General features: G+C 43.7%; 1 long non-coding RNA gene across 3 annotated transcripts; it reads right to left on the reverse strand.

Moving 5' to 3' along the window:
- Window positions 1–7,723: 7,723 nt before the first annotated feature.
- Window positions 7,724–45,878, reverse strand: LOC144373669 (uncharacterized). 3 transcript variants are annotated; one of them, XR_013433259.1, is made up of 3 exons: window positions 45,572–45,878; window positions 9,515–9,659; window positions 7,724–7,780 (listed from the first exon to the last, which is right to left on the reverse strand). It is a non-coding gene; the product is annotated as an uncharacterized LOC144373669 (long non-coding RNA). The 3 variants fall into 3 exon arrangements; XR_013433261.1 differs by lacking the exons at window positions 7,724–7,780; window positions 9,515–9,659 and adding an exon at window positions 37,051–37,836; XR_013433260.1 differs by lacking the exons at window positions 7,724–7,780; window positions 9,515–9,659; window positions 45,572–45,878 and adding exons at window positions 37,051–37,836; window positions 38,729–40,033.
- Window positions 45,879–72,089: the final 26,211 nt, after the last annotated feature.

Consider the following 72,089-nt stretch of genomic DNA (forward strand, 5'->3'; position numbering starts at 1 on the left):
GTCATGACCTTGTCGTTGGCCACTTGACAATTTCATGCCCTCACCTAACTTCTTGAGGAATCTCAGATTCCTCAGGCATAAAACGAGACTCCCTAAACTGGTGTATGATTGTATCTAACATTTTACAAATGAGTGCGTTGGATTCAATTGGAAATGAAGTCACTAGGGTACAGGTCTGAGCTTCTCTGTCAACTTGGGCAAGAGGCTTCCTCCCTCTCTGACTTCAATTTTTCCTTCCACAAAAGTAAGCAGTTGAATTTTAATCAGAATAAGACCATTTCTAGGTGAATTGACCTTTGACCTTCTTCTAAGGCATCAAAAACTTTGATCTTAAATGCAGGGATACCCCCCCATTTTTTTTCTTGTCCTTTTCTCCTGATACCACATGAAGTTGGGGCAACTAATTTTACAAGTACACCTTCAAGATACTACATAAGGGAGTAATTCCGCAAGTTTCCCTAAATGCATTATTTCAAGAATCTAAAGTCTTTCACTGTGCAGGTCCTTGAAGCCTTTTCAATATCCTTTTCACACCCTCTATTCCAGGCTCTCTGGAGAATCTACTGGGTCCTGTACTCTCTCTGGCTTCTCCCAACCCTGCCTTTCTTTGTTCTCTGAGGTCGAAACATCCTTCTAGGGGCTGGGGTTGTGGCTCAGTGGTACAATGCTCGACTAGCCCATGCAAGGCTCTAGGTTCAATCCTCAGCATAACATAAAAATAAAAAATAAAGGTATTGTGTCCAACTACAACTAAAAAATAAATGTTTAAAAAAATAAAAGAGAGAAACATCCTCTGTTACCTCTCCCTGCTCATTATTTTCTCTACCTGGGGAATTTTCCTGGACACTCTTCCATGACCCCCACCCCAGTCAGGCGCTTCCTTGATGCCCCCCCCACTGTGGCTCCATGAGGCTTCCCATCCACCACTGTGGCCAGTACCCCCAATGGTTCCCAGGACAGGACAGATCTCTCCGCTCCTACAGGGCAGGGCTGTGTGCCTTCGCTTTTATCACAATGTCTCCAGTCCTTTGTTTCTGTAGGTTTTGTATCACTGAAGTCGACCAACCACAGGTGGGAAATACTGGGAAAAAAATTTTGCATTAGACATTTTTCCTTGACATTATTCCCTCAAAACACAACTATGGGCATCACGTTACAATGCGTTAGGTATTATAAGCCGTCTAGAGGTGGTTCAGAGTACATGGGGGCATGCATGCAGGTCATCTGCATATACTATGCCTTCGTGTATGAGGGGCTTGAGCATCTTCGGATTTGGGCACCTGTGGGTGGGGGTCCCAGAACAGATCCCTTGCAGATACCAAGGGATGACCATACCTAGCCCTGCTGTGCCGGAGGAAGGAATCAGTGAACACTACTGACAGGTGTTTGACAAAGTGAAGATAAGGGTGAGGAAGCCAGGAGCCAGTCTCCCCGAGTCAGGGAGTCTGTGCACCCCCCGCACCTGGAGTCCTTTCAGCGCACAGTCAGAGGAACTACGGGTTCTCCAAGCAGTGCATTCTGGAGAGTGATAGATTACCTGTGCCTCCTCCAGAGCCCACTGACAGGAGCAGGGCGGGCACAGGGCACACCGCAGAAACGAGTGGCCTGGCATGCTCATACTTCACCACGTGGGGCCTTTCCAGAGGCAGTGTCACTACATGACTCATGAGTGACACCGCCCTGCCTGTCACTGTGGCCCCAAATGGCATGTACCCGATGACAGATGTGTGTGTCAAGCTACAAAACACAGCAGCCTGGGGGAACCCCAGGGCAGCTTTAGCAGACCTGAGATAAGATGTCAGCAGCAGCCCCCACCTCCCCTGTGAGCTGGGCATGCTGCCTCACTGTCCCTTCCTCCAGAGTCACCTTCCAGCAGGTTTCATGCGACTGCACTCCATCCACCCACAGAGGGATCTGACAGACCTGACGGAAGGACCCAGAACCCAGGGGAGGACCGTCAGGATGCTGGGCACCGCGGACTCCAACACCCAGCTGCCCTTCTGGAGCTTCTGAGGGTTGATAGAAGGGTGAGACCGTGGGCAAGGAGATCTGCTTTGTGGTCACTCTGCCTCCCGTACCTAGGACAAGAGTGATCATGGCCCTTCACAAGAGCACTTATCATTTATGTTATAGTGGCTGGCAGATGCTGGGGGACATAGCATGAACCAGGAGCTGTGCTAGGGCCCCTATTGGATTCTCTGACTTAATTTTCACAATAACATTATAGAGTAGGTGCTATTGTTGTCTCCATTTTTATATATGAGATAATTAAGCCTAAATTAGTTAAGTAACCTGTTCATGCTGCAGTTTGAATGTGATTTGTCTCCCACAGGTTCTTGGGCTGGAAATTTGGTTGCCAGTGTAGCTGTGGTTAGGAGATGAGCCTTTAAGTGGATTAATGTTTTTCCCCCGGGAGGTGAGTGCTCACTCTTCAGGGACTGAATTGTTTATCAGGGGAGCAGGTGGTTACAAATTGAATTCTTCTGTCTTGACCTGTCCTCTTGTTTTCTTTCTCACCACATGACCCTTTCTTCCAGGGTTCCCGCTACATGATGCTTATGCCATGAGCCCTTCACTAGAAGCCAATGCCAGAACCATGTTTGGGGACTTCCAGAACTGAGAGCTAAATAAACCTCTTTAATTTTTTTTTTCATTTAAGTATGTAGTCTCAGGCATTTTGTTAGAGTAACCCAAGATGGACTAAGACATTCAATTAATAAAAGTTGAGGCAGGAACTCAGACCCAGGTTGTCTTGTGTATTTTGCCATCTTATATTGCACCCATGTAAGACCAGAAGAAAAAAAAAAGGGTAGTGACAAGGTGGGCCAAGTGAGGCCAGGTGACATAACACCACATGTGGGAGCCATATTAGAGGTGACTTTTGTTCCTCCCTGGACCCAGTCACTGAGAAATTGGCTGGGAAAATTCAACCCACTCACTCAGTTTAAGGGTTTGGAGCACCAGGAGGCACCATCTAAGATCAAGGAAGGAGTATGTAACCATGGCAACCATGATCTACCCTAATTTCTATGCCCATGGAAAGAAGAGAGTTTTATCTAAAAAAAAAATCAACTTATGGGATAACTGACCATTGACATTCAACTTGGTAGCAAAAAGCCAGTGAAGAAATTTGATTACTGAATCATTACTGCTCCACGCTGGGTGAGGTGGTGCACACCTGTAATCCCAGTGGCTCAGGAGGCTGAATGAGGCAGGAGGATCCTGAGTTCAAAGTCAGCCTCAGCAACAGTGAGGGGCTAAGCAACTCAGTGAGACCCTGTTTCTAAATGAAATACAAAATAGGGCTGGGGATGTGACTCAGGGGTCGAGTGCCCCTGAATTCAATCCCTGTTACCCCTGTCTAAAAAAAAAAGTATATATATAACTGCCCCTTATAGAGTCTGGGCACTTGTGGGCAAAAAGAGTTGCAGGGCTCAGAAAAGGTCAGCCTTCTTGCGAAGATGCCATGGTGCTGGGTCAGTAGGTTTGACACCTGTCAGTACCACCCCATCCGCCAAACCTCAGGAGACTTGCCTTGTTATGACAAGCTATACTGTAGGAAGCGAGGATTCCCTTTCTTTTGTACTGTCTTACCATGTTCGTAAGCAATTTAAGCAGCGAATTATACTAATTTTGCTTAGTGCTGAAGTGTGAAATCTTAAGAGATGGTGCCAAATGAATGATGGGTGTGTATTTCTCAGTTTGCTCGTGACTTTATTTTCAGTATGTTCATTCTTGAGGACATGTCTCGGATGTGTAAATTTTGCTGGGATGCAAAATGGAAAATGAAAACAATTATGAAATTATCTAAAATTGTGGGTTTCAGATGATGTGAAGAAGAAGAAAGAACTTCTATGCTCTTCTTGTAACTGTAGATTTTTTTGGTCCAAATAAATTCTAGACCTATCATTAATTCCCTAAATGATACAGAAATCAGCCAGGATGATAGCCAATTTTGATGAATTGGTACAAACTTTTATTTATGAAATAAGACTGAACAAAGCGTCATTGAAGGCAGGATGCAATCTCATCCTACACATCAATCTGAAGTTAAAATACATGCATTGATTGAGGGGAAGAAAACATGGTTAAAGCTATGCTTGAAAAGTCTTTATTTCACAAAGAACCATATCTATTATACGATATATGCCAAATGTATCAGGTAGTTATTGTCATGATTCACTGTGTAACAAACAACCCCCCAAATCTCAGTGGAAAATGGTGACCAGATGCCTATGTATCACTGTTCCATCTGCCTCATTCTAAGGCCCAGACTGGAGAGAAATGGGATTTTCTTCCCAGGGTGATAAGAGACACACAGAGAAGGATCCCAACCATGGAAGCACATTTTAAGCCTATTCTTGCATCAACACTTGCTGCCATTCCTTTGGATAAATCAGGTTACATAACTGACCTCCAATTCAAAGGCCAAGGAAGTACATTTCTCATATCATGATGAGCTGTGCTAGCTCCACCACAGCCCCATTTTGGCTCTCCTCCACATTCCTTTGGGTGCCATATTTTGGGGCTGCCCAGGGGGAGATGGGTTTACTCTCAGAAGCTGGACTACTCTCCAAAACCTCTCCATTCCAAGATGGCAAGCACTGCTGGGCCCAGGTGATGTGGAAGTGAGGTGGGTGGAGGTGCTCTAACGCTCAAGTTTTGCTTAGAGGGAAAAGGAGACCCTGAGGATTCCCAGCAGAAACAGGTTTGACCCAAGGATGGACACGGTGGTTGAGCAGGACTGGTGAAATCAAGGTCAGGAAGTCTGTTTTCATAACATCTAGAAGATCAGGAATAGAAACCACCACCCAGAGCCCAGCCTTGGAGCACCAAAGCAGGAGATCCTCAGGTGGGCATCGCAAAGCCAAGGGCAGATGCTACCAACAAATCCAGTTGCTGCTCACAATGCACAGTATTTTTTGGTGGTGGGAGGACCCCTGAAAAGCACATTATCTCAGCTGTTTGACAGGGTCCTTTTCTTCTGACTTTCATTGGGGAAACCCTGACGCCATATCCTACGTGGGTAAAAATTGGAGACTTTTCTCCACCAATGCAGAATAGAATGGAGAAGGGGTCAGGAGGCATGCTGGGTTGACCCAGTGTAGAAAATCCATCACACCTTCTTCTCACACTTAAACTTCCAACCACCACCATTACCGTACCATCTCTGCCTGACATCAATGCTCGTGAAAATGTATTCATCCTGTCCACCCCAGAGAGAGACACGAAGTACTGTAAGACAGAGAATGACTGTTTTAAAAAAAAATCCAGATAATTATGTTAACTTGAGAATTTGCTTAGATTAACCAGATCCATTTTTATGTAGTCACAGGACACCTAATGACATCTCCATCAATGATGGACCAGATAGATAATGGTGGCTTTCATAAGCTTATAATGAAGCTGAAAAATCCCTATCCCTTAGAGCTACTGTGTCCTTCACAAGATCATAGCAAAACACATAGCAATGTGTTTGTGTTGATGCTGCTATAAACGAACCATTCAGTTATTGAAGGGAACCCAAGTTGGTTCCATAGCTTAGCTACTGTAAATTGAGCTGCTATGAACATTGATGTGGCCACATCATCATGGAATGCTGATTGTAGGTCCAATATATACCAAGGAGCAGGATAACTGGGTCAAATGGTGGTTCCATTTTCTAAGGAATCTCCATACTGCTTTCCAGACTGGTTGCACCAATTTGCAGTCCCACCAGCAATGTATAAGTGTACCTTTCCCCCCACATCCTTGCGAACATTTATTGTTCCTTGTATTCTTTTTTTTTTAAGTGAGAGTGAGAGAGGAGAGAGAGAGAGAGAATTTTTTTAATATTTATTTTTTAGTTCTCAGCGGACACAACATCTTTGTTGGTATGCGGTGCTGAGGATCGAGCTGAGCCACATCCCCAGCCCCTGTTCCTTGTATTCTTGATAATTGCCATTCTGAACTAGAGTGAGAAGGAATCTCAGTGTAGTTTTAATCACTAGAGATGTTGAAAATTTTTTCATATATTTGTTGACCACTCATATTTCTTCTTCTGTTCAGTTCTTTTGCCAATTTATTGATTGAGTCCAAGGTTTTTGAGTTCTTTATATATCCTGGAGATTAATGTTCTAGCTGAGGTGGAGGTGGCAAAGAGAACTTCCCTTTCTATAGTCTCTCTCTTTTCATATTCTATTTCCTTTGCTGTGAAGAAGCTTTGGTTTGATGCCATCCCATTTATTGATTTTTTTTTATTGTTGGTTGTTCAAAACATTACATAGTTCTTGATACATCATACTTCACACTTTGATTCAAGTGGGTTATGAACTCCCATTTTGACCCCATATACAGACTGCAGAATCACATCAGTTACACTTCTATTGATTTACATATTGACATACTCAAGTCTGTTGTATTCTGCTGCCTTTCCTATCCTCTACTATCCCCCCTCCCCTCCCCTCCCCTCTTCTCTCTCTACCCCCTCTACTGTAATTCATTCCTCCCCCTTGTATTATTTTTCCCTTTCCCCTCACTTCCTCTTGTATGTAATTGTGTATAACCCTGAGGGTCTCCTTCCATTTCCATGCAATTTCCCTTCTCTCTCCCTTTCCCTCCCACCTCTCATCCTTGTTTAATGTTGGTCTTCTTCTCGTACTCTTCTTCCCTAGTCTGTTCTTAGTTACTCTCCTTATATCAAAGAAGAGATTTGGCATTTGTTTTTTAGGGCTTGGCTAGCTTCACTTAGCATAATCTGCTCTAATGCCATTCATTTCCCTCTAAGTTCTATGATTTTGTCATTTTTAATGCAGAGTAATACTCCATTGTGTATAAATGCCACATATAAATGCCACAGTTGGCAGGAGGTGGCCCTGGAAGAGCCATCTGGTAAATGGAAGTCAGGTGGTGGCAGTCTAGTAGGGAATGGGAATGCAAGTCATCTGGCTTTTCAAAGTCACCAGAGGAGCCCCGGGTCCAGATTTCCTACTCTCCAGAGGTCAGTCATAAATGCCTGAGTTCTGATTCTTGCATTTATTTTTTTAAGAAACTTCTGATGGAATTGACAATTCCTTCACTTTTATTAATAAGAGCTTGATGCTAATTAATTGCCAAGGTCGGAAAACATAAGTTCTTGAAGGCATGGGTGGGATTCCATATTTTTAAAAAAAGATAATATATATACTAATAAGTCTATAAAATCATGGAGCCAGAGGTCCTTTAGAAAATCACTAAAACATCATCAGCAACTGGCCAGGGCGAACCACCGAAGCTCAGAGCTGTAAGACAGCCTAGTTTTTCAGAGCAGGAAACCAAGATTGGGTGAGGACATCTACCCAGGTCCCACACTGATGGAAGGCTGAGTGGACCCTTGGTAGATCACAAGGTTCCCAGAGAGTTGTGTCCCTTTGCACCACACGGCAATTAGAGGCATGGCCAGTGCTCAGAGATCTTAGAAGAAGCAACTCTCTAACCATTGCCTCTTTGCTTAGAAACCATTGCCAACTGCAAATCTACTTGAAATACTCCAGCACTGTCGTTTTAGAAAGGATAGAATTAGATACAACTACTACAAAGCTATCTGTAGGAAATGCGATGTGTAAAACAGTGAACATTAATATATACAGTAATCAGTTTTTTATCACCGTGAAGAACAATTTAGAGGAGGAAAAGATTATTTTGGCTCATGGTTTCTGAGGTTCAGTCCACGGTCAGTCAACTCCACAGTTCTTGGAACGAGGTGAGGAAGAACATCGGGGCAGCAGGGTGTGGTGGAGGAAAGCATCTCAGGACTGGGCAACTAGGAAGCAGAGAGTGAGCTTCACTCACCAAGGACAAAATATAAACCCCAAAGCATGCCCACAGTTACCTGCTTCCTCTGGCCACACCTTACCTGCCTACAGTTTCCACCCAGTTAATCCACATCAGTGGATTAATCCACCAATTAGGTTATATGTCTCAAATCTATTTATTTCACCTCTGAAAATTCTTGCATTGCCTCACACAATATACAAATTGGTCTATAATTTTTTTTCTACTCAAAGTCCTAACCATATAGGTAATAATTATGAGCATGATAATTTTGGGTGAGACAGGTCTAGTTTCAGGTTCAGTTTCTATGGCATGTCAACTTGGGATGCTGGGCATATTTCCTAACCTCTGTGAGCCTCGGTTTCCTCTTCTTGATAAGGGGATCTCACAATGAGTGATAATCTATGTAAATTACTCAACATAGCTTGCCATCCAATGCCTAATCGCTGTCAGTCATGCCCACAAAATATGTAATGTTTATGAAGTAAATGGTGGCTGTTGGAAACTGACAGATCCCACTTAAGAAGTTACTTCTGATTAGTGTGGGCTTCATTCCAGGCAGTATTTCCAACAATGTCGACACAGAAGTTCTTGAAGTGTGAGCTCCCCGCCTTCTCGATTTCTCTGTGTACTGGGAACTTGAACTCAAAGTCTAATGTAGGGATTGCTGACTCCTATGAATTTTAGGCTCATTACCAATGCTATTATCTAAATTTTTCTGGGGGGAAAAAAGGTGGTGAAATAATGAAACTTCACATTTTTGGCATGTGGAAAACTTAAGGGGCTAGAGGATGTTTTTAGTTCTGAGGATAGAAATCAGAACTCTTTCAAGAGGTTGGTCAGTCTAGCCGATGTAACCAAGAGCTGGGCCTCCTAGTACGTGGACACTGAGATTCCAAAGTCAGGTTGTCCAGGACTGGCCAGGATGGAAATCAGGGGTAACCCATGGGTGCAGCAGGTTCTGAGGCTCAGAGAGATGGCCTTAGCCAGGGGTGGGGCTCTGGAACATAATGGGAAGGAAGTGGAACACGTTTCCAGCTCCACTACCTGCTAGCTGTATGGTGTTGGGCAAGTCACTCAGCTCCTCAGAGTTTCAGTTTTCTTGGTGATAAAATGTGACTTTCTTAACCACATGCCTGGCCCAGAGCAAGCGCATAACAAATATAAATCATTATTATGATTAAGAGGTAACATGGTGAGGCCTGCAGAGAAAAGCTCCAACAAACTAAGGGTCCTCGGATCAACTGGGCTTGGCACAGACAGGTCCTGCGTCCTGAACAAGCACCCAGGGTCCCCACTTTCTTGGTCCCCAAGTCCCAGCCATTCACCACGACTCCTGCCTGATTTTTGAGGTCTCATCATTTCACGCTGGGATCTCCACAGTTTGCTGGCCTTCAACACTCATCCTGCTCTGTTCTGACGCTCCCAGGAGGTATTTCCTACCATGCAAACCTGACCAAGTTGCCAATTTGCTGAAAAACCCTTCAATAAGGTTTTCCTTTCCTTTTTTTAATTTTAATTTTAATTTTGCTGGTTCTTTTCAGTTCTGCATGACAGTTGAATCCATTTTGATATGATCATAGAAGCATGGAAGATATCTTATTCTAATTAAGACCCCAGTGTCTCTCCTTCCCATTCCTATTCCCTTCTCTCTATTGATCTTCCTGCCATTTACCCATAGTTTATTTTATTTATTTATTTAAATAATTTCTCGTGGATGTACCCAGTGGTGAGCTTCACTGTGGTGTATTCATGGATACACAGCGAGCTCTAGGCCTGGATCCCCTTGGCATGGCCCATGTGCCTTCTGGGATTGGCAAGTGCTCCTTTCTCTCAGCTCACTGGAACCCACCGTACTCAGGACAGTCCTAGAAGACAAAGAATGGCCAGCTTTACTTTTATTTCCCTGCTTGGGAACAGAGAAAGTACAATGACCTGAGCCTTTATCTCAGATCAGTCATCACCTTTCATTGCACATTGGAACAACCCAGGGGATTTATAAAAACCCACCCAAACCCCACCCCAGACCACCAGTATTGTCACTGGCCACCGTATTTTGAAGCTCTTGTGGTCATAATGAGATACACTCAGGGTTCTGGATCCCAGCCATACCCTCCTCCTTCATGTCTTTTCAAGAAGGAAAAGAAAAGAATCTCACTTGAAGCCCCAAAGACATCAGCCCCGAGTTGAGTTCTAACATCAACCACCTGCTAATGGTCGCTGGCTTCAGAGGGACGCTGATCAGTTTCAGGAAGAGGGTGGATGTCAGGGAAGTCAGACGCATGATCAATTCAGGAAGTGGGATGTCAGGGAAGTCAGACGCATGATCAATTCAGGAAGTGGGATGTCAGGGAAGTCAGATGCATGATCAATTCAGGAAGTGGGATGTCAGGGAAGTCAGATGCATGATCAATTCAGGAAGTGGGAGCTCAGCCCAGTCTCCTGCAAAGCCGGCGGTTTCACGAAAACCCTCGTGAATGTCAATGAACACAAGCCCCAGTGGCGTGGACAGCTCCCTGGAGTAGCCTGGCCCCCATTCAGCTCAGCACAGAAGGACCAGCCCAGGGAGGGAGGATGTGACTCAGGGCTGCTCTCTCCCCGACAACAGGACAGAGCTGTAACCTTTTGTAAAAGGACAGGTAAAAATAGCCCCAGTACTTTAGGAAGAACTGGGCATTTTTAGATTCTGAACCATCTGATGATATGACTGGGGGTAAGTGGTCCAGGGAAGGGCCAGGAAGCATTATTTACTGTCTTTCAGTGTTCTGGTCTTCTCCCTTAATCCTCCCAAGGACCCCGTGAGGTTGGCGTCATCATCTCCTTTTTCTACACTGGGAGCCTGCAGCCATGGGGGACATGTGTGCTTGAGTCATCTGCCAAGCAAAGGGCACAACGGGACCCTCCCTGGTGCCTGTGTGACCCACTGCTCACGCTCTGGCCAGAGCCCCTGGATTCACCCCAACAGTGACATGGAGGTGGGTGGACATGAACTTCTCCCGGAGCCAGGTATGCGGGGTTGTGTCCCAGTGTTCCCTTGAAGCTGCAGAGAGAGCCGAGAACAGGGCCAGGCATGGGATGCCTTCGCTTCCAGGCTGACAGGACAGGCTCGTATCCTGCTGACAGCAAAAGTTCACTGGAAGTTTCTTAACCGTGGCCCAGCATTTACCACCTGCATTTTGGGAAGATTCACCTGGCAAGGCTACCTCTGATGATCCATGAGAGGCAGGTGCCATCTAGAAAACAAGTTAGAAAGCTCCACAATCTCTAACCACAATACTCACCATCTGTGAATTGTAGTCTCCATCTTTTGCCACCAAAAGGAATCAGACCTCCATAGAAATTATCTATATATACACACACACATACATACACTGGAGGTTGAATTCAGGAGCACTTTACCACTGAGCTCCACCCCCAGCTCCTTGGTTAAATACCTTTGATAGTTACTTAGGTATTAATGTATTATTCTGGAGAATTAACCAATAAAGGAAAAGAATACAGACTGTTCTGTTTTACCTGTACTAACTTTTTCAGGATTAAAAATAGCTGATGAGAAAAAGTTCTTCTTTATAGAAAAATCACAATCAATAATTCATGGAGGAGGAATGTTAGAGTCACCAATTTGAATCGTTATTGAAATAACAGGCGAGGTGTGTCCCTCCAGACCTGGCCAAACCACCTCCCACCAGCTCGATGAATGCGAGTCTACTACTTCTGCCCTACTCTTCACATAGCAGAAAAAGTGGTCGTTGTATATATGCATAAAAGTTTAAGATGTGCAGCATGATATTCTGCTATACAGATCCATGGTGGAATTGTCACTACACATAGCAATTGAACATGACGGCATCTTCCACAGGGTTTTTCATATGGAAAGTGCACTTAAAATCAATCTACTCTCCTAGCGGACTTCCAGTGTACAGTGCAATACAGTAGTATTAACGTGGGTTCTCCTGCTGTGCACTCTGACCCTTTCAAAGCACATGTCAGATCACATCACTCCTAAACACTGCCCAAGCCTCCCGTTTCCCACCTGTAGAAGCCAGAGTCTTGCCAATGACCACAGGGCTGCTATGATTGGCAGCTATGACCACGCGGTCTCTCCTCACTCTCTCACCCAACACAGTGGTCGCTCTGGCCCTGTTGCCAACACAGTGGTTGCTCTCACATCTTCCCCTTTATCCACTTGTTTCCCCTGCCTGAAATTTCTTACAATGAGTTCCCTTACCACCTTCAAATCTTTGCCATGAGGTCTACTTTGATTATCCCATTAGAAATCCCAACCCCTGACCCCAGCTCTCCCAATTTTCTTATTTCTGCCCTAGTTTTCCTTTCCTGTCTCAGAGTGCACCACCTTTTATTCCATCTAAAGTTCATTCAGCTTGTTGTCTTCCTCGGTCATTGCTCTCAAAGTCCTAGAATGGAGATTCAGAGAGATCAGAAAATCTGTGTCTTTCATTGTTTTATTGTGATGTATCCCAAGCACTTAGAAGAACACGTGGCACATAGTAGGTGTTTTAATGAATATTTTAAAACTAAACTGATTGATCTCATTATTGAATAGGGTAATTTATAATGATGATATTATATATATCCTTTATAGACTTATTTTTCAAGTTACTTGTATGTTTGGTATCATGGGGAAACAATGAAAAGAGCTCTTTCCAATAAAACAACAACAACAATAAAACTATCTGTTTTCTCACTTCCAATAAATGCTCTGACCCACTCCAATCTAATTCCTTCCCCATCATGAACTGAACTATCAAGGTCACCAGTGACCTTCGGATTGCTAAATATAATAAGCATCTTAAAGTTATCATCCTAATTAGGCATATTGTTTATAAATACATGGGAGGTACCCGGGATTAAACCCAGGGGTGGTTATCCACTGAGCCACATACCCTGGTCTATTTTATTTTTAATTATGAGTCAGGATCCTCCAGTGTGAGTGTCCCACCGTCTGGCCCATGCTCTGAGACCAAGGAGGGAGTTTGACACACACAAACTACTCCCTCATCTCCATTCCTACCCCAACAGGCCCCTTTTCCCCACTCAACCCAGAATTGCCTCCCCATTCTAATTTTTGCATCTATAAGATTTAAAAACAGAAGTAAAACAAAACAAAAAAACCACTTCAACATCTGACCCTATCTTTTTGATTTAAAAGTCTTCAAGGTCTCCCCTTTGGTTTTTGGATTGAGATCGAGATCCCTGATTGGGCCTATAAGGCCTGTGGGCTTGGGTCCTAGTGACTCACATCCCCACCCTCACATAGGCCGCCTCTCGCTCACTCCCTGCCCGCCAGGACTCTCGGAGAGCTCCTGGTATTCTGTGCTCCCTGCCTCCTCAGGACTGTGCACCAGCTGTTCCTGCCTCCTTCACAGAGTAGCTTCAGGGAGGTTTTTTGGCCAGGAAGAGGTGTTCCACACCCCTACTGTGTGCCCTAACACACACTTATGTCTGGGTGTACTTAGACACATTGGGGCTGTTATTAATGTCCTGCTTGACTTTTTGGCTTCTAAGCCCCCTTCAGACATGAGCCATACATGTTTTGCTGATCACTGTGTTATAGGGCTGGGGCTTTCTGGGAAACTGAGGCAGTGAAAAGACCTTCCCCTTCAAACTCTGATCTTTGCAATCAACATCAATTTATTCTCCCTGGTCCCTTACGTCAGAAGACCAGCCATCTTCTTTGGTCTTTGTGATCTTTGCAATTGTGTTAGGAAGATTCCAGACATGTTGCTCAGAAGAATTGGCATGAGTTTATTAGAAGGGATAGGAAAGTGGAAAAAGGGTTCTTTTAGAGAGAACACTCCTGCCCTCCAGTTTTACTAGGATGGGGGGGGGATGCCAGGGAAGCTTCCAGAGAGTCCTACAGGACTGCAGGTAAATTGCTTTTAAAAAGTGAAAGCACATGGTGGTCAGCACAGGGGCCCGTTTATAGAATTATCCCCTTAACCTCATGTTCCCACCTCTCAGGTCTACCTGCCCAATTCATTGCATTGCTGGCACTAACCTAGTACATGACCATGTGGGGATGAATAGATATCTCTAAAATAAATAAAGAGAAAGGAAATAAGAAAGGCAGCTGGAGGGCCAGGTACCCTGGCACATGCTGTGATCCCAGAGGCTCAGGAGGCTGAGGCAGGAGGATCGATAATGCAAAGCCAACCTCGGCAAAAGAGAGGCTCTAAGCAACTCAGTGAGAGCCTGTCTCTAAATAAAATTCATAACAGGACTGGGGATGTGGATCAGGGGTTGAGTGCCCCTGAGTTCAATCCCCAGTACAGAAAGAAAGAAAGAAAGAAAGAAAGAAAGAAAGAAAGAAAGAAAGAAAGAAAGAAAGAAAGAAAGAACAAACGAAAGAAAGAAAGAAAGAAAGAAAGAAAGAAAGAAAGAAAGAAAGAAAGAAAGAAAGAAAGAAAGAAAGAAAAGTGGAAAAAGAAGCTGATAATCTCAACCAGTTACTGCGGTGAGTCAGGAGGGGCACAGCAGTATTTCCTTACATCAAATCTTGGGCACTTGATTATCATACTAAATCTAAGTTGTAGGAGTGCAGGACTGACCAGCAGCTGTAGAACGAGATGTGCACACACAGCACGGGAATGATTTAGGCATGGATTTGCTTGAGAAACTGTAACATCCTATTTAGAATTAACTCTATCCTATCCTCCAATGTGTAACAAATGTGCAAATCAAAATATTTAGAGATGCAGCTACCGATTGCTGAATTTAGATAATTTAATCCATCCTAAGCAGAACACTCAAGAATGCAAGAAAAGATCAGCAGTCAAGAAAGACAAAAACGGGGCTGGGGATGTGGCTCAAGCGGTAGCGCGCTCGCCTGATATGCGTGTGGCCCGGGTTCGAACCTCAGCACCACATACCAACAAAGATGTTGTGTCTGCCGAGAACTAAAAAATAAATAAATATTAAAAATTCTCTCTCTCTCTCTCTCTCTCTCTCTCTCTCTCTCTCTCTCTCTCTCTCCTCTCTCACTCTCTCTTTAAAAAAAAAAAGAAAGACAAAAACTGAGCTTTCCAGAATTCATGTTCTTCCTTTCATCCCACAAAAGTAAATGGTTACACACGTTGATCAGGAGGCGGCTGGGGAGTACACAGGTAGAGCCGTGACGTCCATGCTGCAGACTAAATGGGATTCTATTTTCGGGAGAGCTTCCATTTAAAAATTTAAAAATGTAGTCTCCCCACCCAAAAGAAGTAGAATATAATCTCTGTGTGGGCAGGAGGCGAGATGCAGGAACATCTGGTGGAGGAACATTCAGATGAGATTGCTCCCGTAAGTCAGAAGACCAACACGGGTCTCCCTGGCTGGAAACCAAGGTGTCAGCTGGTAGGTCCCTCTTGGTGGCTCTAGGGGAAGTTCCATTTACTGATAATTCAGGTTGCTGGCAGGATCCACGGGCCTGGCACTGGTCAGCTGAGGGCCCTTCCCAGCTTTGAGTGGCCATTTCATCCCGTGGCCGGTGGTCCTTTCCATCACCAAAGCCTACAATGGTGGGTGGAGTCCCTCTCAAGTTCTGAACCTCCCTTCTTCTCTCACATCTTTCTAGCAGCAGCTGAGAAAGATTTTCTACCATTTATGGACATGTGTGATTAGATCGGTCTGCCTGAATAATCTCCCTGTCTTGAGGTCCTTAAACCATCAGCAAGTGGTCCCTTTGTCACGTAAGGTATCATATTCCAGGGGTTAGAGGTAGCCACCTGTTATGGTTTAGATATTAGCTGTCCCCAAACGCTCATATGTGAGACAATGCAAGAGCATTCAGTGGTGAGATGATTGGGTTAGAAGTGCCTTAGCCCAATCAGTGAATTAATCCACTGATGGCAATAACTGAGTGGTATCTGAAGGTGTGCCCGGAGGAGGTGGGTCATTGGGGACATGCCTGTGGCAAGTGGAGTCTCTATCCCTGCTGCATGATCATCATGTGAGGTGCCTTTCTACACCATCACACTCTTCCGCCATGATGTTCTGCCTCACCTCCAGCCCTTAGGAATGAAGCCAGCTGCCTATGGACTGAGACCTCTGAAACCGTGAGCCTTCAAATAAATTTTTCCTCCTCTACAATGGTTCTGATCAGGTCTGTTAGTCACAGCAGTGAAAAAGTTGACTAAAATAGCACCTTTGGGGTGCCATTAATCTGCCTACCCTAAAAATTTCCATTTGATTTAGGTGGGGTGAGGGCTGAAAAGATTTTCTTTAGAATGTTGAATAAGCTCCTCTGTGAACCAAAAAGATGCAAACTATAAAATAAGTCTCTGGATCTGCCGACTTCTGGTATGTCAGAGCTTCAGCGACTGGCATTTCTTGGAGAACTCCTGTAGGTTTTAGTCAACTCTCAGAGAACATTATGACCATTCCCCATTGAGCTTTATGCAGCTCCTAAGTATAATTATCATATTCTTTGTGCTCACTCTCTCTTTTTGTCCTTAGAGTCAATTATAGTGTAGTTTTCACCCCCACTGTCTCTGGACATGCTTGTGTGTGTCCATAATGTCCAAACTTACTGAACAATAGTAAATTCACAAGTTTCATCACTTTCATCAACTTTGATTGACCTAGTGCTTTAGTTTACTTGAAAGCTGTGAGCAGGGCAACCATAAGTTTTTTTTTTTTTAAATTTCATTCCAATCTTAATTATTAATATACATAACTCTCAAGTCACACACATGACTTTAGGTGATGGAATGTCTAAGAAAGGTGATGGAATGTCTAAGAAAGGGTTAACAATGACCATGGGGTTTAAAAAGCCAAATTGAAAACGAAAGCAGAGAGTTGACAGAGAGGCTGAAGAGTCACCACTGGTGGTCAGATTAGATTTACTAACTAACCACAGGGCTTGTTGGGGGCCTGGAACTGTTCAGGGATGGAGCTGTTTAAGGGTCCAGATTGCTGACTTGGCCATTTTCCAACTTGGCCAGTCAAGCAGGGAGATCATGTTGAGCTGAAACTCTGGGGACAAAGTGGCGGGGGGAGTCAGTGCCTGTCATTGCCCATGGACCTCATGAGTCCTGCACCAGATGATCTGAGAAGATGACAGGTCAGCATGTGGTGCCGTATCGCCCTCCCAAGTACCTTTGTGTGTTTCAGGTTTGATGGGGGGACATCATTTGGTGGTCTGATGTGTCTGATAACCTCACGGGCCTACTTTCCCTGATATGGATTTAATATACCCATACGTTCATGTGCATCTGATTAATTTGACGAGTTTAAAGATGGTCATTTTTATTAGCACAGTTCGTTTATTCTGTGCCTAGTGATTTTGTTGTGCATCTGAAAGTTCTTTTTTGGGTGGGTGAGCGTGGGTACTAGGGATTGAACTCAGGGGCTCTCAACCATTGAGCTGCATCGCCAGCCCCATTTTGTATTTTATTTAGGAACAGGGTCTCACAAAGTTGCTTAGCACCTTACTGTTGCTGAGGCTGGCATTGAATCCGTGATCCTCCTACCTTAGCCTCCAGAGCCTCTGGGATTACAGGCATGCACCACTGCCCCCAGCCCTGAATGTTCTTTTTGATGGTTTTTTTTTCAGTAAGTTCTGTATGTCCAACATTTGATGGTTATATATTTGCCCAGAGAAGTCACTAAGTCATTCCACCTTAGCTCTTGTCCTCAAAATGGCACTGCTCATGGTAAACTCCTGCTTTATAACTGGGAGAGGCTCAGAGCAGGGCACAGCCTGCTGTCCACACCTGCCTTCCATTTCACCTGCTTTCTATTTCATTCTGTTTGTATATAGTCCTTGCAATTTATTCTATGTTGTATTATAAGTATAGCCATCAATTTAGAAAATACCGACCTAGAATAAATGTTTGCCTCTCTACTGCTGGATTCTTGCACAGTTGAAACAACTTGATCTCTCAAAAAACTGAAGCCACAGGACTTCAAAAGGACTTCATTAACAAAAAAGTAACAATAACCTGATACATTTTTTGGTTGAGTAAGATCCATGTTTTAGGATCTGGCATTAAAAAAATATGATAAATGTATTAATTTAGACAATTAACAAACCTATTTCAGATCATGTGCTCAATTTATCCATATAAATGTACTTTACATTTTAAAAATTCAATAAAGTCTTTCTTTAGAAAGGTCTTTTGAGTATAATTTCTAGTGAAATGCAGTCTACATACAATACAATTATAAATGTGTGTGTATATATATATATATATATATATATATATATATATATATATATCCCACAATATCATTTTTATATTGCCAAGTGTAAAATATAAAACGTGTATATACATATATATGCTTATATAGTTTGCATATATGAATGATACTGGATCGAGATGTCAGACTGAACACAATCTGCTACCTTCCCTCTGATTCTGAATCTATTAACATAGAAAAACTATATTTAAAAAATAAATTTAAACAACCAAGGAAAATATGAAACAAAGCCATCATCAAAAGGCCAGAAACGTAGAAGCATTCCTAGAAAGAAGATTAAAAAAATAAATGGGAAGAGATTGATAATAGGCAAGAACAGAAAACTACAGCCCCAGACATACTCAACAGGAGTGACAACCCAGAGGGGCAGCAAGCTGGGAGGGACCATGGGAGGAGAAAAAGCAGGAGACATGGGGCCATCATCCTGGTGACTAATAACAAACTGCATTAAGATAAGAGAATAATTCTGTGATTATCTCCCTGGTCTCCCTGTTCATTCAGCCCACACCCATGTTGAATTCTGGTTAAAATCTGAGAACTACACCTTGCCACAAGAAAAAGTCTTTTCCTAGCGAGACGTCCTGGTTAGGGGCCTGGGAGGATAGGAGAGCAGAGCTTGAGAGAACCAGACCCCCATGGCAATCAGGGAGGGATCTTGGGAAAGACAGCCCTATCCAGGAGGGTACTATACAAGGGGCTTCAACACTGATGACTGAAACCTGGTCTTGTCTCAGTGCTGCATTGTCTTGTAGCATCTGTGTTGCCATGCAGAGTGTGAGGCCTATTAATTTCTCTTCAGTTTAGGTAACTGGGTTGGTTTCTTTCCTTTTCTCTCCATTTCTCCCTTTCTTTTTCTTTTTATACATTGCAGTATAATTTATTTTAAGATAATCAAAAATAAATCAACATAAACACACACACACACACACACACACACACACAATTTCAAGCTGGGTGTGGTGGTCCATGCCTCTAAACCCAGCCATTCGGAAGGATCCAAGTTTTAGGCCAGCTTCAGCAACTTAGGGAGACCCTGTCTCAAAATAAAAAATAAATAAATAAAAGGGCTGGGGGTTTTGCTCAGTGGTAAAATACTTCTGGGATCCATCCCAGTATCACAAAAACAAAATAAAGCAACAAAACACATTTCAAAGCCTGTCTATATGCACATTTAATTCTGGGGCCTGGTTGGTGAAGAACTTTGTACAGTAGAACTTTGTGTGGTTTTTAGATAGTTCAAGTCACTGTGTAATTTTTGGCAATAACATTTCAGATCCTAGATGGAAAAATTGAGGCTAGAAAAATACAAATAATAGAGCCTAAATATCAAATGATTTTCTGTGTGACCTTCTAACGAAAGCAATTTTACCTTTCAAAGATTGTGTCGCTTAGTGTTAGAGGCTTGCCTAGCATGGGTGAGGCCCTAGGTTCATCCTCAGCACCATAAATAAATAGATAGATAGATAGATAGATAGATAAATAAATAAATAAATAAATAAATAAATGTATGTTTTAAAATTGTAGAATTATTTTCTCCAGAGAAGTCATTGGGGGGTTCTTTCAATCTGACATCTGGGGCTTTTCTTCCGCTGGGAAATTTTTCTTTCATTTCCTCCATTATTTCTCCTCTTCTCTGTGTTTTCTCCTTCTGGAGCTTCCACAGTATGAATATGTGACCTCCTTGATGAAGTCTCTATGTTTATTAACTTATTAACCAGATTTTTCATTTTACTAGGTATTTGCTCTTCTTTTCTGGATCCTTGCAAGGGTGAGCTCTTCATTTGGTCTTTTTTATGGACGGGATGCTTGTGTTTCAAGATTCATATGTTGAACTAGCTCCCAACGTGATGGTCTTAGGCAGTGTGCACCTTCTGGGAAGTGATCAGGCCATGAAAGTGGAGCCCTCCTGAATGGGACTAGTGCCCTTATAAAAGGGGGCCCTGGGAGACTGAGGCAGGAGGATTGCAAGTTTAAGGTCAGCCTCAGCAACTTAGTGAGGCCTTAAGCAACTTAGTTAAGAAGTTTTAAAAAGGGGGAGCTGGGGATGTGGCTAAGAGGTTAAGCACCCCTGGGTTCACTCCCTGGTACTAAAGGAAAAAACAATACCTCCTCCTTCTTCTGCCATGTGAGAACACAGTGAGAGATGGCTGTCCACACACAGGAATGGGCTCTCACAAGAGCTCAACCATGCTGCTGCATCCTGATCTTGGATTTCCAGTTTCCAAAAATAAAAGAAATAAATTTCTGATCAGTGTTATTTCTGACATCTCAATGATTTCTGGACCTTTTGGGAAAAAATAAAGTGTATGGAATGTGACTTAGGATTGTCCACCCAGAGAAGAGGAGAGCATTTACTGTCACTGTGTCACCTTCTGTTGGTCATAGAGTTAAGATTCTGGCACTTCCAGGATGTACATGGGTGAGCCCTGAGTCAGTTCCTCTAAAGCATCACTCATTTCTTAGGGAATCCCTGAAGTAGAAAGAGATGTTTTATTTTTATTTTTTGGTGGGATGGAGGCAGGGGCTGCTCATTCTAACTGCATAAATGTGGCCATTGCAACATTGCTTGAACAAAGGTGGGCTAAGCCACGGAGCAGGGGATGGGAGGTGTGTTCACACCACACAAACACATTTCCAGGGTCCCTCCAAGCCAGCATTGAGTTTAAATTTCCCAAGTTTCACAGTAAACCTACATGTGATTGACACATGATGGAAGTGAAAAAACGAGTTACAATCTCAGTCTTACCCAATACCGGCTGTTTGGTTTTAGTCTCAGCTTTTAAAAGATATAAAGTAATTAAATGCCTATGTTGGGGTCATTTCTAACATCCCTGTCCTTATGTATGATCAATAATCAAGTGAGTTTCTATGTTATCACATGTAATCAGCATAACAGCACAAATGATACGGATACGCCAGCATCTAGTCACGTAGTCAAATCTGAATAATCTCTTTAAGTACAGGTTAGCATTGTAAAGGTAACTTAGAGTGAAAAAATCTCCTTATGTATTTTACATATTGAAGTTTCACTGTCAGTTGATGTGTAAAGTAAAATAATGTATTAGTAATGATTGTTATGGAAACTTAATTTTATATACTAAAACATTTTTCAAAGGCTTTCCAATTAACCAAATCAATGTGCCTACAGACAGCAAGTATTGCTTCACTCATAACTGCTTCAAAGATCCTCCTATCAACTATTTGAGATTAAAGGGGACTAAAGGGCTCAGTGGTGGGTGGGGGAGGGGGTAGGAGAAGTGACAATCATGTGCAATGCAGAATTCCACATTGGATCCTGGCTCAGGGAAAAGGAATGAATGGGGACGATTTGCAAAAGTGGTTTCTCTCTTGTGTTTAGTCTCCTAACCAGAAGTTGTTGGCTTCTTCTTTGCTGGGACCTCCAAGGTGACTATAATTCCTCATTAGAGACTTGCTAATCATGCAAAGGTTTATCACAGAGAAAAAAAAAAACAACAAGGCTAAATTACTGCCCACAGGAGAGGAATCTGGGATGATAGTAATGGTTGACACTGATAAATTACTCTAGAAAGGAAGATCATAAAGTCTAATAGCTCCTAAAAATCAACACACTGTGCATAGAAAAGAATAGGAAAGAGAGATCTGTGCAACGACGCCCCCCTTATCCCCTCCTCTAAGCCGTTTGAATCATCAGAGTCGCCATATTACTAACTGACACCCGGAGGCAGTCCTCCTTGGATGGAAGAGAGCCAAAGCATTCTTAGAAAGCGACATGGGAGGACAGGTGGTGTCACTGCCTTGGTTTGGGTTCAGAGCATTTAGTGTCCATGGACCCTCTGCAGATGTCAAAATCAGAGGGCCCAGGTTCCTTCTATAAAATGGCATGGCATTGACATAGATGTGTATGTGTTTGCTACACATCTTCCTGTACACTTTGAATCATCTCTAGAGGACCTGCCATACTTCATGCAACGTGCATGCTATGTCATTGTAATACAGTGTTTTAAGGGAGTAATGACAGAAAGAAAAGTCTGTACATGTTCAATACAGATGCAAAGTTTTTGATTTTTAAAATATTTTCTGAGATCGATTTAAACTGCAGATGTCAAACCCACAGAGACGGACGGAGGGCTGACGGCGTACTCTTCTCCCCATTCCATGGGACAAAATGTTAGAGAGAAAAACCTGGAGTGCAGAGAAAAAAAAGATAGCCTTCACATTCAACTCCTTTTAAGACATCCTCCACGTGTAGCATGCATGTCTATTCCCTGTTCACAACAGAACACAAAGTTAATTGTTTGCCCCTTCATTCATTCGCTTTCATCGATGGATATGTTTGGTGATCAGTCAGTCAGTGACTGTCTTCTCTATATGCAGAGATCTGGGCACAGTGTTGTAGATGTGGAAGCCCAGGCCCGAGACGGCCTCTGAGTATAAGAACAATGTTTATGACGTGGATGTGAGTTGTCCCCCAAAAGTTCACACGTGAGACATTGCAAGGTTTAGAAGAGAAATGATGGGGTTATGAGAACCTTAGCCCAATCCGTGAATTAATTCCTTGATGGGAGTAAGTGGGTGGTGAATAAAGGCGGTAGTGGTGGCTGGAGGAGGTGGGTCTCTGGGTGCTTGCCTTTGGGGTATATATTTGGTGAGCTGAGCTTAGTCTCTCTGCTACCTGATCATCGTGTAAGCTACTTTCCTCTGTCACACTCTTCTGCCATGATGTTCAGCCTCCCCTCAAACTCCAGCTTACTGTCTCTGGACAGAGACCTCTGAAACCATAAGCCCCTAAATAAACTTTTCCTCCCCAGAAAATGTTCTTTTGGTCAGGTCTTTTAGTCACAGCAACGAAAAAGCTGATTAAAACAACAAACACAAGCCAATGACGGGGATCCACTCACCCATATTTATTGAGAGTCTGCTCTCCATGTTCTAGGAGCTTACAACCTAATTGGTGCACCCAGTTATTAACTAAAGACAAGCTAAAAAGGCTGTTCCACTTATGATTAGTGCTATGAAGAAACTGAGCTAGGTGTTGTGCAGACCTACTATGTGGGAGTCATGGAATGGCTGATATTTGATCAAATAAAGCTTATAACATATCATCTCGTGAACACAGATAGCAAGATTTTAAAGTCAACTTTCAGAAACTATTTCGGTCACCATAGTTGAGTTGTTAAGCTAATTACCAAACTCATTGCGTCTATGGCAAAGTTTCTCAACCTTGTCACTACTGACATTTTAGGACAGATAATTGCTTGCACTGCGGATGTTAGCAGTGTCTCTTTCCCAGGGGTAGCAATCAAAAACATCTCCAGACACCAGCAAATATCTCCTGGGGGAAAAATTACCCCTGGTTGAGAAACAATGGTCTTTGGTAAAAAATGCTCCAAATCCAAACAGGGCCCAGGAAGCACACATCCCTTCTCTCTTCATCGTCCTTACCCACTAGTCTTGGAGAACTTTTTTCTCCTCCCTGTTTTTACTTTATCCTTTTCTGATCTCAGCCCTGCAGGAAGAGAATTCAAGAGAGCTATATCCTTACCAAGGCTAGTGGACCCCTTAGATGTGAAAATCTGGAGGTACTGTTGTAGACAAAGTTTGCCATTTACTTCAATTTTTAAAAATTCCAGCCTAGGCCCAGCCATGTTCCAAACAGAGCCTGCAGCTGTATTTACTGGGGCAACCACAAATTCATGAGTCCTGCTGCAGGCCATGAGGAAGGTGGCTTGGATTTGTATCAGCTTACTTTCTCTTCTTCTGAATGGACAATTAGCTGCAAGATTTCATGTCTTAAGATAAGGACCCCTTTTCTATTATGTTGTGTACATCTCTTGAAGAGACCTAAGTTTTATTGAGCAGTTGCCCTTCAATATCTTCAGGGATTGGTTCAGCGCCCTGGGGATACCAAAACCCTCGGATGCTTGTATGGCTTCTATAAAATGATGTAGCATTTGCTTAGAACCTATGTACTTCTTCCTGTAGAATTTAAACCATCTCTTGATTATGTAATACCTAATACAGCACAAATGCTATCTCTATAGTTGTTATGCTATATTGTTCAGAGGAAAACGATAAGAAAAATAAGTCTATATATGTTCAGTAGAGATGTGATTCTTTTTTCTTCCGAATATTTTCATGTATGGTTGGTTGAATCGAAGGACATAAAGCCTACAGATACAGAGGACCAAATGCATTGAATTCCGGTACATTACCTGGGAAGCAGCTCTGTGTTTAGGGGTACATTTCTTTTTTGTAGGACTGGAAATGGAACCAGGGTCTAATGTGTGCTAGCCTAGCACTGTACCACTGAGCTACACCCCCAGCCTAGGGGTGAGCTTTGGTTAGAGGAGAATAATCAGCCCAAAGAGAAGGGGTCTCCTTAGCTAATAGGAATGCTATCAGGATCACATGGATAGGGAGAGAGATCCCAGCCAATGCCACAGCCTAGACAGGGGGCTTTGAAAAAATCTAGACCTGCTTTGGGATGTCTTTGATTATAGGTTTTCTGCAGTGATATGATATATATGCAGAAAACTATGGGTTAAACAGATCTCAATGAGGTTTTTCCTGTAGAAGATTTCAAAATGCAAGGTAATGGTGTCTGCCAAGACTGGGAGCAAAATTCAAAATAAGGCAGGGTGGGGAGGAGAAACAGGGAGGTGGTGAAATTCCATTAAATAAATAGATCAGTGAAGTAGAAGAAAGGAATTGAGGGGGAGGGAGGAGAGACGGGATAAGGGAAAGACAGTGGAATGAATCTGAATTAACTTTCCTCTGTGCACACATGACTGCACTACACTGAATCTCACCATTATGTATATCCACAAGACAACAGTTTTTTTTTTAAAAAAAAGCTAAATAAATAGTAGAAAGATCAGTAGAGTAGAAAGGGAATGGGGGAAGGTAGAGGAAAGGGAAAGGAACATACTGGGGACTGGGGACTGAATTAGAGCAAATTATATTCTATGAATTTACAGTTATTTCAGAATGAATAATAAGGTTATGTATATCTAATATGAACCAATAAACAATTTTTTTTAAAATATCCTGGGAGCAAGTAAGCAGCATGTCCCACACTTACTAGACTATGGAAAGTTCTCTTGTATTTTCACATTAACTGAGTTTCTTTCTAGGTTACTGTTCCTTTACAACTGGTGCTGTCAGGAACCTTGGTGAAGAAAGTTGTAATCTGGCTCATCTATTTGGGTGTTAACTCTCTGTATTCTGTTTCCTCACCCCAGGTCTTTAGTAACATCTCCTAAAAATGTTCTTGCCTTGTCTGTGCTGTTTAATGAGGGATTAGTGGATGCGTTAGTGGGCTGTACATCCACATTTTAGTGAGGATCAACCCTGGCTCTGTCCCAGAGTCATCTGTGGAATTTTCCAAACTACATTTTCTCAAGTCCTTCTCTTGACCTTTGGATTCTGTAGATTGAATAGAGCTCAGGCCAGGTTCACCTGTGTTTGAAAAAAAACAAAATATTCTCCCAAGAGATTGGGAAGTGTGCAGCCAGGGTTGTTGGCTCCAGGGGGCCAGGGAATCACAGGGAGATGGTACCACCCCCCTCAGGTCTCCTGGCAGTGGTAGAGATAATTCCCAGAAAGGACCCTCGCCAGGATAGTCTTTTGAAATATGGTGCATCTCCTGCCACAGATCATGGGGGGAAAGGAATGGGGGTCCCTCTCATATGGATATTCTCTATTTCCTACCCTGAAGAGTCAGGATTTGATTTTACTTAGCAAAGTAGCAGTTTGATACATATATTATGTCATATTACAGCAAAAATAAAATCACTCATTGGAATGAAATTTATTTAAAAATAACCAACTTAGTACTTTCTAAGATGGTAGGGTTTCCCACGTGTGAATATTAATGTGTAGTAAATATCACCTTATCCTTGACAGTTGTCTATATTTGTACAGATGACAGCTAGGCAGGGGCTTTGAGCCCATGGGGATTTGATTTGAATGCTATCTGGACTATTCTATTGTAATGGGACATCAGTTTCTGAGGCTGGTTGACTGTGGCTTGGGGCAGTCAGTAGACCCTTGTGGTGATCAGACAGGTACCTTTGGCCCTACCACCAGCTTCCCCCAGAATTACCACACCTGTAGAGGCTGCCTGTGTAGGACACTGAATCCTCTGGAGGGGACCCAGCATTTGCTACTTAGTGGAGGTAGTCTCCCCTCGTCCTCAGTTTTGCTTTCCATGGTTTCAGTTACATGAGGGTATGCCCCAATTCAAAAATATTAAATGGAAAATTCCAGAAATAACCAATTCTTGAGTTTTAAATTGCATGCCAACCTGAGTAGCATGATCAAATACCTTGCCATCTTGTTCCATTATTCCTGGGACATAATCATTCCTCTGCCCAGTGTATCCACACTCTATATATGTATGCTATCCTCCCATTAGTTACTTACTAGCCATCTTGTTGATTAGGTCACTTGCATGGTACTTGTGTTCAAGTAACATTGATTTTACTTATAAATGGCCCCAAAGTGTGATAATTATGATACTGGAAATTTGAATACAATAAAGAAACAGTAAAGTGCCTCCTTTAAGTGAAAAGGTCCTTGAATTTATCATTGAAATATATGTGTAGGAATATAGTATGTATAGAGTTGAATACTTTCTGTTGTTTCAGACATTCACTGCAGGGTCCAGGAACAAATTTTCCACTACTCTTTACTGTTAAATCTAAGAGGGACCAAGGTATGAACTGAGTGGTGGAGAGAAAACCTGGATTGCTTGGGTAAAATTTCAGGCAAGAGAAAGGGGAAAGGTCCAGAGAGAGATGAGGGTTTTCAGGAGCCAAAGAACCACATAAAAAGTGCCTGTTCTTACAAGGCCTGGGCCACAGCTTTGCCCAAGGCACCAAAACCTAGAGAACACAACCATGTTAACCAGTGATTTTTTTTCTTTCTTAAATTGTGTAAATGTTATACGCTGGAAATGAAACAAAACCAGGTAATGTGATAACACCTGTTCACTGGGGAGCACTCCAGGGGTGGGAAGTTGTCACTCTACAGTGAAAGGTCAGAGAAGGGGTCTCTGAAGAGGTGATGTTGAAATTGAAACTAAATGACAAGAAGGGATCTCCCAGGCAAAGATGTTTGAGGAGAAGCAGAGGAAATCAAGAACATAAAGGCATTGAGACGGAATAATTTTGGGACATCCAAGGCAGAGAAAGGTCTGGCAGGTGAGGTAAGAGAAGAAGGCAGATAAGATCAGGCAGGGAGCCTTTTAATTTTTTTTTAAGAGAGAGAGAATTTTTTAATATTTATTTTTCAGTTTTCGGTGGACACAACATCTTTATTTTATCTGTATGTGGTGCTGAGGAGGATCGAACCCAGCACCCCGCGCATGCCAGGCAAGCCCACTACTGCTTGAGCCACATCCCCAGCTCCCTGGGAGCCTTTTAATTTTCCCTCTTGGGTTGCCTACAGTTTCTAATTTGTGGACCCTTGACAACACTGCAAAGATAGTTTTGAAGGGTAAAATACCAATGAGAAAGAAGGGGGAGGCCAAGGAGGGCAGAGTGTCTGCAGCTGGCAGAGAAGGACCTGGCCCTGGAGCACACCTGGGGACACCTGTAAAGAAGAGTTACAGTTGGAACATAGTTTGTCCCCTCCGAAACTGACATTGAGACAATCCCTTTTACATGACATCAAGAGGTGGGACTTTTAAGGGGTGACTAGTGCCCTGCCCTCATGAACGGATTCATTCATTCATGGGATTAATGGACTCATATATTAATGGGCTATCTCAAGAGTGAGTCTTCTAGAAAGGCCAGTTTGGTTAGGTCTCACATTATCCCTTTCTCTTTCTATGTGATGATCTGAACCCCCTTAGTACTCTGTCATCACGACCATTACAAGATGCAGCCCCTCAGTCTTGGACAAGAGCCTTGAGCCACAATAAACCTCTTTTCTCTAGAGTTCACCCAGTCTATGATATTGTGTTATTAGCAACAGATATGAACTAAGACACAAGGGAAGGATTCATGTATTCTTCATATCTATATTTTTCTTCATATATTCATATATATTCTTCAATATATGAAATACATACACACACTATAAGCTCATTGAAGTCAGAGACTATCTTTCACGAGTCTTGGGATCTCCCACAATGCTTAGCACCTTGTCTATATAAAAGATGTTTACTGAATAAGGAATATTTTAAAATCTCTATTACATATGTGCTTTCACATTCTAATACTTTCATTCATGTATTCTTCACATCTAAATATATTCACACATATAAATGAAGAATGCAGATGCACATAAACACATGCACATTTTATTTGGTGGCTGTGGATTGAACCCAGGGCCTTGCACATGCTAAGCACATGCCTTCCCACTGAGGTATGCCCCAGCTCCTATTCTTCCTATATTTACAGAGCATCTGCCTTGGGTGAGGCACCATTTTGGGGATCATGACAGAAAAATGGATGAGCACAGAATAGGGTGGACATCATTATGGTTTGCATGTTAAATGTCCCCAAAGGCTCTTATGCTGAAGGCTTAGTAGTCAGCCTGTGTTGCTATTGGAAACTAGTGGAACTTTCAGTAGATCAGGCCTTGTGGAAGGAAGTTAGGTTCCTGAGGTTGTGCCCTTGAAGAGGATATTGGGAACCTGCCCCTCCATCTCTTTTTCACTTTCCAGCCACCGTCAGGTGAGTAGACCTCCTCTGTCATGTGCTCCTGCCATGCTATACTGTGCTTCCACAGGCCCAAAGTGATGGGGCTAAGTGACTATGGACTGAAACCTCTGAAATTGTGAATCAAAATAAATCTTCTCTCTTTTTAGATTGTTTGTCTCAGGTATTTTTTCACAGTGTTGGAAAGCCAACCTAGACAGGGAAGGGAGTTTTCTTTCAGGCTGTAAGAGAAGAGATTTCAATATGTTTATAAGCTGAAGGGGAGGAACATGCAAGGTATAAAACAAAAAATGTTAAAGACAATTGAGAAAGATCCAAAAAGCAAGATCCAAAAACCAAATGGAGGACATGAGTTCAAAGTTGTAAGGGCACACGTGTGCATGTGTATGTGCCCATACTTCTGTGTACACTTCTACATGTATTAGGAAGTACATGATTTAGAGAATATAGAGTTAGCTAAATCTGTGTAAGAAGGGATCCACAAGTACATTTTGGACTTGAATTTATGGAGACTCCTGAAAGAAGATTTGAAGACCAAGCCGTGTTTCTCTGATAACTGTAAAATTGTCCAAGGGCTACTCAGAAATAGGGAAAAAAAAATCAGCAGATGCTGTAAAGAAACCAATGGCAGAAATACAATTTGACCCCCATTCTGTTCAAAAGAGCAGAAAATAGTGCAAAAATCAAAGGCTAAGAATGGTTTCTCAAGAAAACACACTGCTTGGGCTGGGGCTATAGCTCAGTTGGTAGAGTGCTTGCCTGGCATGCACCAGGCCCTGGGTTCAATCCCCAGCACCACACACACACACACACACACACACACACACACACACACACACACTGCCCAAAGGCTTCTGTGTAAAGGTAGAAGCTGTGCACACTTCACTTAGCAGCTCTGACATCCGGGGCGCTGGGGCTGGTACACAGACACACTCACCACAGCTCCAGCCTAGGGTTGATAGATGTACTTCTCAGGGGCTCTGACGCTCTGGGTCCCCTTCCAAGTTGCCTATTTTGAAGAATTTGTGTTTGACAGGAGTTAAATGGACCACTTTGCTTGGGATTTTTCTCTCTGCTTAAGGGAGATCACAATTCACTGCATTTCAGGCGACAGTCAGACAGGGTGACCAGAGGACTGTGAGGGTCCCACAGCCATTTTTCACAGTCACTCGCCGAGGTTTACTGATGGTTCCAAGGAAAGGGAAAGACGGCAGCAGGCCCAGGTGTCTGGGTCAGTGACTGGCTGGAATTAATCACCCCGGCCTGGCACCTGTTCACGGAGAGACTTCCCCAGTGGCACAGTAATGTACCCCAAACCATCTGTGGCCTGGTTGACCCAGGATGGACAAAGAGGCTCTTTCCCCCTCCCCTCTTTACTGGGTTTGGATGACTGTAAGGAGTTTGATGTGGAAGGCAGTAGCGCCTGTGGTCTACCTGGATTTGATCTTTCCTGCACTTCTTCCTTCTTATGACAGACAGCTACAGCAAGTGATTCATTTCAGATAGTCCATTGAGGTAGGACCCACCTCCTTCTGTGCTCTTTGTCATGTACAAAGTTGGAACTGCGACTGCCGTTGGAATCAATCAGGCCTAGGATTTATCCAGATGATAAGGTGGGTAGCTAACACTAGTCACTGTGATTTATCCAGAGCATAACTACCTGCTGATGGGTTTCATGAATGTATCATCAAGCCATCGATCACTGAAGTGATGAACTTTTCATATCTGGGCAGGCCTGTAACTGTTACGGAACCAAAGAACTTACCAGAATGTCTATTAAATTACTGGAGACCACGGAATGAAAAAGGTCCTATGTGAAGACATTGTGAGACAACAACACAATTTTTTTTCCTTAGAAATTTATCCCATAATGTCCTTTTTCTCTGTACATATCACCCTCCCTATCCTCCCCCCAAGCTGAAACGAAGCCTCCACCTTACCCCAATACACACACAAACAGAGAACCGCCCCCCAGCAGTCCACTCCTAAATGTCATGTCTTCTCTGGATATAATGTATTCTCTCCCTCTGCTACAATGCAGGTTGGGACTTGTATTAGTTTTCTATTCACAGATGTAACAGATAATCACAAACATGGTGGTTTACACAATACTTTTGTTATCTCACTGTCTGTCTGTAGGTCAGAAATCTGACCATTGGTTTCACTGGGCTAAAAGATCACTGGGCCATATTCTTTTTTGAAGACTCCTTTTCCAGTATCTGGAGGCTGCCCAAATTCCTTGACTGGTATCGACTTTCCTCCAACCTCAAAGCCAACAATGCTGGGTGGTCATCACATGACTCAGACCTCCTCTGTCTCCATTTTCCACTTTTAAGAACCACTGTGCTTCTTTTCCCCCAGGAACAATCCAGAATATATCCCTATTTTATACTCAGTGGATAAGCAGCCTAATTCCTTCCGCATTATTTTAAAAAATTAATTATTTTTATGTTTACAGTTTCCAGGGATTAAATAGGACACAAATATCTTTGTAAGGTCTTTATTCTGCCTATCACAGGATTTAAATTTCTTTATGGTTGTTGTCTTTTTACTTGTGTTAGCTCTCTTTGGGCTCAAAATAGTAACAGAACAAGCAAAGGGAAGTGACGTCTCAGAACAGATTCTTGAAACACATTTGACTCCAATTTCAACTCTCTTTCTTGCCTCCTGCTGATCTTGGGCAAGTTACTATCCTTTCTCTAAAATTCAGTTTCTCATCTGCAAAGTGGGGATAATACAATCCTTTTATAGAGGTTGCCAACACAAGGGGATAGTATTTGCAGAGTTTTAGCAAATACCTAGTATGTTGTAAGTGCTCAGTGGAAGCAAATTTATTGTTATTATTTTATTGTTGTTTATAGGAAGAGTAATTGGGGTGGAAAGAGAGTGGAGAGGGCTCAAAGTTTACTGGATCTCAGTTTACTGAATCCCCCCAGAGACGGTTCAATCCTGGCTGCTCACCCTTGCTTGGATCTTGCCTGTAGAAGCTTCTTATTCTTATTGATTAAGGAAAAGAAAGATCCAGCAGTTACTGCTCTAGGCTGCTGTTTTCTTTTCCTGTAATGCCTCCTTCCATCGCTTGCCCTCCTCTGCAGATAGGCCAGGGGATAGCAGCCTCAGCACAGACCCATGGAGCTGGCATGCTGGCAGGCTTCACTGAGTTCTACCTCACCAGCTTTCACTCACAATCCCTAAGCTCCCACATCCATGTCAGCAATGTCAGATTAGTGATGGTTCCAGGAGAACTGTTCCTGCCTTTGAATAAAAGTCACTGATTGGGCTGGGGTTGTGGCTCGGCTGGGGTTGTGGCTCCGTGGTGGAGCACTTGACACATGTAAATAAATAAAATAAAGTTTCATTGACAACTAAAAAGAGAAAAGTATTTTTAAAAAAGTCACTAATTGTGGGGCCCTAGCCACTGCTCTGGGGAGGAGGACTCAAAGTCTAGCCAGACCTTTCCTGCACATTCAGGAGGATACCTTGGTGGCCATCAGAATCCAAAAGGGATCCGTAGAATCCAATGTGAGTCTCAGGAATGGCTGGCCTTCCAGAAAGTGACAAAATTACCTGCTGGGTCGATTAAAAGCAACAACAACAACAACAACAAAATTGTTATCAATGTTGATGAGGGTGTAGGGAAATGGACTCTCTAGATTCTTTGGGAAAGTAATTCAACATCTTTTTAAATTAAAGCACACATACATATAGGTTCTATCCAACAATCCAACTTTGAGAATCTCTATTCTATTGAAGAAAAAAAAACGAGTACAGAGTGGTACAGAATAGTGTTTGAACAGGAATATTTATGACAAAATATACGTAGAGCACAAAAAAGGGAGAAAAAAACAAAAAACTTGAAAAACCTATATGCCCATAAGTAGGTGGACGATTAAATTATGGCATTCTAGGAAATATTATATATCTGGTAAAAAAAAGTGGTATGTTTAGTTATTGATCTTGAATAACTTGGCCATAAAAAAATATATCCCAATAGAAAAAAAATTCCCACCTCCCATAGGTATATGTCAATATATGTTTACACACACCTGGGGGGAGTTGTGGAAGAATACACATCCACCTATTAACATCTGTTAGTGGAGGAGGATAACCCCCCCATGTATCTTTGAATTGCTTCAATGGTTATAAAACCTTATGTTTTATTTGTAACCTGGGGGAGATGAATATAATATGAACAGTGGTACTAAAGGAGTGGTTGAGAGAAGCCGCAGCAGAACTACAGGAGGAATCCAGTGCTGGGAGAACCCACGGACTTGGGTTGGGGATGTGAATGACAGGACTGCAGACCAGGAGCCCATTGGGATGGAGTGGTCTGGGGGCAGTCCTTGTCTAAGGCACTGTGGGAGAAGGTCACAGAACAGGACAGAGCCTGCGTTTTGGCTTTGGGAGGCCACACTAAAGGTGATGTCCTTCCATGGCCCAAATCTGAACTGAATGCTACATTCTCCCCACCCCCACTCTGGGGTGGTTGGTGAGTAAGAGGGGAGAAAGAGCCCTCTCTTAGGTGGGTGGTGCAGTGTGTGGGAGTCTGACCTGGCTGGGCAGAGCTGGGCCTGGATTTCCTCATCTGAGCCATGGATTTGGGTCTGAAGCTCCCCAGCCCTTGACCTTAGGAAAGGGCCCCTGTGGGGCTTCTGGGTGCTGTTCTCTTTGGGGAAGGTATGCAGGTATGTGAGACACAAGCTGCAGCATTCCCAAGTTCCTGAGCTTCCTGGCCTCAGCAGTTGCAGAGACTGGGGGCGGGGACAGAGGGGTAAATGCAGGGTTTCTTTTGAGCCCCTACAAGTTGGCCTCCCGCTCACTTCTCCCTTCCTTCCATCTACCCCCACCACTTTGTTTTCAGGGCCAAGAGGTGGAGGGATGCAGATCAGCACCTGGGATTTCCTTTGGTAGGTGCTCTGGAGGAAGGAAAAGTGGGGCAGTGGTCTTTCCCTGGGGGTCCATGGGCTAAGGAGGTAGGGAGTCACCAAAGACAAACTGGGAGCAGAGCCTACTGTGTGGCAACAGGGGCTGGTGGAGGAGGGCTGAGAGAACAGGGAAGACCCTTACAGAAAGGATTCTACTCGGATTTGAGAGAAAATTCCCAAAGGGAAATTCCTGGATCCATTTCTGCCTGGATCACAGGATGTCCTGAGACTCTGGGCAAGGGCAGCAGGCTTGTGCTGTTGCTCCTGCTAGTGCTGGTGCTGGCTCACCCAGTACAAAGGCACCACGGGTCCTGTGGCCTTGGCCTTGGGGGGGGGGGTCCTAGCTGCAGAAAGGAAATGTGTGTGTGTGTGTGTGTGTGTGTGTGTTGGGGTGCATGGGGTGGGGCGTGGGGGAGTGCCCTTGAGCTTGAGGTCACTGGCTCCTCTGAGAGTCCTGAATGAAAATAAGTCCCTTATTTCTCCTCCACGGATCTATTCTTTCCAACTTTGAGTTTCTGTATCATCTCTGTGTTTCTCTTGATCGCCTTGGGCTCCCTCCTCTGCTAACTCTACTTCTGGGGTCTGTTTCCCCAATCTTTCCCATGGTCTCCTGTTTCCCGTGCCCTTGGCCTTCGCTTTCACTTGCTGTCTCCTTCCCTTTAATCATCCTCCCGGCTCCTAAGGTCTTTGGGGTTTCTATGATGAGGCTGGGACTTGGAACTGACCTCTCTGGTATTTTCACAACTGAGATCATCACACACTACACTGGAGTTTTAACTTCAATGAAAGCGGTCCTTCCCCCAGTCCCAACAGCTCCTCCAGTGCTCGAAGCCAGAGCAAGCGGGCCAGGTGGAGAGCCATGGGAGGATGTGAGGTGCAGATGGCTGGAGAGGGTGCTCCCACGCTTGGGGCCAGGCAGAGGTTGGTGTGAGGAGGCCCTCTGGGCTGGACGCCCACTTCCCAGCCCAACTCCAAGTTGGGACATATCTGGTTAGTATCACCTCCCAGAACTGGCAATAAAGCTCACCATGTTGCTGCCTAAGAACAGTAATGTCAACTAGCATATGGAGATGTCATCATGATTAAACAGCACACTATAGTCGAAGACGGCACGATAATAATCTCAACAATCACCCAGAGAAGGAACTTTCTCTAACGAACCAGACACAGAAGCTGGTGTTTTTGAGACTCGCCCTGCATTCCTGGAGCTCTCTCCAAGCGCTCACGTGAGCGTGGGCCTTGAACAGAGCAAGGCAGCCCCCAAACAAGGCACTAAGCTTTGGAGGATCCTCGGACGACTGGGATGGGTGGGCTGGGGGCGTGGAAGAACTCGGCGTTGGAGCGCTGGAGCGCTCTTCTTCTAGGGCATCCAACCTGGAGAACACCCCTGTTGGGAGAGCAAAGGAGCCGCCCTAGCTCGCATCCCCCCGCCACCCCCCCCCCATGGTACCTTCTGTCCCTCCATCAGTCTGGCTTTCTCCAGCTCTCTAGGAAATTGATTTCTAGGTGGGAAGCTTTCTGCGAGAGGATGGGCGTCTCCTCGAGTCACCCGGCTCTCACTTCCCCACAAAACCGTTTATTTCAGCAAGCAAGGGGCTCGGTGGTGCGCACAGGTTGCCCAGGAAAATATAACGATTTGCAAATAGAAAACAAAACTATTATGGCAAAAAAATGATCAGAGAAGACTTTCCCTCTTTCTCTCCCTTTCCCCTCCCCTTCCTTGAATAGATTTATATTTTAAACAGGCTCCCAACCACTTAATTTGAAATCCAGGGGTTGAACTCAGGTTAGTTTGATTCTGTTTATATACATTGAAACGAAACAAACAAAACCCAACTGTTTTCCAAAACAAGGAGCCTTTGGGGTTGAGTGACAGCCCCATGCAGGCGGCAGCGCAGAGGATCTCCTTTGGTTTTTGCCTAAGAACAGGGGATAGATCCAGGAGGGAGCTGGCAGAGAGGTAGCTCGTAAAACTATTCCCGGGAGTGGCCCCCGCACAGCGCGTGCTTGAACGGGAGGCCGTAATAGATGCTGCCATTAAGAATCCGTGCAGCTTGCATTGCTCGGGGCGCAGGGACGCAGGTGTTGCTGGAATTCAATCGTGGGGGGGGGTGCAGATTGGGCTGCAACCCACTGGGTTTGATTTATGAACTGTTACACTAGCGATTGTTTACACATTGCCTTTCAGAGCCCAGGGTCACCCTCCCTTCGGCGTGCTGCGGGCTCCGCCTGGTGGGAACCTGCTGAGCCGCCCAGCTCTCCCTTCATCCTCCTCCCTTCCCTACACGCCCCCCGCCCCCGCCTCACGCAGCCCCCTTTCCCCTCTACTTTCATCAAGAAATCAGATTTCGATTTCAATGAACCCAGAGACCTGCGTGCAGTTGTCCCTCCCCCAACCTACCCTCTGCCCGCGCCGGACCCCAGACCTGGGTCTCCTCCGTTCTTGTTTACTCTGGAATGTTTACTTCTTCGTAAGGCCATGAGGGGCCTATAAATAGGAAAAAGTGGAAGCATCTCCACTGCCAGATCAATAGGGCTTGTCTCCTCGCCATTTCAACTGAGCTGTCTTATTAATTATGAAAGGATTCACCTGATCCCTGCCAGGGAACAGTCTCTGCCCCTTGGCTGGAACCCTTAATGGCGGTTCCTTTGCAAGCTGCCTCTGGCCACCGCAGAGGAAGAGGCGAATCGTGGTTAGGGACCAGCCTGGAAGGATCGTGGTTAGGGCTCAGACCCACCTGAGGTGGGGGCAGCTGGCTGGCCACTTGACATTGCGTCTGCCAGCGCCTCTCCCCCCGGACGCGCAAGCCCAGTTTCTGCACTCCGCACCTAGAAGGGACTTATGCTTTTGAATGAATACATTTTAAAACAATTTCCCTCCCCCCCCCCTTTCAAGAATGAGAAATTTTGGGGTCGTGGCAAGGAGTCCTAGCTAAGGAACATCTGCTTGAAGCCTTCAGGTTATCCAGTGACTTTGTGAACACGTGAGTTAATTGATCACCCGGCGTTGTATGTCCCTTGAGGTACCCAGAGAACTTGGTGGAGGAAACAAAACGACACCCTCATTTCAAACAATAACTTTTATTTTATACTTCTCTATACTTTGTAGCAAATCTTTTTTTTTGCTGAATTTAATTTATAATAAACTTTTAAAATTACATCTCTCTCTTTTTTTAAAATCAAGGCTCTATTATGTCAAAATCTTTTTTTAACTATATTTTAGATTAACATTTAACATCCCCCCCTTGTGATCTACACCCCTGGATATTCAGGTATTACTGTATGTGTAACAGCTAAAACGAGAGAGGAGGGAAAATAAAGGCAGTGGATTTGAAAGATGCATCAACAACAGCAGGTAAAGCTAACCCCTCAGTGACCTTAGCAGCATTGCTTCTCATACCTTTTACCATGATGCCAGAGTTGCCACAACCCCTTCCTCTCTCCCTCCTACCCATAAAAAACCTAAAGCCAATAATCTGTCATTTTGCTTTCTGGAGGAGAAATGTGCAGTGGAAATGATCAAAACAAGATACTGTGGAAGAAAGACGTGAGCGTGAATTATTCACCATATGCTTCCCAGGTGGACATCTCTCTTGAATTCATTCCCCTGGCCTTCTCCTCTCCTTGATTTCCTATTAGGAGGATCCCATCATTTTTCATGTGATTAACATGATTAATATAGTAGGTGGCCCAGGGCCGTTCCTGAGATTCTTTTGCCAAAAAAAAATAATTAAAAATTAAAAATAAAATGGGGGTGAGTTGCCATTTTCATATTTTTGTGTGAAGACGGACTAAAGCTGAGGTCCGATTTTGGCTGTGCTTGCTCGCTCACTGATTGGTAACATTTGGCAAATTAAAACACAAGAAATCAAACGAAATTAGAAAAAAAAAGAGAGAGAATCAGGATTTCCCACAATCCTATTATGAGTGTTTTTTTCAGCATCACAGAGAATCACAACGTCCCCAAAGAACTAATGGATCTTCCTCTCGATTTCCGGGAGTATGGAGTGAGTGTGGGTGGGCGCGGAGGGGAGCTGGCTTAGAAGGACAGCCAGGTCGCTAAAGCTGCTGAGAGAGACACCAGGAGAACTGGGAGCGTGGGGAGCAGGGGCCCCGCCGCCCCGTTGCCGCTGCCGCAGAGTTCAAATAAGCTGCCTTGGATGTTGAGATTTTGGGATTCTTTTCTCAGTTTATCCTACATATCTTTCGCCCCTTCCTGGCAATCCGTCAGGGCTGTGACCGTGCAGCTGTGGAAATCCTCCCAGTATCTGGCGAGGAACAGAACAAAACAGAAGAAGCAGGATCATTTGGGGGCGCGGGGAGGACCCTGGACCTGCGCCCCGGAGACTCCCCCTCTCACGGCCTCCTCGCCCATCTGCCAGGGCGCGCCCCTTCCTACCTGCTCGCCGCATCCCTGGCTCTAGGGCTGCGCCAGGTCATGACTCGTCGTCCCTCGGCCCATGCCAAAAGCGCTGTCAAAGCGGCTCGGGCGCCCCTTCACCTAGGTGGCTCCCCCTCTAGCTCGCCTGTGGCGGATTCGGCAGCCGGGTTGCACTCGCTGCAACTGCGCTGGCACACCTCGGCCTTCGCCAACAGATTGCTCGCCCTCCTTGGGGAAGGCTGGGAAAACAGTGCTAAGCCTTGTAAGCTGCCGCCCATTAATGCCTCTTAGCTTGCAAGATGGGTTACTTGCTCGGGTATGGCCCTCCCCTCTTGTCTTCTCACATTCTGCTCCCCCTCGCCCCTTCTGTCTCCCTCCTACTCGCTGCGGTACTCTCGCCTTTGCCCTCCATCTCTCCCACTCCCACCCCCACCTCCGCCTTTTGTTTCCCGTTTCTCCTAATTTTCCCTCTCTTCGGTTTCCCCTTCCCTCCGTTTTTCTTCTGTTCGGTCCCCCTACTTCCTCTTTCTCTGCCTCTCCACTTGCTTCCGGTCCTCCGAGGCCCTCCCGCCTGGCCCTCCACAGTCCCGCGGCTCAGATTCCATCCAGAGACTCCTGCCTGCTTCTGCCCTGCCCAGGTCGGTGAGTGGTAGTGCCTGGCACCTGGCGCCTGCTCCAGGGCTTTCTCCCGCTGTGGCAACCCCCAGCGCCCCAGGCCTGCGCGCTGCATGCTTCCCCTTCCAGTCTTTCAGGTGGGCTTAGACCCCAGAGGTCCTCACCCCCACCGCCTTCGGAATGTAACCATGCCCACTGTTGCCAGCCTTCTAGGACCCGGCTCTTCGTCCTCCCCTTCCGGTCATTTCTCCCAGCAGAGATTTTAACAACACTTCCTCCTCCCAGGCTGGGCTGGGCTACTAGCCCCGCCCCGACAACCTTCATCCAACCTGTCTTTCTTTTTCTTTCTTTCTTTCTTTCTTTTTGTATTGTCAGCCTTTCTTCTGAAAACCCAAAATAGATCCCGAAACTAAATATAATCCCAAGCCGTGATCGATTCCTGGGGCGCTGTCTCCTTTCGGAGCTGGGTCGATCTGTGTGTCTCGGTAACTCCAGGCTAGCTCCCACTTCACCCTGGCCCTGGGAGTCAGAGAAAACAGCAGCAGCCCTCCAGGCAGTTTGGTTATATGTACTCCTCTCTCCCTCTTCTGTGGCCCGCCTGGACGGTAAGCATGTTGAAGGCAACCATAGTGTTTGATTTATCCTTATTTGCACTCCCACCCCATCTTCTGGCTAATAGGGAAGATATAAATGTTTGTTGGGTTTCCTTGGTTCAGACTGTCTTCTCATGACCCCTGATGAGTCTCTAGTTTATGAGGACTAAGGAGGGCAGGGTGTAGGACTTTCAGGATTGTAATACATAGCAAGATTTTGGCACACCAAGAAGCCCAGGGACAGCTCTCCTGTGGAGCTCCTGTGTAATTGCACCTCCCAAAGGATTTCTAAATTACTGCTTTCTTTATGTACCCCAAGATGGGGATAGGGCCTTCCTAGAAGAGGGACACTCCTAGAGAAAAAAAAATACTCACTTGGGGCTGGGAGAGGTGCACTTTATCCTGTTGAACAATTAGCACCACCAAGTGACTGAGGCCTGGGCCCAACTATGGCCTGTAACCTCAGGGAGGGGCCTTCTCACTCCAGGTTTTCCAGGACCAAAGTCCTGCTAAAATATTTAAATAGCTTGAAAGTTCCAGAAAATGGCAGAGGCATTGGTAATTCCTTTATATGTAACCTTGGCATGCCTTAGGAGATACATTCTTACTTTTAACCAGACATTTGGAATTAAGTATTTGTTCCTACTCTGATAAGAAGGTAGCAGCCACTTAGCTGCTGTGGCTCCAGGTGGGCAATAGGGTATTCAGGGAAGTATGTAGCATGATTGACCTTCATTCAGTTGTAATTGAAATAAACTCTTCCCAGTTAGGGAGAGAAGACTTCTTCACAGAATTTAAAAAAAAAAAAAGCCTAGAAAATGGTCATTTCAACGTCTGGGAATAAGGGATACCTCTTGCCTTGACTGTATCGGAAGGGTCATTATAGAGGTGGCAGAAAGCAGCTGTTTTTGAAAAAAATAAAGGCAGTGTCTGTTGCAGAGTTTGGGGAAATTTCTAAGGTCTGCAGCAAATTTCTAATGTCCCAGGTCCGCTGCAACAGTGCTGTGCTGGTTACCTCATTTGCTAGTGGGAGCAAACTTTCTAGCTAATCTCTGAGAAAACACCTCTGGGCCTGGCCATGAAGTCTCTCTCCCCTTCCTTTGGACCTGCGCCTTCCGCAATCTGAGGAGACAGTGCAGATAGGGAAAGGGGTGGGAAAAGCATGGAGGATGGCTACCTCTAGCTTAGGAAAGGACTACAAACTTAGCACAGTCACCAGACATCCCAGACATTCTCCTCTTGGGCAGTCATTGCTACACAATAAAATATTATTTCAGCCCTTCTCCCAGAAACTGGAAGCCAGGGCCTCCTTGCTTGCGCTGCATTTTCTTGATGTGTTTTGAAAGGGCCATATATCACTGAAAGTGGAGATAATAGGCCAGTGACTATAGCCTCTAGGTAAATCTAGAATTACCCCCCAAAGGTCCTCAAACCCAAACCAACTGTTCAGGGTATTCAGCAGGTCACTTATCCTTGAGAGAGGTAATAATTAAAGTTTGCCTCAAAGCAGAGATTCTGCGGAATGAGTAACTGGTAGCAGGGTTCCTTGCCCCAGGCCTTCTCTCAGGTGGACTGGGTGCATGCACCTCATTGTGAGCCTGTGAGGCTGCTGGGAGCTGGGATAAGGCCACTGTGGGGTTCTTTCTCTGTAGTCCACCCCAGGCTCTGGAGTTTCCTAAACCAGAGGACTGGGCCTAGGGACCAGAGGGCTTGTCCGCAGGCCTGGGCCTGGGGGTGAGAGCCAGAAGGCGAGAGTGCACAGATTTACTCTGGCACTGTATGCTGAGCTCAGGCGGGGAGGTGCCGCACTCTGACCTCAGCAGCGCCCCCAGAAGAGAACCCCAGCGGACCAGAGAGGACACTTACGTGCACATGGTCTTGATATTCATCTTGTCGTCCAAGCCCTGCGGGTAGGGTAGTTGGCCATACTGTCGCCCAGCTTGAGCAAACAGTCCGAAAAGCCCTTAAAGAGTGCATCACACTTGCCCGCTGCTCTCAAGGCCTGCACCAGGTACGCTGCGGGGGAGAAGGGTACACTGGTCAGCAGCGCCTTGACCCTGCCCTGATGACCCAAGGCCCACCTGGGCATCCCCGACTTCTTGCTGCCTTGCCCCATGGAGCTGTGTCTCTCATGGCCCAGCCTCGGGAAGCACCGATGTCAAAGGTGACCTAAAGACTTGGCCTGGGGATGGCCGGCAGATATCCACTCAACATGACTCTGGTGCGCACCGTCTGTGTGTGAACGGATGTGGGTTGAGTGGGAGAGAGGAAAGTCCATTCCTTCCAGCTCCCTCCTGAATCGCGCTCTGTATCTTTTTGTGTTTCTTTCGCCCCCCTTTTCTCACCTCCCTCATCTCTTTTATTTCTCTGTCTCCTCACTCCCTCCTTCTTCTCCTGACACTCCCCCAGCAAGCCCCGTCATGTCTCTAGCAGTGTAATCCTCCATTTCTGAGGACAGAGAGGGGGTCTGGACAACAGAGTGCAGGGGCGAGGCTAGCCTAGGAAGGCTGACGGACTTGGGGGCAAGCATTGGAACCGAGGCCACCTCCCGCCAATAGCCCTTGGGCGCGCCGTCCTCGGTGGGTGCTCAGAATGAATGGATGAATAAAGTCTCTGGAAGCCACTGGAGGTCACCGAAATGGATTGTTTCATTATAAAACCGATGCCTACCGTGGAATCTGTTCCGCGAGACACCCTTGGATGCACTAGCTTTTGCCCCACAGAAAAAGGCAGTTTACATTTCTCAAGACCCAATGGGATTGATTTGACCTTGCAGTCAGGGCCTCAAGCCAGATGTGTCTGCGCAGGTGGCCCCAGGTCACCTACACTATCTCGGGTTCCCTGCTTCCTTCCACAACTTCTGTCCGCCACTCACCTCCCCTTCACATCCCGGGAAAGGCCCGCCACCACTCGGGACAGCAGCAGCGGAATTAGACCTTTCCTCTCCAGGTCCCAGACAGGCTGCTGAACGCCCAGCTCGCGGCCTCCTGGGACTTGCAGCCTCTAGCTCCAAGTTGCATCAGAGGGTGGGGGGACAGGATGCAAGATGGGGCGGCTGGAGAACAGGAGGAGAAAACCTGGACGGCACAGAGTTCCTTGCTCCTGGACTCAAGTCCACCAAACCCCAAGGCTCTGAACCAGAAACAGGCTCCAGGCCTGCGGTCGCTGCGGTGGCCATTTCTTTCCACCCTAAGGCCAAGGAAACCAGCCTGAGACTGGATACCTAGCGGCCAGGAGCACTTGGGGCTCCTGGAAAGCGCTAGAGAAGCCCAAATCTGCGCGGTTGGGGCGGGGAGAATGTAGGGTGGCTCGGCCTCTAGCTCCCAGGATTCGGTGCGCAAGCCTCCTCCGCAGTGTCCTGGCCGCTGCCACTCGCGTGTGAATGTGTCCTGGGAAGACCGTGCACCTCTCCCCCAGCGCACACACTTCCCCACGCATCGTCTTGTCCCCGAGCGCTAGGCCAGACGCAGACCAGGAGGAAGGTGATGGAACCCACAGCAACCTCCGAGAGCTCACGGTGTACAAATTGCTGCAGGAAGAGCGAGGCGGGTCTTGCGTTTTATAATCCGGAACGGGAAACGCTGGGGAAGGGACCAGGGTTAACTTCGACCTCAGCTGGAGCAGATGCGTAAACCTTCAGAAACCTCCACAAAAATTAAATGCCCTTCCTTGCGACTACAATAATAGCAAATGGAACACTGACAGTATCTGATGAACTAATGAATATTTGTGATAATAAAACTCAAAGTGGAATCAACCCTATGCATCATCCTCTTCTACGTTACGCACAGCATTGCAGAGAAGAAACAAATACAGACCACTCTCCTGCTCTGTCCCAGGTCTCTGCTCACCCCTTACCTCCACCCCTAAAAATTCGGTTTCGAAAAAGAGGCCCCTAAGACGCACTGACAATTTTTAAAAGGGGAATTGGGGCTCGCTGGGGGCGGGAAGCGTTCTGTCACGTTATCTTTCTAGGCGCTGCTATAGAGAAGACCCTGCAAACCGCACATGTGTGAGTGTGTACATGTGTAAAATAAGAAGTCGTGAAATTTTCTGTGTTTTGCAACTTTGACTCCTTGGGCTCTAGCCTGCACCAGAAGGCCAGAGCCTGTGCACAGGGACAGATTTTGCAGGTGCACGCGACCCTAGTAGGTCGCAGCCGTGTCCCTTGCAGTCCTTTCTGAACCCGGTTTCTGCAAGTTTGGGCAGGCGACTTGGGCTCCTTCTCTGTCCTCCTATGCGTCCCTGTCTTGTGCGGGTTTCCATTCGTTCATTCATTTGTTCGACCTCTCATTCATTCCAAACTTCCTCCCACCGCATCTTCATTCGTTCACCACTCTCTCCTCTTCTCCGCCCCTCCCCAACCCCCACTTTTCTTGCGAAATGTCAGTGATTTGGGACAGCTCCCAGGCATGAATTAATAAAGACTGAGGCTCTGGTGCAGGAAAGGGCAGACATTTGGGAAAAAATACGTTCAACTTCAACTCCATAGCCTACAAGCGGTCATTTTCAGTCTGAGGGTCATGTGTTCAAAACACATCCCTCGGGCTGGGGATGTGGCTCAAGCGGTAGCGCTCTCGCCTGGCATGCGTGCGGCCCGGGTTCGATTCTCAGCACCACATGCAAACAAAGGTGTTGGGTCTGCAGAGAACTAAAAAATAAATATTAAAAATCTCTCTCTCTCTCTCTCTCTCTCTCTCTCTCTCTCTCTCTCTCTCTCTCCCACTCTCTCTTAAAAAAAATTAAAAAAAAACACATCCCTCATGCACAACTACTTTTTAAATTTTTTTTTAATCCTCAAAGTAAGGTTATTTCCCACTGAGAAAACAGCACAAACCTTCTCGGATTAAAACCCCTGTCTCAAAAACAATTACCTCTCCTGTTCCCTAAAAATTCTCTGGCTAATTGCAAAATGCCACATGCAATTATTTGCAACATTTAAGGGATTTGCTGCCTTTAGAAATGTTCTTTATTTATTGCAGCTCTTTGAACTAATGTCAAATATTCAAATCAACCAGACTGGAAGCATTAAGTCATTCCTTAGAATTAAAGGAAAACAGCAACATCCTGCATACACACACACTAACATCCTATAATGTTCTTGGGGAATAAAAACAAAACAAACAACCAGATCCCTCAAAATCATGTTAAGTGCATAAAATCCCATTGCAAAGAATCAATTTTAATGTCCACAGAACCCCAAATCCGGTGTTCTCCACATTTCTCATACAGAAAAATTGTTTTGTATTCTTTCTCTTGCCCCAAACCAATTCCCTAAAGCAGCCCCCACCAAAATACTGCAAGGATTTGTCTGCAAAGAAGAATGCTACAGCCTGAAATCATAGGAGATAACAATTCCCTCCATCTCCAAAAAGACCCGTTTGAAGAGTTTCTTTTTTTTCTCTTGTACATTCTATTAATAACCTGCTTCACTTTCACTTTTAGGCCATGTTAATTAATGTTCTGAACCAGCATCAAAAAAGGAATTTTTCTAATGCCTGCTCCCATAATGTTTTCTACATTCTGGATGGAAAAAAAAAATGTAAACTTTAAAAAGCCCCATGGCAGTGTAACTACCAACTCAACATTCCTTAACATAAAATGGTGACTCAATAAATCCGTCCACAATCAACCCCAAACAAACAAAAACAAACACCCGACATGACATATTGCAAACCCTTAACCATTTCCTATGTACAAAATGCAGACAGTGTTGGATAAAGTAACAGGCAAACGTGTCTCAAAAAGTATATTCACGTATATTTGGCTCAGTTTACCCTCCTCAATGGTAAGCATAATAAAATATGTGATCTAGAGTTCCTGGTCGTTCTCGATTTGCTTCTGAATCGAGTCTGCGGTGCCCGGTGTACATGCTGCAGCTAGAATATGGGGGGAGGGGCGGGAGAATGACAAAGTTCTAAATGCAGCAGTTTGAACGGAGCCCTGGAATATCTTCGCTTTCTTTACATAAAACTTTCCAGTCCTATCTGGCTAGCCATCTTTTTCCTGAATTCATCTTTCGATCCTTCAAAAATAGTATCTTGCAGTATCACAGGGGCCCGATGCATTGCCCCAGAGCGCACCGAACCGGGTCTAACCCCAGATAGGAAAGCAAAAATGGATGGGCGCTTTGGAGGAAAACTGCAAGGGGGATGGTGGATCTCCTCTGGAAAAACCACCAGCCGGCCGGCCGCACAATTTTCCTGGAGAAAGTTTGGAGTCTCTTTTTCTTTAGAAAAATTCAACCCGGGACGCCCAAGTCCTCGGGAGCCAACGCCACCCCCTCGGGGTTCTGCAGGTTTCTCTGCACCCCGGGGTGGCTGCAGGCCCAGCTGGTCCGCGTGTCCGCCCCTCTGGCCCGGACCGGTTGTCTCCGGCCGCCCGCCGAGAGAGCCAGTCCGGGCGGCCACTTACCTATTTGCACCGCGAGGATCAGTGAAATGTATCTGCGGTTCAACTTAAGTCCCATCCTATGTTTAGTCAAACCATTTGCGACCGCAGACCTTTAAATAATTAGTTTAGAGAACGCGGGGGGGGGAGCTGGAAAATAGGCATTGCCAACAAGTTCCGACGGAGACTTTATGCACGGGGACGGCAGAGGGAGGAGAGAAAGAGAGAAAGAGAGGGAGCGAGGAAGGGACCGAAAGAGAGAGGTGGAGAGAGAAAGAGAGAGAGAGAGAGAGAGAGAGAGAGAGAGAGAGAGAGAGAGAGAAAGAGAGAGAGAGAGAGAGAGAGGGAGGGAGGGAGGTAGAGCTGGGAATGGTTCACTCCATTAGGAGGGGGTGGAGGAAGTACAGCCTCACGCCCAAGAGCAGGCCTGACGTGGGGGATGACACGGAATGATTTTTTTTAAAATTATAGACACCTTTGTAGAGAATCGCCATTTATAGTCATCAGAAGCTCAAATTAATCAGATATCTCCAATTAATGTGCGATCCGAACGAAATCTTGTCTCCTGGGGGTGACCGCTTCCCCCATCCCAGCGACCGCCCCCGCCTCCTCCTGGTTTGCTGGGTCCCTCCAACCCCGCCCCCTCCCTGCGCAGAATGAGGGCTCCCTCGCCCCTTCCCGCCTAGAGCCGGGGAGTCCTGGCGCGCCCACTCGATTGTTTCAACCTGCTCCCCCTCCTGCAGCAGCTACAGTGAATCCAGCCCCCTTCCTACGAAGCAGCAGCGAGGTTTAAAGGAGCTCAAGCCGGAGAGGGAAAAGCGGATAAGCCAACTCCATCAATTCAAAAGCCCCCAATCGGCCTCCCGCCCCCCGCCTCCCCCCAGCACTTGCCTACCCTCTTTTTTCTCCAAACCTGCAGCTGAGCTCTGGGCGCAGCTTGGAGCGCGTGAGCACACAGCTCGGCCCCGGCACGAGCATACACTCACACACATACGCCCACACACACTACACACAAGCTCGAGCAAACGCCCAGGCCCCAGGGGTTTGGGCCGCACACGTGGGACCCCCAAAATATACACAGCGTACCCTCTGTGGATTTCACCACTCACAAGACCCGCCTGGGCCAAAGGCTGCTTCACAAGACACCGAGGACACCTATATTGGGGGGGGGGGGCGGGCAGAGCACCGGGAGAGAGCCTCTGCTGACAATTTTTCGGATACTAGTGATTTACAAACTCTAAGCGCTTTAGGAAATTTCCAAGGCAAGCGCCAGTGTGCATTCCTGTTCCTGATCTTGATGCGTTTCTTGGGGTTGGGTCCCACTCACACGTACACACACGCACACACTTGCATCACGTATGCACACGCACAACCGGACCCATATACACCTCACTGTCTTTTGAAGATCCCGCACAGACTCTGTGCAGATGCAGCCTACTTAATCTGCAACGAAATGGTTCTGCAGTTGCATTTGTGCAAAATGCTGCAGAAGACACACTCAGTCGAGAATGAAAAATAGTTATTTCCTTTCAAAACGCTGTTAAGCTTTGGGTTTCTTTTTACTTCTTTTTCTACGCTGTCTCCCACTCCCAATTCCTTCACAAAAGCTTAAAATTCTATTTCTTTGATGAAATACTACAGAAGGCATCGAATACCTTTTCCCCTAAGCCTGGGCATGGGGGGGGGGAGAAAAACGATTCTCCCACATTTTGCATATGAGAGAATGTCAAGCTATGAAATAAGGTAGAAAGGCAAACGGATTAAGGGGATATGGCATGAAATTTGTCTCTCCAGTCAGTGTGCCACTTGCATGCCCATCTTGGCTTCCCCATACACAGTCATTTGGAGATGCACAGACAGAGAAAGGGAGAAAAAGGTGCAAAATAAGAGAGGGGGGCGGTAGGACAGGCTGTGAAGGGTGAGGGGCTGACGCTAGAGCCGCAGGGAGTCTGATTGCAGCACTTGTTCAGCCAAGCGCCTGCTCTGGTAGGCGGCTTCCCGCGTGCCGGGGGGGGGGGGGGGGGGGGGGGGGGGGGGGGACACAGACCCCTAGGTAGCAGCCCAGGCCCTGGGGGTGGAGCCGTGGATACATTGCCCCGCCCCTGCTGATGTCACGGGCTGGCGGGCGGGGCGGCAGGGGGGCTCGCCTTTCCGGCGTCCCGGGGCGCCGTGGTGGCACCGTTGTTTCCTTTCCCAGCTAGCTCCAAGGCTCCGGGAAGAGCTGGAAAAAAAAAAAAGAAATGGGCGTGTAGGGGGCGAGCCGCGAACTGTAGGCGAGTGGGGGGCGTCCCTGGGACCCGCCCCAGACTTCCTCCAATGGCAGAGCGGGAGGTTGGCCCGGGGGGTGGGGCCTCCAGGGGTTTTGCAGCCCCGCCCGGCCTCTGCTTCTGCCCCTCCCCTCGGGGCCTGGCGCTCCAGGCCCGCTCTCCTGTTTCCTCGCTGGTTGGGAGCTGAGTCTCCCCCAACGTACTCAGACCTTTACAGAGCTGAGACTTAGGGCGGCTTAAGATTTCTTTTTTTCTTTCTTTCTTCTTCTTCATTTTTCTTCTTTCTTCCTTCTTCCTTCCTCCTCCTCCTCCTCCTCCTCCTCCTCCTCCTCCTCCTCCTCCTCCTCCTCCTTCTTCTTCCTTTTTTGCCTTCAATGACCTTGTCTTCCACCGGGGATCTTCCAAAACGTTTTCTGGGGATGCCCTGGGATTCTCCCAGGCCCATCTCTGTTACCCTGAACTTGAGTCTTTAAGGGTGTGGGAGGAAGCAGCAATGAAAAGCTAAGTAAAGCTGAGTGAAGCAGGGTGCTGGAGAACTGCCGCCTGAGGTGACCCGCTCTTGCGCACAGTCCCCGCACACCTAGGGCGGGGTGTGTGGGGGGGGTCCTCTGTAGTGCAGCTGGGGCCATGGCGCCGTGCTGCCGCTGGATCCTGAGCAGGCTTTTCCCTCCTGACTTACCTCCCCTGCATCCTAGCCTCCCCTTGCTGATATGGGTCTTCGTAAAAGTGATGGAGTGAGAGACCAGCAGAGTTAGTACTGTCCATAAACTGTTTGGGGGATGAATAGTTGAAAGCAGAAGCTAACGGTGTTTTTTTTTTTTTTTTTTTTTTTTTTTTTTTTTTTTTTTTTTGTTAGCAGTGGAGGCTCCATGCTGACTTGGTTCTTTCGACTTCTTTAAAGCTTAAAGCAATTCCTGGTTGCCAACTCAGGATGGCTATTCGGAAGCATTGGGGTAACATCCCTAGTTAAACGTGACCATGGAGAACATGGACTCTTACCAATTTGAAAAACTCATCCCATATCACATTTGAGGTGAGAGACACATTTCAGAGACCAGTGAAGGACAGAGAAACTCAGGTCGTGGTCAAGATTCAGATGATCTTTGGTGTCTCCCACACTTCTCAGGACTGCAGTTACCTAATCTGACTATTGATGCAATCTCATAGGCTGTTTTCAACTTCGAAATTTCGCGAACCAGAGCTTTTCTAGGTGGATGGATATATTGTTCAACAAAGAAAAAGAGGAAGAAAGGAAGGAAGAAAGAAAAAGCAAACTTTGGTGCTGTTCGGACCTGCATGTTGAACTGAGGGAAAGGAACCCCCTAAAGTAGGTCTGCATAATTAAGGCATACATATGCAAAACTCTTTATCTTTAAAGCTACTAGGAAGAGACCATGCTTAATTGTAAGCCTGGTTGGCACTAAATTTCCTTTCTCCAGTTCGGGTTTTTACCAGCCCCAGTTTTGGCTGAGAAGTAAGTATATGGTTGATTCCTCAATTTGGTCCATCAATCCATCACAAGCAGACTTCCCAGAAACTGCCATCTCAAAGATATCACCTTGAACTTATTTGCAAGAGCAATTGCCAGGGCCACTAGGAAATTCCATCTCTGTCTTCTGGGTCAGAAAAAAATCCTCTGCAATATTAGAATAGATGGGTCTAGCAATATGTCTCCCTCAAAAATTCAGTTGCTCATTTTTTTTAACTTTCAATTAAAATCTTTAATCAAAATATGAATGTAAATGTGTATAGCCTTTCCAGTTGAGAAAACTATATTATATTTTAGCAATCATCTAAATTAAGAAGGGAGTGAAATTTTTATGGAAATATGTTGGTAAGGATCACATTAAAAATCCACTTTGGAAAGCCTGTGTGTACCTTTGCATGTGCTACTTGATAAAGTGATATTTTTCACTCTTTAGTCGCGAGACTCCAAAATTAGTTGAAACATCTAGGCTTGATATCTACGGTTGATTGAAGAAACCTGATTTTAACATAGAAATTTGAATTCTTGAAGCAAATGCTGTGTTTCAAATGTATGTGAGGAATTAGCTTTCTTCTTAAAAATAAAAATTTTTTAATGGAACATACACACAGAATAATGTACAAGGTTAGGATGTACAGCCTGTGGATTTATCACAAAGTGAACATTTCTGTAGTCCCTACTTACACTGAAACAATCGGAAGAGAATTTAGCAACTATATGTGACCTGTATTCCCACACAGGTCCAGGAGCAGAATGGGCAGAGAGATTGTTGTGACAGTTGGAAAACTTTGGATGAGGTCTGTGAATTAGGCAGTAGTTTTGTACCAGTGGAGGGCTGCATGCTAATTATACAGGACTGTGTCTTTGTTTGGGAGTGATACATATTGGAATATTTAGGGATGATGAAACATCTGTTGCTTGCTTTAAAGGATTCAGAAAAGGAATAGTTATACTGGTGATAAATAAATAGACCACAATGGAACAAACAGTCAAAGGTTAATAGCTGGGGAATCTCTAAGGGAAGGGACACTTGAATTCTTTGTATTGTTTTGGAATTTTTTTAAGTTCCAAGTCATTTCATAATTAATTGTTTTAAAAAAATCAGCTCCAGGTGGATTTAAGACTTTGCTATGGTTTGTATATGGTTTGCTGTGTCCCTCAATGGGTTCATGTATCTAAACTGAATCCCCATTGTGAGATATTGAGAAAGTGGTAGCTCCCTCTGATTGTGATGTTCAGATGAGAGGCCCTTGGGAAGTGATAGGATTAGACGAGGTCATTAGGGTGGAGCTTCTGTGACTGAATATTGGTGGCTATACCAGAAGACACATACTCTTTGTGTCTTTTTGTGTGATGCCCTTTGCTACACCAGGACTCTGCCAGCATAAAGGCCACCCTCCCCCATGTAGCCCCTCAACATTGGACATCAAGAACCATGATCCAAAAGAAACCCTTTACTAATGAAGTTATACTCAGACATTTTGTTATAGCAATGCAAAACAGTCTAATACAAAGACCAAACTGATCAAAACAAAGCTTTCAAATACTAAGTGAAACATATAAAGATTTTAAAACCTTAAACAAGCATAAAACTGTGAACTGAAAAAGACTGATAAACTTTATTATATTGAATAAAAAATCGTCAATTTACATCTTAAAGAAAATAAAAAATAAAATTACCAACTGTCACAAAAATTGGCATAAGAACTTAAGCACTTTGTAAATCAATATTTAAAAAGCATGTGTACACACATAGGCACATTCACATACACACACACACACACACACACACACACACACACACACACACACAAATAAATTTCTCAGAAAAGAAAGCCTATGTAGTTTATTTTAGGGATGCAGCTAAAATGTTTTAACATTAAAAAAATCTTAATTTCTGTGTCCTTTAGGTCCTGATTTTTTTTAATATTTATTTTTTAGTTTTAGTTGGACACAATACCTTTATTTTATTTTTTTATTTTTATGTGGTCCTGAGGATTGAACCTTGAGCCTCACATATGCTAGGGGAGTGCTCTACTGCTGAGCCACAACCCCAACCCCAGGTCCTGGATGGTTTTCAGGATGACTGGACTTATGCCTCCCTGTGGTCTGTCTGAAGTTTTAAGGTTTAGACATTGACCACTCATGTGTGGTGGGATCACCTCTGAGAGGAAGCTGTGTTCTCTGCCCATCTCATTGGGATGAATAATGTCACCCACTGGTGATGTTAACTTATTGTGATGTCTGCCAGGTTTGTCTTAAATTCACTGTTTCCCCCTTTGTAACTGATGAGTCCTTTGTGGGGAAGTATTCTGTCTTCCTCCCAACAGCATTTTCACCTCTATTCACTGCTCCTGTCTGAAATCATCACATCTGGAGTGGTTAAGAAAAGGTGATTTTCTATTTTTATTATTTCTTCTAAACTTATTACTTGGCATTCTACTACAGGAAATAGGCTTCCTTTCTTATTCCTTTGTTCATTTGCCTGGACTCATGTATTCCTATTGTATTAATGTGCTGTAATCCATTTTTATCTTTATTTGGATGCTCATGTTCCTCTATTCAGTGAGGGAAGTCCCTTAAAGCTGACCTCTGTGTCCTTTTCAGTGGAATGAATGTTTTTAATCATTACATTACATAGCAATCTTTTTCATATATAATAATGCTTTTGCTAAAGTGTATTTTATGTAATATTAAATTAATTAGGCCAGATATTTTGGGGTTTTCCCTGATGTTTATATACCTAATATGTCTTTTTTTTTTCTTTATGGTTTTAATCTTGGCCTTATCCTTATACTTTAGATGCATCTCTTGTAAGTAACATAAAGATTTTTAAAAGCTCAATTTAACAATATTTGTATTTCAATTGGTGTGTTTAATCCATTTACATTTGTTGTAATTATTGATAGACTTGGTTCTACTGACTTATTTATATTTTGGCTTATCATACTTTTAAGTTATACATTTTCAAATATTTAAAAATATTTTGAATAGATACAGACATATTCCACCAATAAAACACGACATCTAGTACATTCTCCCCTCCCTGGGTTTCTACTGCCAATATTGCCATATTTATCTTATGTAGGTTTTTAAAATTTTTTTTATTTTTGAAGTAATTTCAGGCTCACAAGAAGTGGCAAAAATTAATACAAAGAAGTCACGTGTACCTCGTGGTGATATCTTACATAATCAGAGCACATTAAAAAAACAGAAAATGTGATATAATCAACTAGACTACAGAAATCACTGAGATTTCACCAGCCTTTTTTTTTCTTTTTTCCACACATGAAATTTGGATGTATATGTGTATTTAATTGTATAACATTTGGTCACATGTATCAATTAAATAACCACATCCAATCCAGGTACACAATTTTCTGTCACCCTGAAGGAATTCCCCTTTTATAGTCACACTCTGCCGAACTCCACCTCTCTTTACCTAACCTTTGGCAATCACACATTTATTTTCCATAAATAAATATAGTTTTCTCATTTTGAGAATGTTATGTTGATGCAATCATACAGAGTATCACCTTTAAGATTGACTTTTCCATTCTGCCATCCACGTTGTTGAAAACATCAATAGCTCATTGTTTTACTGTTGTATAGTATTTCGTGGTATGGATGTACCAAAATTAGTTTAAGTATTTATTGAAGGAGATGTGGGGTGTTCCCAGTTTTGGCTTTTGTAAATAAATCTATTATGAGCCTTGTCTATATAGGTTTTCAGGTAAACACAATTTTCATTTCTCTAGACCTAGAAAAATATGATTGCTGGGTTATATACCATATACAAGAGAGCCAGTTCCTTTGCATTTGGTGTTATCACCATTTTTAGATTTTAGTTGTTCTAACAGATATGTAATGATATCTCACCAGGTTTCCAGTTGCTTTTTCCTAATGTCTAGTAATGTTGAACATGTTTTTGTGTACTTATTGGCTATTCTTCTATCTTCTTTAGTGAAATATCTGATTAAAATTTTTCCTATTTTTGTTAAGGTGAGATTGCAATAAATCACCGAGTTGATCTTAAAGCAGGGAACTTTATTCACCAGTTGGGCATCTGGATCCACCAGCTGGTGGGCCAAGGGGCAGGCTGCAAGCCCACACACTTTGACCTCCCTCGAGGATTTGAATTCACCTTTTATAGCCCAAAACCATAACAAAGCATAAATGGCTGTTGCTATGGTTCAAAACCATAAACAAACGTGATGAGATCTAAAATCAAAAGCAGAAAAGAGAGTGGGCCAAAACATCCCTTGTTGTGTACAAGTTAAAGAATGGTTACAACATCTAGACAATCAATCTCTGACAGGGTTCATTGTCCAAGAAAAATGGGAATCAAAGAGAGAACACTTTTACATTGTCTAAGAATTGCCATTTTGTGTTGCCAGGCATGCTCTGCTAAGTAATTGTTGATGGGTACAGAGGCCAGGCTTTCCCTGGGAGAAGCATTTCTTACATGATGTGGAGTCTCAGGGCAAGATGGACTCCATGTAGCCTGTCCCATAACATTTTCTGATTTAATTGTTTTCTTACTACTGAGCTTAGAAAGTTGTTTGTAGATTTCAGGTGTGAATCCCTTGTTGAATATATGATTGGCAAATATTTTCTTTTAATTGGTGACTTCTTTTTTTCTTTTTTCTTTCTCTGCATAGAGTCTTTTGTAGAACAAAAGTTTTAATTTTCATGAGAGGCAATTTGTCTGTTTTCTCCTTTTATGTCTCATGCTTTTGATATTATGTCTAAGAAGTCTTCACCTCATCCTGGGACACAAAGAATTTATCCTGCATTCTCTTCTAAAAATTTTATAGTATTACATTCACATATTATATAACCTTTTAAGATTTAGAATTTTAGTTTGGGCTATCATGGATGTTATTGTTCTCTTACTTTGATCTTAGCTCTATTTTTATTAATCTATTTTAAAATAAAACACTTCAGTAAGGTATTTAATTACCTTTAATTTTTCTATATTTTCAGCATTTCTTGAATGATTATTAGAGATAAGAAAAACCAAATTGTTGTTCCTAGTCTCTAACAGAGTTACTCAGTGTAACACTTCTGGGAGCAGATATATAAGGTCCCCCCTCACCCCAACCCATCAAGCAATTCTCTCCTGGACCCCAACTCAATGTCCTGTAATTTAATTCAGTTCTGATGCTATCTGCCAGAGATAATATCAAATCCATAAGTTAAGGGCTCAGTTCCACAAGACTGCCCCCACTTCAAATATCAGTAGTAAGAGGTATGCTGGCACCTATATGCCTGACCAACTTGCTATAAATTAATCAAACACCTTCTGGGATTTGTTAATTTGCAAGAATGGCTCATAGAACTCAGGAGAACACTTACTTGTGTTTATCTGTTATAAATGATATAGGAAAGAGATGCACAGAGCTCATTGTATGGGAAGGGATGAGAAGCTTCTGTGCTTTCTATCTGCCACCCTCCAGTCACTTCCATGGGTTGAGCAATCAAAAGTGTCAAGCCTTTAATTATTCCTGGATCTTTTGGGAGGCTGACCTCTGTCCTGAAGCCATCTAGAGTCTTCCAGCCACCAGTCAGTTACTGGCATGCAAGAGACAGTCTCATCTTTCTGGAGAGTCCAAGGGTCTCAGTGCTCTGTACTAAGAACCAAGAATCACGATGATACTTCCTTCAAATTATTCATCTAAAACTATTTCCATTATGTGTTTAAATGGCAAAAGCTTGTGACGCTTTGTCAGTGTATTTTTTATTGTATTAAAATGATAGCTTGGCCTTTCCTTCCACACTTGGAAAATGTGAGTCCATTGTCCTCTTGAATTTAGTGTTACTGTTGGAAAATCTGGTGTCCATCCACCTTCTGTTCCTTTGTAGACAGCCTTCTGTAATCTGCATGCATTCTTGAAATATTTTTCTTTATCTTTCTTAAATTTCACTAAAATGAGTCTAGTTGGCGACTGTTTTAATGTTTCTTGTTGGAATCCTTGGAATTTTCAATCCGAGTCTTTATTTTGGGGGCTTTTATTTCTGGGAAGTTTATCTCCATTTTCTTCTCTCCATTAAAATAGCTCTTTCGTTTAGAACTCCTATTAACTGGATGTGGAGGAGATTATTTTTAGAGTTTTAGTTGAACACCTTTGGAGATTTGTAGGCAGGGGATGGGAAAATGAATATCTTAGACAAATAAGTCCCCACATGTTTTTCTCAGTTCCTGACTAGCATCACTTTCAGTGATGCCCTTATTTTACTCCAGTGGACACTTGAACCAGAATTCTGAATCACAGCAGGTGAGGGGGAAGCTATGTTTGTACAAGGAAAGGGCAAGAGAGAAGCAAGAGCAAAACTTTTCGGTTTCATTGTACCAGACTTTTCAGGGTTTCTTGTTCACTGGCCCCAAACACCACCCAGTTGTCACACATCTAAACAACTTTTCTAATCTCAAGAATTTGCATAGTTTTCTCTCTAATTTCTTCAGGGTTGGCCTTGGGTTTGGGAGCCAGAAGCTTTGCTTATTCGGGATCAGCATATTTTGGTTTTCTTTTTGGCATTTATTTACAGCCAAACTGAAATATATTTAAAGACCATATGTTGCAAGCTTTCAACTTTTTTTTTTGCAAAATTTTCTGTGTGTGCTTTAAAAGAATGTGTATTTAATAATTTCTGTTTTTAGTGTTTTATGAATATCCATCTACAAGATAAATTTTTCTGATTGTGTTGATCAAATATTCCCTCTTTAAACTGTAACATTTTGTATGTTAACTTGACCAGTTACTGAGAGATTTGTTGTTAATATATTATAATGACTTTGTTTTTTGGTTTTCTCTATCTTTTCCTATTATTTTTTTCATCTTTTACTTTGAATGAGACTATATTATTAATTCTTATGTGTGAAGTGTGAGGCTCCTCGTTATGGTTTTGATTGCATTTTCCTGGGGGCTACTGATATTGAACATATTTTGCATATACTTATGGCAGTCGTTTATTTTCTTTTGATACATACCTACTTAGGGTTTCATGTTTTGTTTTTGGTACTGTTGAACCCAGGGGCACTTTTCCACTGAGCCAGATACCCAGCCTAGTTAATTTTATTTTATTTTTTAAATTTTGAGACAGCATCTCATCTTTTTCAATTACTGATTCTGGCTTTGAACTTGTGATAGTCCTGCCTCAGCCTCCTGAGCCTCTGGGATTACAGGTGTGCGCCCCCAAGCCCAACAGAACTGTGACCATTTTTAAATAGGATTGTTTCTTTTCTTGCTGTTGAGTTTTTTATATTAACCCCTTATCAGATGTATGGCTTGTACATATTTTTCTCCCATTCTGTAGGCCGTTTCAATACTCAGCTTGTTAACTTTATGCAACACTCTTTGTCTCATTTTTGCTTTCATTTTTTTGTGTTTTTAAGGTCATATCTAAAATGTCAAAAAGCTATGTCTGACCAGGTGCATGCCTGTCATCCCAGCAGCTTAGGAGGCTGAAACAGGAGGATTACAAGCTCAAAGGCAATTGCAGCAACTTAGTGAGGCCCTAAGCAACTCAGTGAAACCCTATCTCTAAATAAAATACAAATGATTAAGTGCCTCCGAGTTTAAACCCTGGAACAAAAACAAAACAAAACAAAACAACCAACCTAAAAGCTTTTTCTTTATTTATTTTGCTAGATTTCCAGTTTCAGGGTTTATATTTACATCTTTAGTCCATTTTATGATGATTTTTATGGATGGTGTGAGATAAAGTTCTAATTTTATTCTTCTGCATGTGTATAGGCAATTTTCCTAATATTGTTTATAAAAGAGACTAATTTTTTCCTCCTTCATGGCACCTTGGTCAAAGATCAGTTGACAGTAAATTCACGGACTTATTTTGGGCAGTGTTTGGTTATGTATCTTTTTATGCAGTATTGCTCTGTTTTTGGTATGTTTTTTAATCAGATCATGTGATATGTCCAGTTCTTCTCTTCTTGTTCAAGTTTGCTTTGGCTATTCTGGCCATTTTGTGATTCTTGCTCAGTGTATATTCTATATATCCCCCCACTTTCATATTTCCCATCCCTCTGTTTTACTATGTCTTATTCTGTGTATTTTTTTAATCAGTTTTCCATTTTATAAATTCTCTTTATCTGTGCCTTCATTGTTGTTCAATGAATCTACTAAGTTTTTATTTCACCCATTATTCTGGATGATAATTTTGTAAGAATTTTTATTTATCTCTTTAAAAAAATAAACCTTTTATTTTAGAACAGTTTCAGTTTTGGAAAAGTTTATAGGAAATTTGTGAATTGAGTGCAAAGAATCAACAGATATTCCTCACTCAGTTTATCCTTTAGTTAATACATCATATTCATATGGTGTATTTTCATAATTACTAAAGTTTGTTCTTTATCTGGATTGCCTTTGCTTTGACCTCATGTCCTTTTTCTGTGTAGGATCATCCAGGATAGCACATAACATTTTGTAGTCATGTCCCCTTAGGTCCTCTTGGCTCTGGATAAGTCTCAGGTTTTCATTGTTTATCATCATCTTGGAGTTTTGAGGAGCACTGCTCAGCTCTCTCCGTTGGGGCCTTTCAGTTGAGATTCATCATATGTTATTCTCATGACTAGACTGATGCTCTGAGTTTGGGGAAGTAGATTGTGGAGGCAAAGAGCCATTCTCATCACATCACACCAAGGGAATACTATCAATAGTGACCATAATGTACCAAATATTTGTGACCTCCTGAAATTCATATTTTGACCCCAAACCCCAACATGGTCATATTTGGAGATGGTGCCTTTGTGACCTGGCACTTGACACTCATCTAACCATTCAAATTAGATGTGGTCATGAAGGAGGTCCCTCCCTAATTTGTAAACATTAAAGTTCATTCTTTGTGCTATAGCATCCATGCATTTAGACAAACGCAGATTGGAATTGATTGACTTCTGTGAGTTCTCCTGCTCTCTCTTCCTGTCACACACAAAGAAAGGGTAAGGGAAGGGGCCAGTAAGACAAGAGGAGAAGCCCCAGAATGAATCCTACCTTGCAGGCACCTTGATCTTGAGCTTACCACCTGGAAGACTCTGAGAATATTGTTCCAACCACCCAGTCTATGTGGTGTTTTGTTATTGCAGCCTGAGCTAAGGAATGAGTTATCACTGCTTATGTTAACTTTGATCGCCTGGACAGGTAAGTGTTCATTCTATTTCTGCACAGCACAGTTACATATTTTGGTCTCTCCTTCCATCCTGTATTCTTTGGAGAGAAGATGCTATGCATGGCCCACACATGGAGTGGGGAGTTAGGCTTCCCATCCTTGAAAGTAACTTGGGGAGAATTTCTTTTATGCAGGATGTTTGTCTCTTCTCCCTCATTTATTTATTTATTCAGTAATTTATTTACATCAATATGGACTTACTGGCATTTACTTTATGGTTTGGGTTATAACCCAACACTACTCTACTTTATTGCTCAAATTGCTCCAGCTTTGATCACTGGGAGAGTTTTCATCTGACTGTGCCTCCCACGGACATACTCCATAATTGTGGACCTTTTTTCTCTTTACTGGAAGGAACATTTCCTTGCCTCAATGCCTATGAATTCTTCCAGATTCATCTTTTTTTCTCATATTTTGAAACTTTAATAAAACTTTACAGTCTTCTGATTCCTCCACAGCTTGCCAACTGTCACTTTGAAGTGATAATTAGAAATCAGATACACAAAGGTAAATGAGATTCACAGTACCTCCATCCCAGTTATAGAACCAGCAATTTCTCCAAGGATCTATGGTTCCTATTACTAGACAATGTTATTAGAAACCAAACTCTTGGCAGTAGGTGTGCATGTTGCTACTGAGGTGTCATTGCTTCTAGCACTCTCAGATGACTGAGAAATGTATTTTAAAATGTGTGCCTATACCTGTTCATATATATTTTGCTGGGTGACCATGTATATCTATGTTAAGTTAAATTTGAGTTTGTATGCTGTCTCCAACTCTAAACTACCACCATATAGATTTTTCTAGCCTCCTCCCCTTGGATTTCTGTCACCTCCTATTCCAACAGTGAGACATTTGACCCCAACTGCCTGTCACCCATTTACCTAATTGTCCAGTTCTAGTGAGCATATGGAGTGGTTTGAGAATGGTTGATCTGAACCTCCCTGAGAAACAACTTTCCACCAGAGGATAGTGCTTATGTACAGTTCTTCTTGCTGTTCATCTTAGAGATTCCACTCAGGTCAAAGTTACTTGGGTCAGCATCTTTTCCCGTCACCCCTTTTGATGATATTGTTTCATACATCAGTCATATAATTAGGCTCTTTTGACCTATTCTTCTTTCCACCCTGGGTTTCCTTGATCTCTGTAATGATTTAAAACAATTTTTGTACACATTAAAGTTCATTCTTTGTGCTGTAGAATCCGTTTAGACAAATGCAGACTGGAATTGACTGACTTTTGTACAGCTTCAGAATCCTTGAGAAAAGAGAACAACCACCTCAGACAACTCTCAACTTGAGGCCCACGGTGAAAACCAGAAATCCTTTATGCGAGCAATAAAAACGGTGCTGTTTCATGCAAAAATACTGCAAAGCACATATGTAATTTTTTATGTTCTATACAAATTAAAATGTAGATTAAAATGTAAAAAAGATACAGGTGAAATTAGTGTCAAAAATATATTTTACTTAACCCAATAAAGAAAAGTATTATTTAATATACTTAATGTATAAAAACTGATTAGTAAGCTAGTTACTTTATTTGTAATAAGTTTTCAAAATCAGTTTGTATTGCACACTTCTAACAAAGCTCAGCTCAGGATAGCCACAATTCAAGTTCTCCTTAGACACATTATCTGGGGGCCACCTTATTGGGACAGTTAGTTTTAAAGATTTAAAGAGACCCTTATGTTCAGGAGTCTTATTTTATACTATGATGAAAATGAGAACCGGGATTTAATTTTAAGGTATTAGAGCTAACAGAATGAATTTATTGGCTTGCTCAGTTTCAGGTTAGGGCTTTGTTAAGGAAAGAGTAATTTTCTCATGTCAGGATGGAGACACTGGGGTGGATGAGCCGGATAATATTTGCTTGAGAGGACAGAACTCTCCAAGCCTACTGAAGCATCTCCATGCAGGGAGAAAAAACCTTCAAAAATTTTGGAATCCCTCCAAAGACCTCGCCAAGTACAGGTGTATTGTGAGACTGTTCTCATTCTCAGATTTGGATCACTGTGGCTCACTCAGCTCAATGGTTTCCCACCGTCTCGTTGCAGGTGGCTGAGCCCACAGCTTGCAGGAGGCCGTCTCATTTGTAGAGATGAGAGCCTGGAAATGTCAACGTTCCTCTTTCTTTGTTATTTTACCTACTGAATGACCTTATTAGCTGTTTTCAGGGAATTTATTAAAAGTAGCAAAGTAGTAGTTTCCTGGAAAGATGAAATCCAACTAGAGGAAGGTTGAAGAATGTCATGGGTCGTGTGGCTGTTTGTCACCACGCGACTGTAAGCATCACCTGCTCATCCAGATTACCCAAAGGAAAGAGTAAGGGCTCCTAACAGAGCCGGCTTGGCGTCAGATGTCTTTCCTGCTCTTCAAGAATTTCATGATTTTTTAAAATTAAATCCAACAGATCCATTTGTCTGAAATGTGCTTTTATCATATGATTATTTCCAGGAGCTATAATTCTAAGAAATGCGATTCTGTCTTCTAGAACCTGTGCTGCTCAGACAGCAAGACAAGGACATTCACAAATGCCAACGATTATTCTGTGAAGAGGAGGGAAGAGAGCCCAGCTGGCAGCCATACAGCCACCACAGGGGCGTCCTGGCTTCCTGCTCTGTCCCCGACGTGAGGCTGGGCTCCGCACAACCCTGATGGAAACATTTTTGGACAAGCTCCCTCTCTGTCTGTGGGTAGGAAGTAGCTCCTGGTAATAAACTTTTGGAAATCAATCTGTCTAACCCTGTGGAGACACTCCATCGAACCCCATCCGTCACCACCAAGACCTTCCTGATCATCATGAATCATTGATCAATACCAAATGGAAAATGGCACCTCACAGGTCACAGCCTGGAGTCAGGCTGACCCACGTGGGATGGAGCTCTGGCTTCCTCCCTCCATGTTTTCAGAAACACAGGCTCTCATCATTCACAGCCCTGGGCTTCAGTCTCCTTACTATGGGGGGGGTGTGGAGAAGGGAGGTGTGAGAGTGGATCAGAAGAGGTCACTGGAGGGGGTGGAACCGAGGAGAGAGGGACCCTCCTTTGCCTGCTCAGGCATCTGTTTTCCGACCACCATGAGTTCTCCTCACTCCGGGGAGCCACGGTGCAACACTGTGGTCTCTCTGCCACTCAACTCCCTGCTGGTTCCCGAGATCCTGGTACTTTCTCCAAAGTGAGTCAGGTCACTGTGCTGTCAGTCAAATCTCATGATGGCAAATGGTACTTTTGTGTTTCTGGGAAGCTCCTGAGGTTGGCCTGTGTCCATCTGTGGATGGCTTGCTGTGCACCTGAACATGGAGTCTACCCTACAGTTGGCTTCCCTCTCTCTTTCTAGAGATAGGGAGTATCTAGGTTAACCCCAAGATTTAAATTTGGAATGAGAAGTGAGAAACCCACTCCTATGGCTTTGATGGGATTTACTCCCAAAGGGTCACCTGCTGGAAGCTTGGTCACCAGTGTGGCAGTGATGACGTGGTTGGAACCTTTAAGAGGTGGGCCTGGTGAAAGGGAGGTGATTTCTGTTGGGGGCATCACCTTCGTCAATAGATTAATGCTCATCTCATCAACTGAGTTTGATCTCATAGAAGTAGATTGATTCATGTAAGAATGGATTGTCACAGGAGAGTGAGCCTGACCCCTCCCTACTCTCTTGCTTCTTGCCTTCCCACGTGACCTTTCTCTTTGCATGCACTGTTGCCACATGGTGCCATCTGCCATGAGGTTCTCACCAGAAACCAGTGCTGATCCCATACTTTTAAACCTCTTGTAAAGAACTCAGCCTCAAGTATTTGGTTATAGCAACTAAAAATGGACAAAGCATTCCCTTAGGCCTGAAGCTTATGCCTTCTCTCTCTCCAGTCTTTATTAAGTTGTTTTCTGTGAGGTGAGAGTGTTTTTCCTTGAACAATGAAATTCTTCTTTGTTTCCCATTCAGTTTTGTGCTTCAGCATATGCTCTGATGTTCAGACCTTGAATAATGGAAGGTATGAGAACAGCTCAAAGCTCCTAATACATAAAACATACTGCTGAAATAATATGTGTGTGTGTGTGTGTGTGTGTGTGTGTGTGTGTGTGTGTGTAAAACATGTAATCCTGGGTGAAACCAAACCCCAAGGCTTATTGAGGGAGAATTGAATGAGGAATTTGAATGAGTTTGAAATAATGAGCTAGAATTCGGTTATTGATGAGACACTATTTCAAAATGAATAACTCAAACTTTGAGAAATAGATTGATGCTAGATTGTGGTCTGATTTTTTTGTTTTGCTGGGATTATAGGTAGTAGGTGTTCAGTTATATCTCCATTGAAAAGATAGGTTGAAGTCCTAACCCCCAGGACTTCACAGTGTGACCTTGTTTAGAAATAGCATTTTTACAGAGGTGGCCAAGTTAAAATGAAGACATCACAGTGGACCCTGATACAGTCTGACTCACTGGTTTCCTTATAAGAAGAGGAAATTTGGAAATGCAGACAGACATGTACAAAATAAATATGATTAAAGACATCTGTGTGTCAATGGAGTAAAATTTGGTGTAATGCATTCACAAGTCAAGGAACACCAAAGACTGCTGGAACCCACCAGCATCTAGGATATTGGCCAGGACAAGGCTGTCTCTCACGGCTCTCAGAAAGACCCAACCTTACAAGTAAGTACCTCGGTCTTGTACTTTTAGCCTTGTACACGAGGCAACACAATTCTGTTTTTTAAACCACACGTTTCTTGTCACTTTATTATGGCAGCCCTCACAGATGGTTACAGAGGATAGTGATGGCAGAGGGTGTGGGACTTCCTTAAAAGGAATGGAATTCCTAGGGAACTTTAGTCTTGGACCAGAAAGTGAGGTGAGCTTTTAGACTGAGCTATAAGAAGTTTCCTGCCTTCTCTGTGGCCCAGGGAAACCTGAAGTGCTCCTACTTGGGGTGTTGCCCTGCAAAATTATGCAACCACAGAAAGGCTGGGCAGAGCCTTGGATATTTTGTGGGTGAGGGCAATAGTCATTTAGAGGCCCACTTTGACTTATGATGGGGTTACATCTAGTAAACTCATCTCAAGTTGAAAACATCCTTAAGTCAAGAATGTGTCTAACAGACCTAACCTCCTGAACATCCCAGCTTAGCCTAGCCTGTATTATACGTGCTCAAAAGACCGGCATTAGCCTACTCTTGAGCTTTGGGAGAGAGTATAAAAATCCATATATTGCTAGTCTGAGAAAAGATCAAAATTTAGAATTCTAAGTATTGTTTCTGCTGAATGCATATTACTTATGCACCATGGAAGAGCTAAAAAATCCTAGGTTGAACCATTGTAAGTGGAAGACCATCTGTATTGTTTTCTGTGCTGTGTCTCCCTTCCTGAACCTTCAAGAAGGTCTCAATAAAAGTTTGTATCTCTGTATCTGCTGTATTGTGAGGAATGATGCTCTTCCTCTGGGTTGAAGTACACGAGAAGTCAATAGAAGGCACCAGAAGGGGCACAAGGGCAGGGCTGTGCTAGGGCCATCGAAAGCTCAGCCAGACCCACAGGGTTCAGATTCACCCAGGATTGCATGTTTTGCATGTGTGTGTGTGTGTGCGTGCACACACACACACACACACACACACACACACACTGTGAACAGAAGAGTCTAGGGTCAGATTCTGGATCTCTGGAGGTGGACCTTAGGGACATGCTCAGAAATATATTTGAGGAATTCCTTGGAAGTGGTTAATTGGGTGATTTCCAACAATCCATCTTGCTACACTTAAAGTGTATGTGACTCATGACTTCTAACTCAATTAAATGAAGAGATGGGATCTCTCAGATGATGTCTGAGGACATTTGCAGGGTTAAAATTCTATCATTACAATTAATAAGAATGACACTGAGCCGTGAATAACTGTCAAAGTCATATGCTTTCATCTGCAGGGGAAGGAAAGCTGACTCTGGACCCTCAGGCTAGGCAACCACACCGACATAGGGCTATTGTTCAGAAGGAAGCAATACTGACAGCTGTAAGAAGTGACAGTGGGTAGCATATGGAGAAGGCTCAATTTTCTCATCTGAAAAGCCACTGGGAGCTAGTTGTAGGGAACTGGGAGATTTCTAAGATTCTCTCCAGCACTGTAATTCCATGACTCTGGGAAGGCAAAAGTACTGGTTAAGTATCAGACCAGCAACCTGAGACTATTTAGCTTTAGGATCCACCACTCAACACATCTCAAGATCCCAAATTAAGGCACAATTGATAGAATGGAACCCACCTTTTCTGAGCATTTTCTGTAAGACAGGTGCTTCCTAGGCATATGGAGGTGAAGAGAATGGATAGGGTTTCTGGTCTAATGTCTCTAATGGTCTAGTAGGAGAGACATATCGACCCAGGTAAACTCACCAATGAATAACTACACACTGTGGAAGGTGCTCACACTCTATCAAAGCAAGTCAGCAGGAGGAACCTACTTTTGCTTGGGTGATTGTGTATGATTCTAAGGCTTGCCTTAACAAATTATCATCAACTGTGTGGCTCAGAACAGTGGAAATGTATTACTTCTCAATTTCTGGAGTCCAGAAGCCTGAAATTAATGCAGTGGCAGGACCTTGCTCCCTCTGAAGGTCTTGAGAATAACCCTTCCTTGTCTATCTCCTAGGTGTGGATGGTTGCTGACAATCCTGTGTCACTCCAATTTCTACCTCTGTTTTTATGTGGTCGTCTGTAGGTGTCTATGGGTCTCCAGATCTTCCTTTTCTTTAAGGACATGAGTCATTGCAGTTAGGCCATACCCTGTTCCAACATGACTTCTTAACTTGAGAAGACCCCTTAACTCTATTTCCCAATAAAGTGACATTCCCAGCTATCTGGGGTTAGAACTTTCACATGTCCTTTGGGAGACTCAACTCAACCCACTACAGAGGTCAGGAATGTTTTCCTTGAGGAGATGAAATTTAGTTTGAGATCTGTTAGGAGAATAGGGACAACTGGCTGAAGACCAAGGGGAAGAAGATTCCAGAAAAAAATAAAATGTGTAGCAGAGATGATGGTCGAAAGGAGCTTTGCTTGTGTGAGCTCTGAAAGAGCCCAGCCAGCAAAGGTGGAGGGAAGTAAGGGAGAGAGTGGGACTGGGGCAGGGTCTTGCACAGCACCTAAAGAGTTTGGAGTTTATTCTAAGAGGAAGAAAAACCATTGGAGGGATTCAAAAGAAGGTAGGGTCACCTGAGAGCAGAGATGGAGAAATTAAAAGCTCCTTGGAGCAAAGACTGGGTGGGGCCATGGGACTGGGGATGCAGAAGCAGGATGTCCCTGCAGGAAGCTATTGAGATGGCAGGTACCTATATATAATATTGGTGGCCACAGATATGGAGAGAAATGGATGATTTCTGAGATATTAGGAGACTCAATCAAAAGGACTGCTTTGAGCTAATTTATTTCTAATACAGTTCTGGAAGCCCAAATGGAAGTTCTAGAGCTCACATGTGGTTTGAGTCCACTGAATAGTTTCACCTACAGGAATCAGTAATAGCTATATCAGTGTTGAAGTCCAAAGTCTTTGACTAGATATGGACCAAAGATTGCCCTCAGTTGACCTTTGACTCAAAGGATACAGATTTAGTTCATTCTGTGCTGTATTTTAATATCAGGGACAGGTCACATAAACAACAACAACAACAAAACCCCACACTTCCTAGCCACTTTTACAAAGTTGGAGAAGCTGGCAATAGCAAGGACTGCAATCTTGCTTGGCTCCAATTAGCGGTAGTCAAGTGGCACTTTCCTCCCTTCTATATAGAACACACTCCCCTGTTGGTAGCAGTCTGCACCCCTCCCTCTTGCCCTGCACTCAAAAGCTTACCTGATTTATTTTATCTTGACTACTTGGGTTTGCTCCTCTGCCTATTATGATGACCTGAGTTGGTTTCCTTTTGTGTGAATCCTCTGCTGATTCCTTTGTGAGCCCTTGTGGCTGTGGATGGATCCTTGAGTATTTGAGACTCAGAGTCAATGTCTTTCTCTCCAGAGGCTTTCTAAACTGGAATTGGAAGGAATACAACAGCACATCCCGAAGGTAGTCTATGTGATCCCCATGGAAGAGGTCAAATATTGAATTCAATATGTCTCTTGCTTCTTTTCAGTCCTTCCCCCTCAAACTTCTACAGGCCACCTTTCTAATAACTGAGGATAGTATTATGTGCACCTTCTAGTCGGTTTAAGAAAGTAGGCAAATGTAGGATGCATTTTTGGAGGATTCTCAAAAACATGATGACATCCCCCCAAATAAAGCTGTATTAAACTCCAGTGCTCAGGGAGTTTGAATCTTTGTAAAAAAAAAAACTAGGTATGTCCTAGTATTATGGAAAGGCAAGACCTTTCAGTAATTGAAAGTGCCTTAAAAATTGATTTGGATCTTTTCTCTATGAACTGATCCCTAAATTAGGAAACCATGAACAATGCAAATTGCAAAACCAACCACTTCCCAAAAACTAACCCAAAAACAAAAAAACAAAAACAAAAAAAAATCTGCTCAGCTATGGGAATAAAAGTCTCCTAGGTAAAGACTGACTGAAGTCTAATCCTTATTTCTTTATATATATGACAAAGTGAAATAACAAAGTGAAATAATCTCCATCCTGGCTTTATACAACCACACTGTTGCATATCTAAGCAAGTTTTTATTTACTGACCTGCAGCTAAAAGAAAACTCTGTTTTTGCTCCTGGAAAAGTACTCAGGCTAGTCACAGGAAGGAAATTGCTATTTTCACTTATGCATCTTCTAAACAAAAATAAAATATTTAGTGGAGCAAAATAAAAAGACAGATTACTTCTGGACTCCCAGAACCTCATTGGGTTTACTCCCTGTACCCTTGAACCTAATCATTTGGTGTTAAGCCACAAAACAGGATAAAATGTACTACAAACTTGTGGCAGGTTGTTCCTAGTTGTAATTTGTGTCCTCAAATTAAGCCCAACGTTGGGGTGATATTTATGGTTCCCTTCTATGGTGGTGACAATGGCACTTGGATGGAAAAGCAGGAAGGTAGCTTTATTTGTGTATAAGATTCACTTTTCTTTTGAAGTAGAACTCAATACTCTTGGTGCTGGGGTGGATGTGGAGATGATATAATTTGACTGCTGGTTTATCAAAGCTTCTGTCATTCTGTGGAATCCAATAAACTGTTGCCAACCATCTTTCAGCCTGACCTTGGTCACAATGAAACATCTTTCCTTTCTTCCTTTCTTTAATGTAATGCTCAAGTCTTTTTATACTAAGTAAATATAATGGGCTGGGGATATAACTCAGTTGGTAGAGTGCTTGCATCACGTGTACAAGGCCCTAGATTCAGTCCCCAGCACCATCAAAAAAAAAATCTTAATTATACTAAGTAAATATATATACATAAATAAATAAACATATCAGCCATCAGGAAAAATGGTTACAACCCAGAAATATGTCTTGAACAATGTCTTATTCTGCTTTCTGTGGCTATAACTGAACACCGCACACTAGGTGATTTATCAAGAATAAAGGTTTATTTAGCTCAAGGTTTTGGAGGCTGGGAAATCCAAGGTCAAAGAGCCACATCTGGGGAGGGACATTATTGCTGGTGGAGACTCTGCACAGTCCTGAGGCAGCCCAGGGCACCACTTGGCTAAAGAGGTGCATACCGGAGACAGAGCCAGATTGGCTTTTTCAGCAAACCCACTCTCAAGATAATCCATTAATCCATGAGTGGATCTCTCCATTCATAAGTCAGAGCCCTCATAACCCAAATGTCCCAGGAAGCTCCCATCCAATCCTACTTCTCTAGACTTCTCCATGGGAATAAAATGTCAACAGGAGTTTGGGTGGGGTCATTCATCTGTCATAACACTGAGTGCTCAAGGATCAATTGTATCATGGGGCAACTACAGGGAAGGTTGCACCTCAGATTTATCAGGGTGCAAGGACATCTTCATCGGCAAGGAGCCAGGGTCAACCTGACATCTAAATCAAGAGACCCACTTGGGATCATCATGGCAGGTTCACTTCCCTGCTGGTGGTATTCCTGTCTGAAGTTTAGACTTTTTCTCAGCACATTTTGTTGGTATTTCCCAATTTGCACCACTTCCTCTGTGCTTGGCCCCCAGGGCCCAAGGAACTGATTTGCAGCAAAATTCTCCTCCCCACCAAAAATATCTCTGCCCAAGTGAGCTGCTAAGTCCTGGATAAAAGGATAGATTTTCTTCTGTCTGGGATTCTGCATCACCATGAACTTAACTGAACAAGGAATATCATTGATTTTCTCTGGGACCCTCCCCGCTGGTTAGAGAATAGAGTTGAAAATTCTTTACTCACGCCAACTAGGTAACGTTGGAACAGTGGATTGGGGAGGAGGGAGGAAAGTGATGGAGAGTGAAATGAGCATTTTTCTTTTTCACAGCTGAAGACAAATAGCATTTACCTCCACTTGGCAACGTAGGTGTGTGAATGTGTTGGATTGTTAACTGATGTTTGGGGATGTTGGGAAAGCCTGGCAAATGAGTCTCTAGTTCATTTTCCTCTCCATTAATCAAAAATAGAAATGCTTTGCCTGCTTCCCTGAAAGTATTCACATCGTACCATTGCCCCACTATTGAGCATGGCTCAAAGGCCATTATGAAATAATTGGAAAATGGGTGCTCCTCGTCTAGGGAACAAGATTGCTCAAACAATGTGTATCTATTGTGCTTTTTTTCTTCTTTTTCTTTTTTGTATCTCCCACACAGTCCAGTATTGAGAGACTATAAAAGACTGATGCTCTTTTCCTTTGATGATATAAAGTATTGATATTTTCCACTAATTTGATTTTTGTCAACACTCTGAAAAAAAATTAGCAAATAAATGGGAGAGGATATAGGTTACATCTTGATATAACAAGGAATGAACCCAGGGTGTTCAACCAATGACCTACATCCCCAACACTTTTATTTTTATTTTTTATTCTGAAACAGGGTCTTACTACATTGCCCAGGCTGGCCTTGAACTTGCAATCCTCCTACCTCATCCTCCCGGTAATTTATTTTTTTAAAAAGGGGATATACTTTGTTTAATCTGGAAAAGAGAAAGTTCACTGTAGGCCCACGTGGTTGGAAATAATTTTTTCCCCCTCTCTCTTTTTCCACCTGCTTATTCTCTGGGCTGTAGTGATATTCTGGGCACAGCTCATTTCTTTACTTGCTGAATTTTATTGTGATTATAACTCAGGTGACCAGGCATCTTGGTTTGCCTATCACAGGTCTGGTTTATAATTGTTATCCCAGGATCATTATGAATGGCTTCCCCCTTGACTCTCAAAAATGTCCCAGCAGAAATGATAAATATAAAACAAGCATAAACTGAGGACCAGAGAGCCCAGGTTTCCTATGCTGTTGCACGTAAATAAGTGCAATCTAGTGACCAAAAGTAATTAGGGGTGATTTTCACGGCTCAGCAAGAACATTAAAGGTGATCTAATGTATAATCTACAATGATGCTGTTCTGATGTCTATTCTTCTTTTTTCCCAAGTGTCTCTGAGAACTATGGCTGTTGAAAAGACTTTCAAACATGACACCCCTCTTTCCCAACACCCAACCCACATCTTTTGTCTCATTTGCTTCTCTTAAGTCCTCTGTGTCTATGTGACTCCTCTTTCCTCTAGACATTCTCTTAACTCTGCTTTACAAACCAGCCTGGATCGAGAGGGTGAGGGAAGAAAATCATCTTAATTGGCCAGACAAAACGGTTCCAAGTGGCTGGGGAACTCTCTGTCACCTGGGGACTCAGCTGAGTGTCTGTATCTCAGTGTGCAGCATGGTGCTTGGCAGACTAGAAAAGGTGAATGAATGGAAGTGAAGTAAGGAGGACTTTGACTTGGCTTTCAAGGAGGAGCAAGATGTGAATGTGTAGGGGTGGTCGGAGGGCACTCCTGGGAAAGAAGGATCAAGGTGTGTGTAGTTGAAGGCTTGTTTGTCTGTGATGGTGTTTGAGTCAGCTTTTCTTTGCTGTGACTGAAAGACCTCACAAGAACAGTTAGAGGAGGAAAAGTTTATTTTGGCTCATGGTTTCAGAGAGAGCCCACTCCATAGCTCTGGCCCCAAGATGAGGCAGAACATCAAGGCAGGAAGGAATGGTCGAGGGGAGCAGCTGGACATGGCCACCAGGAAGCAGAAAGAGCACCATTCACCAGGGACAAAGTATAAACTTCAAAAGTATGCCCCCTGTGACCCATGTCCTCTAGCCATACCCTCCCTGTGTACCATTACCACACAGGTAATCTCTATGAGGGGATTAATGCATAGATTACGTCAAGACTCTCATAAACCAATCATTTCACCTCTAAACTTTCTTGTATTGTCTTACATGTACTTTTGGGGGACACCATGGTTTGGATATGAATCCAAACTATTACAAGTAGAAGGGGGATTAGGGTGGAAGATGGAAAGGAACTAGGGACATGGCAACTGGAGATTCTTGGTGGGGAAATGTGGAGAATATATTCTCCACTTAATAGTGGCCTAAGAGTAGAGGTCATTTGTTGGCTTCTGAAAGTGGAGTCCACTCCAGAAGGGCTCTGAAAACCTAAAAGAGGGAGTCTAGTAGAGAGTCAGGGTAGCCTTATGAAGTGGCAGAAGAGTATTTTTAGATAGATTAAATTGGCCAACTTTTGGGTAGTTAATTGATATATTGGATAACATTATGATGGATGAGAACTTATCACAACTCCATAAATGGCTAACATCACCACCTCTGCTACCACCACCACTACCACCATTATCATCACCATAATTACTACCATCACCTTCACCATCACCATCATCGCCACCACCATCACCACCCTCCACCATCACTATCACCATTACCATCAGCAGCACCACCATCACCACTCTCCACCATCACTATCACAATTACCATCATCACTATCACCATCACCATCATCAGTACCACTGTCAGCACCACCATTACCACTCTTCACCATTACCATCAGCAGTACCACCATTAGCACCACCATCACCACCCTCCACCATCACCACCCTCCACCATCACCACCCTCCACCATCACCATCACCATCACCATCACCATCATCAGCACCACCATCAGCACCACTATCACCACCCTCCACCATCACCAGTATCATTTTCATCCTGGGGAAGTCCTGAGACAGAAAGATAAACTGGTAGCTTATTAAAGGAAAGTATTAAAGGAAAGTATTATGGAAAGACAGAGAGAAGCTCTGTCAGGAAGAAAGGAGACTGCAAATGTTAGAAGGGATATATGGTCGGAGAGGGAGGAGACACCTACTAAAAGCTCCCCTGGGAAGTTAGGATGAGAGAGGGCATCACAGGGAAGCTGACTGCAGCTCAGCATTAACAAACCTTCTCATATTCAAAATGAGAAGTAGATTCTCTCATGAAAATGCGCTCCCTTGTGTTGGGAGAACCCAACAGAATCTGGATGATCTCCTGCTAGGGATGTTACAGACGCTTTAATAAATACATGGAAGAGAGAATTCATGTCTTCTGAGATAGCCTTCTAATTGAAAGATGGCAGGATTGGAAAACTTCAGTCCATGTGTTTGGGTAGTGGATAATGATTGGAATGCCAAAAGAGAATCATGGTATATTCCAGACTC

The sequence above is a fragment of the Ictidomys tridecemlineatus genome, unplaced genomic scaffold (genome assembly GCF_052094955.1).
Source record: "Ictidomys tridecemlineatus isolate mIctTri1 unplaced genomic scaffold, mIctTri1.hap1 Scaffold_46, whole genome shotgun sequence".
NCBI classification, from domain to species: domain Eukaryota; kingdom Metazoa; phylum Chordata; class Mammalia; order Rodentia; family Sciuridae; genus Ictidomys; species Ictidomys tridecemlineatus.